Source organism: Schistocerca cancellata, chromosome 6 (genome assembly GCF_023864275.1).
Source record: "Schistocerca cancellata isolate TAMUIC-IGC-003103 chromosome 6, iqSchCanc2.1, whole genome shotgun sequence".
Taxonomy (NCBI): Eukaryota; Metazoa; Arthropoda; class Insecta; order Orthoptera; family Acrididae; genus Schistocerca; species Schistocerca cancellata.
The window spans coordinates 232,660,646-232,732,734 of record NC_064631.1 but is presented as its reverse complement, the minus strand read 5'-3'; positions in this window follow the sequence as shown (position 1 = coordinate 232,732,734).

Sequence of the window (72,089 nt, the reverse complement as noted above, 5' to 3'; positions counted from 1 at the left end):
CAAGTCTCACTGATTTTCACCTCGTGCTATGAAATGTTGTGTGGCACTTCCGCAGTGAAGTCGAACAACAGGATAATACCCCTTTTTCTGTCGTGGTATCTGAATTAACAGTGAGGAAAAGATTTACTTTATCATTGAGACAACGACATTCAGAATTAAACCGGAAGTCAGTAAAATTATCAACCACAGGGATAGTTGTTTATGGAAGAGAGCTTTGGGAATACAGGTACTGTGTGTGTAGGAACATTATGGATTATAATACAGGATGATGATACAGAATCTGTTGAGGGCACTAAGCATATAACTGCTTCAGCAGAAAACCGTATCCGAAGACGAAACATCTCCATGCTACAGAAAGAGACAAGAGAACACTCTGTTCCACCCTCCCCCCACCCCCACCCCGCACACCCAGCACCCCATCTAGTAGTTACTCCACTCGTAACCATCTGATCGATGTGGCAACAAGATTCAGTAACTTTTTTTAATACTGTAAATGTAAGTGAATAAGCACTAGAAGATTAAATATCGAGTGTATGCTGTGATATTTTAAGAATGTGCTATTCGAAGGTCCCTGATTACTGGTCATCGATAGAATCGTACTTGGTTTGGCAATCCCAAGGACTTCAGTTTCAAAAGTCATTAGATACTTCTTCTCCTTGATTGTAGGAATACATAAATGTATTACTTTACATTTTGTAGCGTTTTCGTTTTTTGAAGTACTGGTACAATACTTTCACATTCACGGTTAACATTATTTAGAACCACTGTGTCTGCTGTTTTCACTCTAGGAACATTTCGAAATAGAAAATTTCATTCTTACTGACTTTTGAAGAAAGATGTGGCTTTATAATTATAGGATACCTAAAGTTATCTTTTAACATATGCTAAGTACTAAATTTTCTACCAACAACCAAATGTCTAAACGTTGTCAATAAAAAATATTACACTACTGTGAACCGTGTACAAGAAAAAGTAATCGCTCTATAAACGTGTAATGGGAACCTTCAAAAGTGGTTTCCAGATTTTAGCGGTTTTTTATAGGATACTTAAGACTGTGATTCTAAAAGTATATGCACTCATTTTCAATGAGTTTTTGGATGTTATATAATTGAAATTAATTATTTTCGGTACCAAACAAATAGTGTGCTGATGAACAGTATTAGTTAAAAATATTCTGAATATTAGTTTATATGAATTTTTCCCCTGATTTATCGTGACGAAATAGTGGTGGGATATTTCCAGCTATTGAAACGTGGCCTTCTCATGTACTGAGATATTTCAAGAAACGTATCTCAATACGCGACATTAAAACATTGCGAAGAATGTATAACTTCGCATAATTCAATAGTCGTGACGAGAAAGCACGTCTCATTTCTGATGGCGTAATTTTCTCTTTTTACAGGCACCAAGATGTGGAAATCAATTGATCGATCTGAAGTTTAGATGTTTAGTTAGCTGAGATTGGCCATCATCAACATAATTTAATGTGAGGTTGTATCTAGCCAGTCACTGTGTTGAATGACGTAATTGTTCGATGATCATGGCCGATCTATCTAGAACAAATCATACGCAGGGAATCATGTAGGATCACGGAAATTATCGACAAATTAATCACAGGCAGTATCTCTTCGTTTAACGATGTAAAACGAGAAACACCAACAGAGTTTCATCATCGAACAATCCGCTACCAGCTACTCGAATTTGATCTCTGAAAATTATTAGTGCAAAATAAAAATCACTTCCTTGAGAAGGAAGAGGAAGGAAATTGATCTTTCAAATAATGACGTGATTGTTTGCCAGTAAATAGAGAGAAGAAAACTTATGCCCATCTATGAGAGCACACACAGGAGAAAGACACAAATGTGAATATGTGGTAACTGACGATCAGTCTCTTCGTTAGTTACCAGCGGTATAAAATAGGGTTTTAAGAGAGTTCCAGAAGGTTCATCGTGGGTAAAAAAACTTTCTCTGATTACAAGAAAAAGGTGATTATAAGAAGAAGGGTTTTCTGATTTTCTGTCAGTAGCACATGAAAGTAAATTACTTACAGAATTCACTTGTGCGTTCATTGTTCTTCATTCACTTCATTGTGTTTAATACAGTATTAATAAAATGCTATAGAACACACACATCCTGTAGATTTGAATGTGCCACTCCAGAACGGTTAAAAATAAATTACATACAAAGAAAACGAAGTTACTAGTTGCCTCAAGCAGTCTGTTTTAGTCCACGACGGCAATGTCAGATTTTTCATCCGTTCAGTTTCATAGAGAGCCTGAATAAAGCATTTGCATGTCCCGGATTCGAATCTGGACGGGGTCGTAATATGTTACCGTTCTCCTCCCTATTGAAATATAAATTCTGCATCCTGCCAACCTCCGCTGCACTATACCCACCCCAACCACCACCTCCCTATTAATAACGTACTTCAGGTACATACAATTTTAATAACAGCAATAGCAACAAAATTTATAAAATGGTGTAATATAATAGTAAAGTCTTTTGTTTAGATATGAGTGTAATTTGTCATCTTAACATAACTTCGAAGAAATTGCAGTTAGAAGTTTTTCATTTGAAAAGGGTTTCTTAAAAAGTGAAGCACAGGTGCCATTCATTTCACTTAAAATTACAGTAGCAACAAATTCTTGTAACTTAGAAGTTATCATGCATTACACGACATAAAATCGGAATGTCCACGCACCATTATCAGAATTTCACTTAACAAAGGCATAATTTAAAGTTTTAGAAAACCATGCCTGTCTCGATGTAAGGAATGAATCTTGGATTGGAAAAATAAAAACGCACAGCATACAATCGGCTGAAATGAGATTTTTAAGATCTGGCTACGGTTGCTCAAAAGCCAATCATATAAGATGTGACAACATACGAGATGAATTAAATATTTAACTTTAACAACAAACTAGGAGAAAATGAGGAGAATGGTGGCAACATTTGAAACATATGAAAAGAGACGTAATTCAAGTTATTATAAATAAGTAAAAGACTTCAGGAAAAGAGACGTTGGAAGTCCGAGAAAAAGATGGTGTTAAAAGCGTGAAGTTGGAACAAGAGCAGGGCCTAAAACTTGAACTGGAGAAGAAGAATAAGAAGGAAGCGAACATTAAAATTGTGAACACAATTCTGTTGACTACAGCTATGTGAGTGTATGACTAGGCCGGCCAGTGTGGCCGTGCAGTTCGAAGCGCTTCAGTTTGGAACCGCGTGACCGCTACGGTCGCAGGTTCGAATCCTGCCTCGGGCATGGATGTGTGTGATGTCCTTAGGTTAGTTAGGTTTAAGTAGTTCTAAGTTCTAGGGGACTGATGACGTCAGATGGTAAGTCCCATAGTGCTCAGAGCCATTTGAACCATTTTTTGTATGACTAGACGGACTGCTGTTACTGTCACTAGTTTTCAGTTATGTTCCGGAAAGTCAGCCTTCCTGTTACATTTGTATCAGTTATGTTCTTCCCCCTTATGTCTTCAACTCAATATGGTTTGCCGCATCTATTCTTGCACTAACGAATCGTGTCGTATATGTTGTTGGCAGGAACGGTCAGCCTGTGAATCGGTGTCTTTAGCTGCCAAAAATGTTTTATGCACCCAGTCGGGCTTCAAGCAAACTCACCTAGACAAACAAGTGAAAAGTATCGTTTTTTAAAGAACGCTTGAGATACTGTAGAATTCCTTGCTCTTATGGTGATTTTTCGGTCTACGTTATTAGTCAAAGCTGTCAAACCAGCTAATTCATATTTGTAAATTTAACTTGCTCAGAATATTTGTTGGGTGGAAACACGAAACCCTAAGACCTCTCCTCTCCCCTCCCCTCACCTCACCATCCCTCCCTTTCCACCCTCTCGGCTTAGTGTATCCATGCGTGGGACACAGTATCCACTCTGGATTCTTAGTTACACGAAACTAAACTGTGCAGTGAAGGAAAGACGGTCAGTAACACAAGGCACAGCTGCGAGCGAGCAGCGCCACAGTGCTACCCGTAGCGGGACGCCCAACGTTCGCCACAGAGACAGAGGGCCCGCCATAGAGCCCGTGTATCCCGCCTGTGGGGCTGCCAGCTGCCTCGAGCAGCAGACCCGCTAAACATCACTTCTCTGACTTACAACCGCCCCGACCGTTCCAGCCAAGCCGTGCGTTAAGATTAGGGCGATTTGCAAGGGCCGCACGTACTTGCTATAGCGGCGGTTCTTGAGTCAGGCGAGCACTGTACCTCAGTGTTAAACTCGAGCTCCTCTTTCGCCTCTCGCACGTAATCTTCCTCCCTTCAGCTACCACCACTCCCCCGTGTACAAGCACCAACTCCTCCTCCACATGAGACCCTGACTACAACGCTGAAACTTTGAAGAAGGAAATGGAGTACCGCTATGTTGATAGATGCTATGCTCCATCGTTGAACAGCTTACACTTCAGGCTGACATTAACACAAACTACTGTGTTGCCATTTGTATTTATTTTGTTATGCAGTGCTTTTCAGCTAATTAGACAACCATCAAGGCACAAATGACGTTAGAGTGCTACTGAGTCATGGAGAGCGAAAGTTATTATGAAATGCACTATGAATTTTACGATGATAGGCATAACTAGAGATCTTTTAAAATATTAACAAGTGTTACATACTATACTAGAAATAAATGTCACTAATCACTAGTTAATTAGTTAATTACTTAGTGTGATAAAAATGTGCTTGAAGTACAGAAACCGGTCGGAGTGGTCGTGAGGTTCTAGGCGTTACAGTCTGGAGCCGAGCGACCGCTACGGTCGCAGGTTCGAATCCTGCCACGGGCATGGATGTGTGTGATGTCCTAAGGTTAGTTACGTTTAATTAGTTCTAAGTTCTAGGCGACTGATGACCTCAGAAGTTAAGTCGCATAGTGCTCAGAGCCATTTGAACCATTTTTTTTGAAGTACAGAAGAATATCCATCAATGGAAGAAACATCAATTACCTGTTTGGTGTGGTTAAATTATGCATACGTTTAGTGCAGGTGTCCGGGATGGGATGGAAAAATGGAGAAGAATTCAGCAATCAAATGGTACATTATACAATGTTGCCTACAGATCTGGTCCTATAACTTAGCAAGGGGCAATGCAGCTTGAGCGGCACGGGTGTTAGTCAAAGCAGGGATAGAAATAGTGTGCCGAATAAACGACAGTTACTCTGTTGCATCAGCCAGCCAGAATGTATTTTTTGGCGATTTTCCTCATTCGTTTGAGCAAAAACTAAACTGATCCCTATCTTCACCTCAAGTCGTGCGATTTTAAAACGTTAAAATTCAATCACACACAGGATCAAGTTTTCACGATTCAAACACAGATACAGCAAACGACTTTCTTCTTTAGGTTAGGTGTGGCCGAGGGATTCTAGGCGCTTCAGTCTGGAACCGTGCGACCGCTACGGTCGCAGGTTCGAATCCTGCCTCGGGGATGGATGTGTGTGAAGTCCTTAGGTTAGGTAGGTTTAAATAGTTCCAAGTTCTAGGGGACTGATGACCTCAGATATTAAGTCCCATAGTGCTCAGCGCCATTTGAACCACTTTGAACCTTTAGGTTAACTGACGAGTAGAAGGACACCTATCGAGAAAATTTAATATAATTCAAACCTGTCACATCATAAAAACGTTACGCAAAGAAAGACAGAGGAGGGAGAGGGGGGGGGTAGAGAGTGTGGCGGAGGGAGAGAGATAGAGAAAGAGAGAGAGAGAGAGAGAGAGAGAGAGAGAGAGAGAGAGGGAGGGAGGGAGGGAGAGACAGATATAGGTAGCAAAACTCACATATGGATGAACAGCTGGAGCGCAGCATGTTACATAATTGTCAAAGGTCATATGTTGAAGAGGAAACATTTATAGCCGCGTCATGGACTGTGCGGCTGGTCCCGGCGGAGGTTCGAGTCCTCCCTCGGGCATGGGTGTGTGTGTTTGTCCTTAGGATAATTTAGGTTAAGTAGTGTGTAAGCTTAGGGACTGATGACCTTATCAGTTAAGTCCCATAGGATTTCACACACATTTGAACATTTTGAAAACATTTATATACTACGTTTTCGAAGGATAAATAAAGACATGAAACGATCGAACCGTTGTAAAGTCAGGCGTGATCCTTGCTCATTACTTTGACGAAGAGTTCAATTCCACATAAACTAAATGATCTTAGCAACAGTAATACTGTTAGCAGCTACAAGTGGTACACTCTCTGACGTACTTACGTGGTACTGTTTCCTGAATATTATGGTACTCCGAGGGGGCAGTTTGTGACTACATAAAATTGGCCGTCCGTTAGTATGTACCCATGTTGCTAGCGTCCCTCATTACTTGTGATGGAAGCTGTACTCGTTCATGTATCTCCAGTATCTCCGTAAGACCCAGAAAGATATACAAATGCACAAAAACTTTAACGGTCACTTAACTACAGCGCAAACTGGATTTATCATATAAGGAATGATTAACGCGTATTGAATCGGTAATTAATAGAATATATGAGAAGTATGATGTTTTATACAGCACATCTTGTCTGCCTCATTACTTTCCACTAATAATGGCAGAAAATCTCAGTACTGTGTAATGATGAACTATGGAAAGGTTTTCAGAAATTACTGCAACCAGTCGCCTTTTATGTAGATGTATTTTATTTAACCATGACCGGTTTCGAGCTGCCTAGCTAGGCAGCTCGAAACCGGTCATGGTTAAATAAAATACATCTACATAAAAGGCGACTGGTTGCAGTAATTTCTGAAAACCTTTTCACACCACAGTCGCAGTGTTCCACATCCACAATGGATAAAAGTCGAACTATGGAAAGTTTATTTAAAGCAAACAAGAGTGATACTCTAAATGTAAAGCTAGATCACGCATTTTAGTAATAGGGCCATTGGTAGATTTTGAGAGAAGAACCGCAGCGACCAAACGATGCTTCCGAAATTTATACAGAAATTATGAAGAAATTAGTGCAAATACGTATTTCTATTGTTTAAAGTTACGATTGTGAAAGGTGGAAGAAATAGAAGAAATAGGGCTTGGAAATGGATAAGCTACAAGACATTTTGGTGTAAAAGAAAATATGTAAAAGGAAATATATTGAGCGATTACCAAACCATAAACGAAACACTGATTAACGCTGTGCAAAGAAGAAAATTTTGAATTAGTTGGTTAGCTAATTTAGCAAAACGTATTTGAGGGAAAAAATCGTCGGAAAAAATAATCGAGAGGCAACCCTTGAACACCTGTAGTGCAAAGTAAGATCAGTGTAACGAGATCCCACAGTTGCAGTCAAATGGTGTCGAATACTGACGAACTGAATCAAAAAATCGTTGCCTTTATTCAGTATTGGTGAAGGATGTGTGTGGCAGAAGCTTACTAAATAAATAGTGTTTTCCCCTGTCAAGCAAAAATTTTAACAGCATGTTCGCTTGCATTCCCTTAAAGACTGAGGGGCAGTGAAATGAAGACGGGACGCTGGTCCTTTTTCCGCAAGGCTCGTCCTTCACATTGTTGTCTTCCTCTTCATTTTTTATTTACTTCTGCACCAGTGAGTACAAAAGACGTTATTGATGCTGCTGCTGTGTGAGAGATAGAGAGAGAGAAAGAGCGAGAGAAAGAGAGAGGGCGTTAGAGGTGCAGAGGGGAGGCGGGATAGTGAAACCAGAGAGAGCTGCGAAGTCAATTTCCTGATAAATTGTAACGCCGCGAAGGGTGTAAAATACATTGCTCAGCGCAGCAGTCTAGAAAGGAAGTGAGCGTAAGAGAGACAGGAATTACTGAAAGATATATTGTAAAATTTTGTCTTTGTCGCCTACTGCTTCATTCTTCCACCCCCTAGAACTTATTTCACTTAAGAGTGCAAAAGTTTGGAATCCTGTCGACCCTCCAGTTGAGCTCACAGTTCTCAAAGCGACCTTATGTAATTGTAATAGCTGAAACGGACAACCTACTCTGATATTATCAGAAATATTTAAAATGAAATTTAGCCAGTTTCGGACTGTTAAAAGTGATAGCACCAAAACTGACACTGTAATTCAGAGAACCAAAGGTTTTGGATGACCAATTGGTGTCTTGAAGAAAGATTATTAAGATGAACAGCAATGAAAGTAGGACAAGGGTAATGGAATATAGTGGAATTAAATCAGACGATGGTGAGGAAAATAGATTAGGAAATGAAGCATCAAAAGTAGTAGATGAGTTCTGCTTTCTTGGACAGCAAAGTAACTCATGATGACAGATCTGGAGAGTACATAAAGACAGACTGGCAGAAACAAGAAAATCATTGTTAAACAAGAGGAATTACTAGAATGTACTATAACATTAACAAATGCTGGGAAGTCTTTTTTGGAATCTGAAGTGTAACCATGTACAGAAGTGAAACGAGGATGTTAAGCAGCCCAGACAAGGAGAGTAGTAGCTTTCGAAATGTGGCGCTACAGAAGAAGAAGATCAGATGATTATACAGAATAACAGATGAGGAGGTACTGAATTGAACAGGGGAAAAAAGTAATTTATGGAAAAACTAAAAGAAGGATTCGGTTGAAAAGACACATCCTCACTCATCAAGAAATCGCCAGTTTGATAGTGGCGGGAAGTCTAGAGGGGATTGATGTAAAAATTATACAGGGAGATAACGGCTTCGATATAATTAGCAGCTTCAAATGGACGTAGCTTGCAGAAGTTATTCAGAGATACAGAGGACTGCACAGGACTGACTAACGTGGAGATTGCATCAAATCAGTCGTCCCGATTACCACAATAACAGTGCCAAAATAATTCTCGAACCTTTCCAAAATGGTCTGTCGGGCTATAAAACGCCGCAGTGTTATACTGGAATAGAAGCACTAGTAATGTAGGTGAGGAACAATATCTTTCCAAATTCTTTGCACCTCTTTTAAGAACTTTTGATACAAATTTACTGATTGCAATGTACGACGTAAGTGACGTGTGATAAGAACGGTTCAAGAGGTTCTTAGGCATCGGTAATTCGCAGAGTGGCACGTAATTTCGTTATATATTTAATCCTCAATATCTCGTTTACCAGCAAGATGTTGAGATGACCCTCGAGCGGGAGCGCCGATTTTCATAACACGAGCGGGCGCGCGGCGCACTTTGTACACATGAAAAGAATAGGTTTCCTTATGTTACCAAGGAAAGTCATGTATGATAAAAACTGTGGTGTCACCGCCAGACACCACACTTGCTAGGTGGTAGCCTTTAAATCGGCCGCGGTCCGGTAATATACGTCGGACCCTCGTGTCGCCACTGTCAGTGATTGCAGACCGAGCGCCGCCACACGGCAGGTCTAGAGAGACGTCCTAGCACTCGCCCCAGTTGTACAGCCGACTTTGCTAGAGATGGAACTGACAAATTACGCTCTCATTTGCCTAGATGATAGTTAGCATAGCCTTCAGCTACGTCATTTGCTACGACCTAGCTAGGCGCCATTACCAGTTTATATTGAGATTGTTATTAATGTATAAACAAGAGAGATGTTCACCAATTGTGGATTAAAGTTAAGTATTCTACCAGTTACCTCCTTTTTTTACTAGACTCAACTCCTATAACTGTTCCAGATCTCACGCCAGACTGCGTGAGCTTAAACGCGTGGCTTTCGGCTTCCTCCAAACCCCGTGAATTGCCTCCTGCCAATTCACAACAAAAACCACAGTTAAATCTTAGTTTATTTCAACAAGGAGAAAATGAACTTACGTAATATGAGCTTAGCTACTGTTTTATTAAACAATAATGAAATTTATTTATTTAATCGTATGGCTAGGCCCCTGTCGGGCAGGCCGTTCGCCGGGTGCCGGTCTTTCAATTTAACGCCACTCCGTCGACCTGCAGTCGGTGAGGATGATAGGATGATGATGAGGGCAGCACCAACACCCAGTCCCTGGGCGGAGAAAATTCCCCGACACAGCCGGCAATCGAACCTGGGCCAAGAGGATTGACAATCCGTCATGCTGACCATTCAGCTACCGGGAGCGGACAATAATGAAATAAATTTTCACTGTAACTCTCTTTTGCCAAGGACAGGTGTCAAAGAGACAGAAAAGACGCATACGAAGCTTTAAACATTGCAGTTACATCAGATCTCGATCAGCTGCTTATTCGATCAATAATTACCTCGTAGACAACTGCCTCAGTGTGGGATTATGTCCTTAGTTCGTAACTTCGGTCATTTTTTTGAATAGATCGTAAATTTTTTCTTGCCCAGCTCGCTTTGTAATGAATATTACTGCATCTCACTTGGACGTAGGACAATGTAGTTTATCGCTGTGTTACCTGAAGCACTACTGAAGGAATGGGTATAGGTATGCAGTTGTGAAACAAAATTGGAACCGCACAAAGTCATTTTATTTTTGGTTGGCGCACGTTATACACAGGTGCGCCCACTCGAGGGTTGCAAAGTACGACGTAAGTGACGTGTGATAAGAACGGTTCAAGAGGTTCTTAGGTATCGGTAATTCGTAGAGTGGCACATAATTTCGTTATATGTTGAATCCTCCATCTCTCGTTTACCGGCGAGAAACTTCTCGAAAACATATCCAGAATTTATGGTGAAGATGAAAGGACAAGGCAGTCGGGAAATCCAATTGCGGAATGGAGTGGGGCCCTACGTTGTATCTAACCTTTCGATTTTATTCGCGTTTACACCACAGCTGTTCACTTAAGCATTGCTATGTACACATACTTGAAATAATTCTCTTAGGCGCCTTTTGATACGCTGTGAGTTAGCATAGAAAGAGCCAGGACAAAATTAGGAAATACCAAAAACTCAACACATTACCATGGCTAATATGATGCTGGAAAACAGATGGCAGTCAAAACAACTTTGCAAAAACAGACATAATGTCTTATGGGACAACAGCAATCAGTGATTTTATAATGTTACTTAAAATCCGTCTTGATTGCAAAAAAATTTTTATTATTCATATGACCGGTTTCGGTTCATTCAGAACCATCTTCAGATCTGTAAAAATAATTATACTAATTTACTATTTCACGGAAACAAATGTTTTTCATCCTATCTACTGAACATCAAATGTACCAGAACGTACCTGATATTTCAGTTACAGGAGTAACCCGTCCAAATCCAGCACCTTTCACATGCTACGTCACATAAAATTGGTTGGCAGAGTGCACGTCATTTATATTAATTATAACACTATAACCGACAGGTGGCGTCTGGTACATTTGTTACATTCCATTTGTACATACTGTATTCAGTAGATCTTTTTATATTAAAAATATTTGGTTAACATATGTAGATGTCAAAGTTAAAATCTGTACTTGTCAGGATTAAAAAGCAGTAAAATTATCATTTTTATACGATCTAAAAGCATAGGGCGATTTATATATCTATGGTGCTGGTGTGAACTTGTTTTCCTCTACGGTCTGCTTCCGTGGTTCCCGCCATTTTGGTGTTGTGCGCTCAGTCGTCTGATGTCCATCGCCGCGGGCAAGAGGGCCGCACAGGAGGGCCCCGTCAACGACGCCAGGCGCTGCACGCGTCTTCCGGCTTCTCCACCGCGCACCATCTCTCATCTCTCGGGCTGGATCTCCACACGCAACAGTTGTCATCTTAGTAGGTCGTCATAAATGCTAAAATAGGCGTTATGATTGAATTCGTTTTGTTCGTTGAGGATTAAATCCGGATCTTTATTTTTGTGGGTGTATATTTCGATCTCTTCCAAAATGTTAAGAAAACGCCCCTTATGAGCTCTATGCAGGATTTCTAAATTGTTTTCAATATTCGTGACTGAGTGCTTTGTCGCACCCATATGCGCCCCAAAAGCTGTTTTGTTTTGAGAGTAGGTGTGCTCCCTGAATCTGGTTTCGAAGTTCCTACCAGTCTGTCCTATATATTGTTTACAGCAGTCATTACATTTGATCTCATATACACCTGAATCCTGAAATTTATTCCTACTATTACATATTCTATGCCGGAGCTTCAATTTTAACGTGTTATTTGTTCGGAACCCTATTTTAACGTCGGATTTACGAAAGCATCTTTCAATTTTGTCTGCAATTCTTCCATTGTAAGTAAGAGCTACATACTTTTTCTTGTTGTTCCTCTTAACTGCTACTTGACTTCCTTCTGTTTGTTCCATTTGCCTCTTCTTTATCTTCCTATAAATATTCATCACCTGTTTACACGTATATCCATTCGCTACGGCCACTTGTTTTAAAATACTTAACTCCTTTTCTACTTCCTGTTGGCTTAGTGGCAATCTTAGTAGCCTGTATACCATCGAAGTAAAATACGCTCATTTGTATCGCGGTGGGTGACAGGAGCGCTCATTGATAACTAGATCTGTACACGTAGGTTTTCTGAATATGCTAAATTCATGCTTCCCATCTTTCTTTATTAGTGTCAAATCTAAGTAATCTATACGGTTGTTCTCTTCAAATTCCATGGTGAATCTAATTTTCGGGTGTTGAGAGCTCATTTTTTGTGCTAAGTTTTCGATATCATTTTTATCTCCTTTGTATAATAAAATGGAGTCGTCAACATATCTCCTGTAATATACAATTTTCTCAGCGATATTAGGATTTTCATCAAAGAATTTGTTTTCTAAGTGATTTACAAAAATATCAGCCAGCGTCCCAGCTAAACTGTTTCCCATTGCCAGCCCGTCTTTCTGTTGATAAATTTTGCCATTGAAAGTAAAGTAATTGAACGACAAGACGTGTTCCAACATTTCCACTAGTTCAATCACTTCCCCCAGTGCCAATTTACCATGAGTGAGGAGATTGTTCTTAATGATCTCAATCGTTTCTTTTAGGGGAATGTTTGTGTACAGATTGGTGATATCTAATGAAGCTAGTGACGCATTCTGAGGTATAAGTACGTCTTTAATTTGCTCGGCAAAGTCGTAGCTGTTGCTAATGTTGCTAAGCCAACAGGAAGTAGAAAAGGAGTTAAGTATTTTAAAACAAGTGGCCGTAGCGAATGGATATACGTGTAAACAGGTGATGAATATTTATAGGAAGATAAAGAAGAGGCAAATGGAACAAACAGAAGGAAGTCAAGTAGCAGTTAAGAGGAACAACAAGAAAAAGTATGTAGCTCTTACTTACAATGGAAGAATTGCAGACAAAATTGAAAGATGCTTTCGTAAATCCGACGTTAAAATAGGGTTCCGAACAAATAACACGTTAAAATTGAAGCTCCGGCATAGAATATGTAATAGTAGGAATAAATTTCAGGATTCAGGTGTATATGAGATCAAATGTAATGACTGCTGTAAACAATATATAGGACAGACTGGTAGGAACTTCGAAACCAGATTCAGGGAGCACACCTACTCTCAAAACAAAACAGCTTTTGGGGCGCATATGGGTGCGACAAAGCACTCAGTCACGAATATTGAAAACAATTTAGAAATCCTGCATAGAGCTCATAAGGGGCGTTTTCTTAACATTTTGGAAGAGATCGAAATATACACCCACAAAAATAAAGATCCGGATTTAATCCTCAACGAACAAAACGAATTCAATCATAACGCCTATTTTAGCATTTATGACGACCTACTAAGATGACAACTGTTGCGTGTGGAGATCCAGCCCGAGAGATGAGAGATGGTGCGCAATGGAGAAGCCGGAAGACGCGTGCAGCGCCTGGCGTCGTTGACGGGGCCCTCCTGTGCGGCGCTCTTGCCCGCGGCGATGGACATCAGACGACTGAGCGCACAACACCAAAATGGCGGGAACCACGGAAGCAGACCGTAGAGAAAAACAAGTTCACACCAGCACCATAGATATATAAATCGCCCTATGCTTTTAGATCGTATAAAAATGATAATTTTACTGCTTTTTAATCCTGACAAGTACAGATTTTAACTTTGACATCTACATATGTTAACCAAATATTTTTAATATAAAAAGATCTACTGAATACAGTATGTACAAATGGAATGTAACAAATGTACCAGACGCCACCTGTCGGTTATAGTGTTATAATTAATATAAATGACGTGCACTCTGCCAACCAATTTTATGTGACGTAGCATGTGAAAGGTGCTGGATTTGGACGGGTTACTCCTGTAACTGAAATATCAGGTACGTTCTGGTACATTTGATGTTCAGTAGATAGGATGAAAAACATTTGTTTCCGTGAAATAGTAAATTAGTATAATTATTTTTACAGATCTGAAGATGGTTCTGAATGAACCGAAACCGGTCATATGAATAATAAAAATTTTTTTGCAATCAAGACGGATTTTAAGTAACAGTCAAAACAACTGCCTGTCGTCTCAGAGCGGATATATATAGGTCCTGTGTGGTTTTAAATAGAATTTTGTACCACTCTTCCTGCGAAATAGTGGTTAAAGTTGGTGAATAGTAATCACGCACCCTTCTCTCCATAGCGGACCACAAATGTTTACAAATGTTGAGAACTATTTCGTGACTGTGTTGGCCAGGGGAGATTCGATAGTTCATCATCATGCTCACAAAGCCAGCCCTGGAAAGTACGAGCTGTGTGAACAGGGATCCTGTCACCTTGGAAACAGGATCACCATTGGAGAAGAAACGTTGTACCATGTGAGAAACCAGAATGATCAAATAATCCTTGGCACGAATGCGGCCTTGCCGAATAACCATGAGCCCATGGAATATCATGATATGGCTGTCCAAATCATCAGAGAACCTACATCATGTTTCACATTATGAACGTAAACTCGGTCAGAATTTAGAAACAGTGTGAAACAAGACTCATTCGACCACATTACTTTCTTCATTGCTCCACTGTCCAGCTTTTATGACTTCGGCAACACATTTTCCTGTTATTGGCCTTCGCATCACGGATGAGTGGAGTTGTAATTCCAGCTCGCCATGCATTCACTACTCATGGAGCTCCCTTCGCGTCGTTTTGGTGCTGACAGGGTTCCTGAGTGAGGCATTAAGTTCTGAAATCACTTTTCCAGCTGTTTCCCTCTTATGTTTTGTCACAATCATCTTCAGTAACCGTTTTTCACGATTACTTAATAAACACTTACGTCCATGTTGTAGTTTAGTGGATGATGTTTTTCCGTTTTCCCTGCATGCAGTGTAAACACTCGATAAGGTGCCTCGAGAAATACCAAATCTTTAGGCTCCTTTGGTTACTGAAGCGCCCACCTTGTGAGCATCAACTTTTTTCCCACGTTCGAGTGCATTGTGCTCCGACATAATGCACTCACAAGTACACAATGCACTCTTCTGATCACGACTGACACCTTCAGCGTATTGTGGACATTGAATAAGTTCTGTTTGTGGTCAAATACAGCGGACCAAAATGTAGGCTTGCCTGTCATCTGTATTTATTAATTTGTTGTCCAGCATATGAAGCATCTTGGTGTATATTCTGCAAGTGTAGTAAGGAAAATTCCAGAACCGGTTGCACTTTTTAATTTAAACGATGACTTGGGTGCCGAACCCAAGGCCATTACTTAGCGGTATATGCTAGGTGTTCTAAGAGGTTCCGTACCGTTAAATATTTAATAGCAGGCCGGAAATTGTCGTCGTTTGAAATAAAAGGAAAAATGCAACTGATACTGGAATTTTCTTCGAAACTTGCATTTATGTCAAGCATACGTTTTCCGCTGTGTCTCCTTATTTTCTCCGACCCCTGTAAGTTTCATTTAGATAAAAATGTAGGTGCCGTTGTATATGTGTGCGTCGCATCAAGTAGCGTCGAATACGTATTGGCTTAGTAGAGTTAAGTCTGTCTTCTTGCTGCCTGAGCCTGGCGCCAGAGTGAGGCGTCGTTTACAGACCAGTAGCCGTTAGAGCACAGCTTGCTTTTCAATTGGAGATTTTTGCGAATTAGTTTCAACGTCAACCTTAACAAGCGTTATGTTACTGTACTCGTAATTTCTAGGGCTTTCGAATGCCGTTAAGAAAGTGCACCGTACCTTTTAAAAATCTCTACTTGCTTCGATATCACTGCTGATACAAGAGCTAACTGTATTAATCACACAACAAAATTACGTACCGGTGTGCATAACTTACTATTATTCGCCGTAAACCACGTTTTGAGACTTACGTACTGAGGTGTTATGCCTAATCAACTCACCTGTATGTATAGTTAAGTAACCACCTATACACATAAGAAAAAAAAAATAGCGACGCACCACGAAGGACTTATCCGAGTAGGATGGAAGTCTTATTCAGGCAATAAATAATTACTATTTCAGGATCATTGGATGATTTATTCAACTGGACGAACTTGTAACTAGTCACTAACGCTTTGGTCCACCTCTGGCCCTTAGCCTATGCAAGAAGTTATTCGGCCTGGCATGGACTGACAGAGTTCTTTAATGTCCTCCTCAGCATCATCGTGCCAAATTCCGTCCATACGGCGTTTTCACTGCTTGCCGGGACTCAGTTAGAAGCGAGACTTATCGCTGAAGTCATTTTCAATCCGGTCAATGAAATTTCAGGCCGTAAAAGTGGTACCTGTGGTATACAAACCTCACAATCGCCCACCCTACTGCCCCACAACCAGGAGTGATTGTCTGGGGGTGCCATTTCCTTCCATAGGAGGCCCCTTTAGTTGTAATCTGTTGCACTATTACAGCACAGCGATATGTCGACGATGTTCTTCACCTAGTTTTGTTGCCCTTCATGGCAAGTCACCTTGGTCATACATTTCTGCAAGTTAATGCCAGCCCTCTCACGTCGAGTGGTTGTACTGCTTGTCTTCGTGCTTCTCCAATAGTACCTTTCCCAACAAGATCACCTGATCTTCGTCCAATTGGGAACGTTTGGAGCAGCTCTGGATTTTGACGATCTAACATGCTAATTGGACAAAATTTGGCACAATATCCCTCAGGAGGAGACCCAACAATTCTATCAACCACTGACAATCTAAATAACTGCTTGCACCAGGGTTAGAGGTGGATGAAAACGTTATTGACTTGATCCGTTTCTGGAGCCCTTCTTCTTGAATACATCATTCGATTTTTCTGAAATCTTAACCATTCGTTTGCCCGATCTGATGGCGATGGAACTTTGGTAACTTGTGTGCACGTTCGCGAAGGCTTTCGTTGGTGTGAGAACCCCTTACCAGCCATATAGATGGGGGTGAAAAAGGAGTGTCATAGAAGCTTTACTCAGGTACGTCTAGATCAACTTCATCCAACATGCGCATATACATGACTCATTATTTCCATAGTTGTTCACAAAAATACAAAATTGAGTGGTTAGCCTCCCGCAACCACCCCTACGGGTCGGCGTGGGAGTGGGAAGACGTGGCATGTAAAAAAATTCCACAACGATGGATTTTATAATCAGATCCTTTGTTTTCAGAGATGCAAGATTTATTGGTGACAGTCACAATGTCGTTTCATCCCTAGAGTTGCGCCTATTGGGGACGTGCCTGAAGATCAAATACAGTGACATACACCGATAAGCCAGAACATTATGACCACCGCCCACTGCTATGTAGGATGCTGCCTGGTGGCGTTGCGGGCACGTGACGCGGTAACAAAAGTATGTAAGTGGAGCAGACACTGACGGCGAATCACTCCAACGAAGATATGGGGAAATCCACTCACATAATCTACTCTGACAAAGGGTTTATGATTATTACTGTGCAGAGCTTAGGAACGATTTTTTCTAAAACGGAGAAGTTGGGTAATGATACCTGCTACTATCATGAGCATCCACGGAACGCGCTAAATGGATACAGTCCCCGACCCCTGGCAAAACGTGGGGTTCGGAGGCTTGTCTGCTCTGTGAAGTACGATAAATGGTGATCTGTGACATCTCCGCCGCGAGAGCATTATGCTGGTGAAGGCGCAAGCGTTTCGAAGTGCACCGCTCCCAGTACATTATTGAACCTGGTGCTCCGCAGCAGATCATCCCTTCGTGTCCGCATATTCAACCAACGACATTGTCAGTTACGACTGAAATGTGATTGGGACCATCGGAATTCGACCGTCGATCAATGGGAACGTGTCGGCTCATTGGGTGAATCACATTTTTGCTACTGTAGATCGCTGGTCGTCTCCGCAAACGCCGTCATCGTGGTGAACGGTGACTAGAAACGTGCAGTGCGCCACGGAGGCAGGCTGCTAGGAGCAGTATTGTGCTCTGGAAAACATTCTTCTGCACTTGCTTGGGACCTGTGGTTGTAATCGAAGACACGCTGACGGCTGCAAACCACCTGCATCCATTCAAGCTTGATATCTTCCGCGTCGGCGATGTCATCTTTCAGAAATATAACTACCCGCGTCTCTGATCCAGAACCGTGTTACCGTAGTTTGAGGAGCATTATAGTGAACTTACGTTGATGTCCCGACGACCAAATTCACTTGATGTAGATCTTATGGAACCCACCTGTTTCGCTATCGGGCGCTGTCGTGGCATACGCACATCAGCGGCCCATTATTTATGCGAATTACGTAGCGTTTGTGAGGACATCAACGCTACATACCTCCAGAAACCTACCAGCAAACTGTCGGATCCCTGATATGCAGAATCAGGGATGTATTTCCTTCCAAAGACGGACAAAGAAGCTATTAAACATGTAGTGTTAATATTTTGGCTCATCAGTTTATCACAGTATCTCTGTAACGCCTGAAAGAATTTCCATCAAATCTGGCAAACATCACTTCCTAGCTGGAAAAGTTTACTGTATCAGCAGGACACCCGTAGCATTCCTTTGGATGATGGCTTGAGTTGAGAAGGGATGACATAAAATCACATGATAGGAAAGCCTGGAGTGATTCAACAAAATTTACTAAGTACATGACTGACTACTTGTATAAAAATACTATGGGTGTAAGGTACCCTTCTACAGCTAGCGTTGACACGTAGACACGTCCGACAACGACTTGTTGGTATTTATTGACTGCAATTAGCTGACTGGAATACTTTAAAATCAAGAGACATCTGTTCTCTATTTGCGTTGTTCATTGCATCAACCAGACCCCGAGAATGGGCTCTGCAGCCAGTCATTAATTTTCGCAGTGTTTTTCGAGGCCAAAGGTAACGCACGAGGGGTAATACCACAGGTACATTTAATTTCCTCTATGGAGTCGCATGGTGTAAGACAGCGGAGAATGAGACAACTAAAATCAGGAAAATCCAGGTTTTTCATATTGTCAGTTATATGTAGCATGCTTAGGTGTGGGGCACCTGAAAAATTTATCTGCTTCTGAAGAAGACGAAAGACTACACATATTGTGTATCTCAAAGCATTTGAATAAACTTTTTCATAATTTAATTTTATGCACAAAAAATCATCGTCTTTCATTTATCTTGTGCATGTAATTGTGCTTTTGCTGATACGCATTTTATGTGCTGTACTGTAGCCTACCTCTTTCCATTCCCTGAGATTCAGTGCAGCCATTTAATAAGATATGACGTAATTCTCAGTTTATGCTACTCCTGAACTAATTTTAATGTCTTAAATGATTAATTGTCTAACATTTTAGTATTAGTAAGTCATGCAGTACAATAGTAATTTTTCGATTTAGGAGTATCTGATCATGTGAACGTCCAGAGACAGCTGTAACAGAAATTAGTAAATAGTCCCTTGTAGTCCGCCACTGCTGATCAGCAAAAGAAGTCTCGTTTCACTGTGTTCGTTACATCAGTAGATGCCCCGTACGGTGAAATACACGCAGAATCGTGATCATCAATCGTCCGCGCATATCACCGTGTGCCTCAGCTATCGACAGCGCACGAGCCCTCACTCCCATGTATGAGTGATGTCTGCGTCATTTAACCACCTCTCAACGGCGACAATATGAATAACAGGCTAATTGATCGATTCGAAACAAGTCTGATGAGAGGTCGTATCAGTCACCTTTGCCACCTAATTAATACCTATTACAACGTAGCGACAATTCCCTCTCAGTTCCCAAAACGGCGAACGATTTTTAAAAACTCGTGTCACCTCAGTAAACATCACAAACACCTTCATTAAGTGAACATGTATGAATGCAGATGTAATGTACTTGTTTTAAACAAGATGCTACGTAATGAAAACTAACAACAAAGGGAGCAATTTCTTTTTATGGGTAACAAGTCGTGTGTCAAGGCAGCCTACTTTCTTTAATCTCTTTATCAAGAATATTCTTGGCTATAGTACGCCACCGTCGCATATTGTACCTCTGGAAATTATTAGACACAATTTCAGAATTGACATCAGTCATACAGTGCTCTGAAAATCTTAGAGCGGGATAGATAAACATGTGAACTCAACTTTGTGTTCTGCCTTATCACAGGTCTTGTCGTGGGGGAAGCCTCTTCTGAGAGGTCCACCGCATAAGCATCTAGGGAAGTGATTCCAGTGTTTGTTTTCCCGTTGCCTTTTACTGATGGTGATGAAATAATAATGACGACAACACAACACCCAGTGCCTGAGCGGAGAAAATCTCCGACCAAGCCGGGAATCAAACCCGGGTCCCTTGGCCCTGACCACTCAGCTTTCGGGGCGGACAATAAATATGTAGAATATAGATAAATATAAAAATGATATCAACTTGAAAGGAATGGAAAAACAGGAGCATGTTCCCGGAAGTCTCCCAGTCGTGCACAGAGAGTTGGATTTCACCTGGTTTAACGTCAGCATACCTATAGCGCTAAGTGGGGTCAGCCCTGCAACGAAAAGTCATTGAAGGAACGAGAACATATTGTTGTTGTCAGTCAGCGAGTAGTTACCGTCCACTATGGTGGTGTTCGTCATTGCAACATGGCCCTGAGACAACAACTGGATGACTGCACACAGCGAAGAATCATCGTAAAATTTGAAGGAGGACGAAGAGTAAAGAGCTTAGCCCAGGAGTTTCACGTACGTGGTGAGCATTTTGAACCACAGGCACTGCTGACCGGAGGAGAGGAGGTGATCGACCACGGTCAGCTACAACAGCAGATAGGCGCTACATTGTGTACTTAACGCTACAGTCATGAAGGGACCCACGGCAAACACCGGCCGCTGTTGCAACCACATTTACTAGGACTGCAAGTCACGAAACATCACGCTCCACGGTGGCACAAGAGCGGTCGCGTGATCTTCTCGGATCAAAGCAGATTCAGTCTTAGTTCTGCCCTTGGGTGTAGCCTTTAATGACGCGATGTGGGAATGTAATGCATCCTGTTAACATTCTCGATCTTGATCTGTTTGGTGATCCAGGGGTTATGGTGCGTTGACGCTTAACACTGTAAGGGTGTACTGAACTCCAACTCTTTGAAAACGGTACATTCACCGATTAACGTTTGTGTGGCACTGTGCTCCTGCCCCCCCCCCCCCCCCCCCCCATGCGTCTTTTCAGAGATACTTTCGGACCCGATTTAATTTTTGTGGCCGACCGGAGTGGCCGTGCGGTTCTAGGCGCTACAGTCTGGAGCCGAACGACCGCTACGGTCGCAAGTTCGAATCCTGCCTCGGTCATGGATGTGTGTGATGTCCTTAGTTAGGTTTAATTAGTTCTAAGTTCTGATGACCTCAGAAGTTAAGTCGCATAGTGCTCAGAGCCATTTGAACCATCTGCACCACTAATTTTTGTGGATGAAAACGCGCGGCCACATAGAACATCTGAGATGGACGGAATCATGGAACTAGAGGAAACTGGGCGAATACAGTGGCCATTCCCGCGGTTGACCCAAGTGGCATGCGTTGGGTAGACGTATTGAAAGTCCACGTGCGCCAGCGACCACCCTACAGTAGTCAACCGCCCTGGTGAGGGAAATGAACGTCGTACTATAAGAACTCCTACCCCAAAGTTGTGTTCAGCGTGGAAGCACGTCGTAGAACATGGGAGCACCTCGCAGAGCATGCACTACTGTCCGTGGTGATCAAACATCCTATTAAGGACGATGTCCCACAATTTATAATTTCCCGGGGACCATCATAAATCGCGGTGATTTCAGTGTAATTATTGTCTATGAATAAATCTGTTATCTTTGTTTGACTCGTTTCGTATTTCTTTCAGCTACATTCCATAGTGTAGCAGTTCTTTCTATGTAACCTCGAAGTTTCATCGATCTACAGTAACTGGTAGTGATGCATCACTCTGAAATCATCTTCATCCTTGAGTTTACACGCCAGTGTATTATCCGTTTGAAAAAGGCAACAATAAACAGAAAGATAAAGGTAACTTCGGGCAGAGGGCTTACAAAACAGAACTGAGAGTTGAAAGAAAATATACATTTTATAAATTATGTGGGACAAAATGCATCTTATCGCTAGAAGCGAGTTGTCGAAATAGAGACATCACGGAAAAAGTGCAGCACGACTTGCGTGATAAACTGTATCGAGTATGCTCTGAGTGGACCTTCCCGACAGCAAACGGTTCAGATTCAACAGCGAATGTGCACAGCTCGAGTTATAGGGTGGTAGGTGGGAGCTGACAAGTGCGAGAATTATCGCACAATCAGCTTAACAGCTCATGCATCGAAGCTGCTTACAAGAATAATATACAGAAGAATGGAAAAGAAAATTGAGAATGCGCTAGGTGACGATCAGTTTGGCGTTAGGAAACGGACGAGAGGGGCAAAGGGACGAGAGAGGCAAAAAATTGCTCTGAGCACTATGGGACTCAACTGCTGAGGTCATTAGTCTCTTAGAACTTAGAATTAGTTAAACCTAACTAACCTAAGGACATCACAAACATCCATGCCCGAGGCAGGATTCGAACCTGCGACCGTAGCGGTCTGGCGGTTCCAGACTGCAGCCGAGAGAGGCAATTCTGACGATACGGCTAATAATGGAAGCAAGGCTAAAGAAAAATCAAGACACTTTCATAGGATTTGTCGACCTGGAAAAAGCGTTCGACAATATAAAATGGTGCAAGCTGTTCGAGATTCTGAAAAAAGTTGGGGTAAGCTATAGGGAGAGACGGGTCATATACAATATGTACAACAACCAAGAGGGAATAATAAGAGTGGACGATGAAGAACGAAGTGCTCGTATTAAGAAGGATGTAAGACAAGGCTGTAGCCTTTCGCCCCTACTCTTCAATCTGTACGTCGAGGAAGCAATGATGGAAATAAAAGAAAGGTTCAGGAGTGGAATTAAAATACAAGGTGAAAGGATATCAATGATACGATTCGCTCATGACATTGCTATCCTGAGTGAAAGTGAAGAAGAATTAAATGATCTGCTGAACGGAATGGTCTAATGAGTACACAGTATGGTTTGAGAGTAAATCGGAGAAAGACGAAGGTAATGAGAAGTAGTAGAAATGAGAACAGCGAGAAACTTAACATCAGGATTGATGGTCACGAAGTCAATGAAGTTAAGGAATTCTGCTACCTAGGCAGTAAAATAACCAATGACGGACGGAGCAAGGGGGACATCAAAAGCAGACTCGCTATGGCAAAAAAGGCATTTCTGGCCAAGAGAAGTCTACTAATATCAAATACCGGCCTTAATTTGAGGAAGAAATTTCTAAGGATGTACTTCTGGAGTACAGCATTGTATGGTAGTGAAACATGGACTGTGGGAAAACCGGAACAGAAGAGAATCGAAGCATTTGAGATGTGGTGCTATAGACGAATGTTGAAAATTAGGTGGACTGATAAGGTAAGGAATGAGGAGGTTCTACGCAGAATCGGAGAGGTAAGGAATATGTGGAAAACACTGATAAGGAGAAGAGACAGGATGATAGGACATCTGCTAAGACATGAGGAAATGACTTCCATGGTACTAGAGGGAGCTGTAGAGGGCAAAAACTGTAGAGGAAGATAGAGATTGGATTACGTCAAGCAAATAATTGAGGACGTAGATTGCAAGTGCTACTCTGAGATGAAGAGGTTAGCACAGGAAAGGAATTCGTGGCGGGCCGCATCAAACCATTCAGTAGACTGATGAAAAAAAAAAGCAGGACTTTGAGGGTAAAGTTTTAATAAGGAGCCTATATCCGGAACTGTATAATCTGGATATAAAAGAAGTTTGAATGTTGGACCACTGCCATATCTCCCGCTTCACAGTAGGCACAAAAACTGAGAGGGGAGCGCCGACGACAGACCCTGTTGTAATTATTACGTCATACACCATTTTAGACCTATTACAATAAAACCTACGAGAAATTATTGGATTCGCAACTCGGAGGATTGACTGTGGTGTTCCACGGACGCATCGCACTCTCGAATTTAGGCGGCCTTCGTCGCGTAGAAAAGGACCCGACGACGAGCAGGCCTGCTCGAAAGATTTTCATTGCCATAGGCTGCAGCAGGGCGCACAGTTCAGAGCTATTGTCTCCGTTGTGTGCGTTCCGTGAAGCGGGAGGTTTGAATGTGATAATAGTTTCAAAGCCGTTTTAGGTCCAATCAAGGCACCCGAACACAGGTTCCTTATCAAAACTCCAAAAGAACTAGGAGCCTGTAATCATAATTATGAAATACCGCGTGCAACGCACAGCTCAGAACCTCTGATTTCCTAGTTTTACACTGAAGAGCCAAAGAAACTGGTACACGTGCCTTATATGGTGTAGGGCCCTCACGAGCGCGCAGAAGCGCCGCAATACGACGTGGCATGGACTCGATTAATGTCTGAAGTAGTGCTGAAGGAACTGACACCATGAATACCGCAGGGCTGTCCTTAAGACTACGAGGGGGTGGAGACCTCTTCTTAACAGCACGTTGCAAGGCATCAGAGATTTGCTCAATAATGTTCATGTCTGGGGAGCTTGATGGTCAGAGGAGTGTTCCTGGAGCCACCCTGTAACAATTCTGGATATGCACGGTGTCGCATTGTCCTGCTGGAATTGCCCAAGTCCATCGGAATGCACAAAGAACATGATTGGATGCAGGTGATCAGACAGGATGCTTACGTACGGGTCACCTGTCAGAGTCGATTTACACGTATCAGGGGTCCCATATCACTCCAACCGCACACGCCCCACCCCATTACAGAGCCTCCTCCAGCTTCAACAGTCTCTTGTTAACATGCAGAGCCGATGGATTCATGAGGTTGTCGCCACACCCGTACACGTCCACTTGCTCGATACAATTTGAACTGAGACTCGTACCAGCAGGCAACATTTTTCCTGTCATCAGCAGCCCAATGTAGGTGTTTTCGGGCCCAGGCGACGCTTAAAGCAGTCATCAAGGGTACAAGAGCGGTACTTCGGCTTCGAAAGCCCATATCGATGATGTTTCGTTGAATGGTTGTTGGTCCAGCATTTAAATCAGCAGCAATTTGCGAAAGGGTTGCACTTCTGTCATGTTGAACGTTTCTCCTCACTCGTAGTTGGCCCCGTTCCTGCACGATCTTTCAAACTTTTAATCATTCAAATAGAATCAACTCGCCACCATTTCCAGTGAAAACTTTCTGAAGCTGTAGCATCTGGATGTCGTTCGAAGGAAGACGTTTGCTTCGTTGCAATTATATCAAACAAGTGTATGTCCTGCGTAATTCTTGCCACGACTTATCTGGATAAAATGTCCAGCTTTTGACGAAATCCTCCAAAGTCTTTAACAGGACAGCTTTATTGTCGTGGCAGCTGTTAAAAACAGAGCAGAGACAGCTTGTGATGGGGCGGTACACGTGATCAGCACTTCGTGCAGCTGTGGAGTGCATACACGTCCGCAACTGTTGTATCAGCTCTCTCGTAGGAACATAGAGCGTCAGCAGCTCGCTCCCAAGAACACTAAAAAAATAAGCGCTGTCTCGATTGAAGTTGTTCTCGTATATTCCAATCCCTACCGCTTCTTTAAAAATAGGAACGCAGACTTTGGAAGCCTGGGACAAGATTTTACTTTCATGAGACCTAATTGTCTGTTTATTTGTGCTCAGCAACTGCTAATTTTTCATGTTCGCGATTTTTGATGAGCTTCTGATGTTCTCAACAGCGGTCGGTAATGGTGCAGAAAGACCGTACGAATAAACAATGACGCTGCATCTGCAATCACAAGGAATCTTATAAATTCTAGAGATCATTAACCGCATGGAACTTCACCTTTGTTATCTTGGGTGATCGGAAAATTATGGTCCTAGTTTCCTAGATGTAGCACAGCAAAAAGATAGCAGTACAATATGGAGATCTTAAATTAATTCATCATCTTCAATTTTTTTTTCTTATCGCGTTCAATGTGTATCTCTAAACCCATCGTCATTCTTGCGGATGTTGTCGCGGAAAACTTCGATATAAAGTGTACATCGCCTTCGGTATCATTGATTTGCTTAAGAACGTCCTACTACAGAATAGCGTGAACGTTTTGTAGTATCGCATCATACCTGATGTCCATAAGCTCTTGCATAGCTCTTTCATTACCCCGTACTTCAGGTGGAGAGAAAAATTCCGTGAACGGAAAGTTGGTTTTGCTGTTGGATCTCAGGTAGACATTCGGAGAGTCAGCGCTCTAGTCCGCCACGTTGGCACAAATGCTGGATTCAGTAGACAGATGACAGTTTTTTCATGTGGCCACGTGATGAGTATACACAACTTATGAATTAAGCAACAGCAAATTACAATCAAGTTCATGGAGGAAACTGAAAGGAACTGCATACTGTCATTCTCAGTGAATAGTTGTACAGAAAGACGGATGGAGTAGTTGACCACAGGGTAATAGGACTGACAACTGCGAGCCACCTGTTACCTTCAACGAGCACACGTTAACTAAAAGAGCACACTTGTGATGCTACACACAACATTGGAAGACGGAACTACAGACTAAGTTCTAATTTTGGACCCAACAGTTCGATGAGCAACAAAACATAACATAGTGGCAACACAAAGTAAAAGAAAGAAGAGGAGACGTAATAATTTCCCTCTTACAGTCGGTGAACAAGAACATTGGTCATCAAACCGGTCCACAGAAAAGGTAACAAAACCAGAGATGCTCTCAGCTCTTTGTAAATCTGCTTGCGCATACCTGCGACGCTCTTAGCCACCTGCACGTTCAGAACCTCGGAAGAGTATACTCTACGGGACGATCTTCTAGCACACATTTGTCCTCAGCAGACGCTTATAAGCACGTATAAGATGACTGCAGCAATACCGTACTGTTCCGGGAAGATTGTGTACCAGCTAGGAGAACATTCCTATTCAATTAGAAATTACCAGAGGCGATTAACAATGTGAGGCATCCTGCCAACATGAACCGTGGTACTGTGTACAAGCTAACATAATCATGGCTGCCAACAATACTCGGCCTATAGGCCAACAGCGCTTGCGTGGCTGTCTCATCAAGCACGGCAGTACACATAATGGCCGCAGGCGCATAACGCAATATATTGTCCTAGCCGCCGTTGCGCTTCGCTGAAGCGTAATATGACTGGCTTTACTTAAATTCGGGAATATTCAATATAAATTTAATTCGGAACATCTCCCTATAAGGGATGTCCGTCGTCCAATTGTAACAAATGTCTGTAACGCCGTGATAACTCGTACAGGGCAGCGTGAAATATCAGAATGCAAGACTTCATGCAGCGTTGGTCCAGTAGTAGATAACCTCACCGGACAAAACATTAGTCGCTCGCAGGAGAAGCCTCACTCACACTGCCACTAGTGTTGATAATGATATATGCTTGGCGACGAGGAGAGTCCACAAATTTCTTGACGATTGACAAATCCCGCTGAAACCACTTTCTGACATTTGGGTCCCGTAGATCTGTCAAATTGTTGGATGTTTAATCCGCTGTTCCTTATAGCCCCAGATATTTTCTACGAAATTAAATTCCACTGATTTAGTGAGTTTATTGAGGAGCGATTAAGTCTCTGGGCGTCTGTCAAACCAGAAATGTATGCCTGCAGGCTTGTGATAGCTGCCTTTGCCACCTATGCTCAGTGCCAATATCACAGCCGATGAGACCATCTGAGGGGCTGTTATTACCGGTAACTCGCAAAAATCCGTGTAGTAGCTACTTGGCTTATATATATATATATATATACTCCTGGAAATGGAAAAAAGAACACATTGACACCGGTGTGTCAGACCCACCATACTTGCTCCGGACACTGCGAGAGGGCTGTACAAGCAATGATCACACGCACGGCACAGCGGACACACCAGGAACCGCGGTGTTGGCCGTCGAATGGCGCTAGCTGCGCAGCATTTGTGCACCGCCGCCGTCAGTGTCAGCCAGTTTGCCGTGGCATACGGAGCTCCATCGCAGTCTTTAACACTGGTAGCATGCCGCGACAGCGTGGACGTGAACCGTATGTGCAGTTGACGGACTTTGAGCGAGGGCGTATAGTGGGCATGCGGGAGGCCGGGTGGACCGAGGCACACAGGGCCAACACCCGGCATCATGGTGTGGGGAGCGATCTCCTACACTGGCCGTACACCACTGGTGATCGTCGAGGGGACACTGAATAGTGCACGGTACATCCAAACCGTCATCGAACCCATCGTTCTACCATTCCTAGACCGGCAAGGGAACTTGCTGTTCCAACAGGACAATGCACGTCCGCATGTATCCCGTGCCACCCAACGTGCTCTAGAAGGTGTAAGTCAACTACCCTGGCCAGCAAGATCTCCGGATCGCCAGGTGGAAATGGCATGGCAAGCCGTTCCACAGGACTACATCCAGCATCTCTACGATCGTCTCCATGGGAGAATAGCAGCCTGCATTGCTGCGAAAGGTGGATATACACTGTACTAGTGCCGACATTGTGCATGCTCTGTTGCCTGTGTCTATGTGCCTGTGGTTCTGTCAGTGTGATCATGTGATGTATCTGACCCCAGGAATGTGTCAATAAAGTTTCCCCTTCCTGGGACAATGAATTCACGGTGTTCTTATTTAAATTTCCAGGAGTGTATATATATATATATTACTGGCCATTAAAATTGCTACACCAGGAAGATGACGTGCTACAGGCGCGAAATTTAACCGACAGGAAGAACATGTTGTGATATGCAAATGATTAGCTTTTCAGAGTATTCCCACAAGGTTGGCGCCGGTGGCGACACCTACAACGAGCTAACATGAGGAAAGTTTCCAGCCGATTTCTCATACACAAGCAGCAGTTGACCGGCGTTGCCTGGTCGAACGTTGTTGTGATGCCTCGTGTAAGGAAAAGAAATGCGTACCATCATGTTTCCGACTTCGATAAAGAACGGATTGTAGCCTATCGCGATTGCGGTTTATCATATCGCGACAGTGCTGCTCGCGTTGGTCGAGATACATTGACTGTTAGCAGAATATGGAATCGGTGGGTTCAGGAGGGTAAAACGGAACGCCTTGCTGGATCCCAATGGCCTCGTATCACTAGCAGTCGAGATGACAGGCATCTTATCCGCATTGCTGTAACGGATTGTGCAGCCACGTCACGGTCCCTGAGTCAACAGATGTGGACGTTTGCAAGACGACAACCATCTGCACGAACAGTTCGACGAAGTTTGCAGCAGCATGGACTATCAGCTCGGAGACCATGGCTGCGGTTACACTTGACGCTGCATCACAGACAGGAGCGCCTGCGATGGTGCACTTAACGACGAACCTGGGTGTACGAATGGAAAAACGTCACTTTTTCGGATAAATCTTGGTTCTGTTTACAGCATCATGAAGGTCGCATCCGTGTTTGGCTACATGGCGGTGAACGCATATTGGAAGCGTGTCTTCGTCATCGCCATACTGTTGTATCACCCGGCGTGATGGTATGGGGTGCCATTGGTTACCCGTCTCGGTCACCTCTTGTTCACATTGAACAGTGGACGTCACATTTCAGATGTGTTACGACCCGTGGCTCCACCCTTCATTCGATCCCCTGCCAAACCCTACATTTCAGCAGGATAATGCACGTCCGCATGTTGCAGGTCCTGTACGGGTTCTTTCTGGATACAGAAAATGGTCGACTGCTGCCCTGGCCAGCACATTCTCCAGATCAAGGCCGTTATTACGGCCAGAGGTGGTTGTTCTGGGTACTGATTTCTCAGGATCTATGCACCCAAATTGCGTGAAAATGTAATCACATGTCAGTTCTATTATAATATATTTGTCCAATGAATACCCGTTTATCATCTGCATTCCTTCTTGATGTTGCAATTTTAATGGCCAGTAGTGTTTGTATATGATCACCTACCTTCTCACTGGTTTGATGCGGCACGCCACGAATTCCTCTCCTGTTCCGCTTCAGCTCACTGTAGCATTTGCAATCTAATTCTTCAATTATTTGTTGTATGTACTCCAATTTCTGTCTTAATCGTTCTTGCAATTATTTTCTCATCTTTTGTTCCTCAAGGATATTTTTTTTATTTATTTGTGTGTGTGTGTGTGTGTGTGTGTGTGTGTGTGTGTGTGTGTGTGTGGTTTGCGGCCCGCGGTACTAGCTAGCCTTTACAGAGCTGCTCTACAGTTTACAACCTCTACATCTCCCTCTAGTAGCATGGAAATTATTGCCAGATGGCAATATCATCACGTCTCTTTTTCTTGTCATGTTTCCCATGCTAATTTTCAACAGTCGGCTGTGGCATCGTATTCCAAATGCATCGATTTTCTTCTGTTCTGATTTTCCACAGTCAATGATTTAATACCATATAACGCTGTGCTTCAAAATTAGATCTAGCTTTGATACTAGTACACTTCTCTCAACCAGGAATACCCTCTTTGCCTGCTCTAGTCTGCTTTTTAAGCCCTAGTTGCATTGTCTGTCGTACCTTATTTCGCTTCCAAGGTAGTTGTGGTAACCAATTTTGATGTTAAGTCTCTCGCTTTTCTCATTCCTGTTACTTGTCATTTCGGTTTGTTCTCGGTCAATATTTTCGTTAGATATTTATTCCATTCAACAGATCCTTTAATTATTCTTAAAATTCACCATAATAATGTTACCAGCGAATCTTTTCACAGTTGTCTTTTCACCCCGAATTTTAATCCCACTTGCTCGTGTACCTTTCTTTAATTTCCGTCACAGCTTCTTTGATGTATCGACCGAACAGTAGGGACGAAAGACTGCATCGCTATCTGACACCCTTTTTAGTCCGAGGGCTTCGATCTTGATCTTCCAATCGTTTTGTTCCCTCTAGGTTCTTGTACGTATTGTATATTACCTGTCTTTCCCTGTAGCTTATCCCTATTTTTCTCAGAATTTCTAACAGCTTGAACCTTTTTACACTGTCAAACGGTTTTTTTTTCTATCAACAGATCCCACGTAAGTCCCTTGATTTAGCTTTAGTCTTGCTTCCATTAACAAGCACAACGTCGGAACCCTCTCTCTGGTTAGGGGTGAAAAATTAAAAAAAAATTGGATAACAGCTTATTGGCGGTGTCTAGTGTATTGTGAAGGGTCCCTGTTTTCCTGTTTATCTCTTTTCAGACGATGTGAAGAGTGTATTGACTCCCAATAAGGCATTTCAATAGCTGTATATGGATAGTGTTGTTAAATGCAGAGGTGTTCTCTCTTATCAGCTCGTTGATCTTACTGTGAACATCAGCCAACGTTCCAGAACGAAATTTTCAATTTGCAGCGACGTGTGCGCTGATATGGAATTTCCTGGCAGATTAAAACTGTGTGTTTGACCAACTCTCGAACTCTGGTGTTTATCCTCTCATGAGCAAGTGCTCTATCGACTGATCTACTCCAGCACGAATCACGAACCCGTCCGCACAGCTGTGCTTCCGCCAGTATCTCATCCTCAGCTTCCATACTTCACAGAAACTCTCCTGTGAAACTTGGAGGAATGGCATTTTTCGAAGAAAGGATACTGCGGAGACATGGCTTAACTACAGCCTGGGGGATATTTCCACAGCAAAATTTTCTCATTTTCACAGAAAGGTAACACAGGAGGTACTGCCGCAACTAAAGCTGTGAGGGCGGGTCGTCAACCGTACTGGGGTAGCTCAGTCGGTGCCTGCACAATAGCTCAGCGTGTTTGGTCGGAGCACTGACTGCCCTCAGTAATTAAAAAAATAAATAAAATAGAACCTGAGTGACGAACTTAAAGGGATGTAGTGTGACGTCCACCCAGACCAAATGCCGAGAACAATGACGAACAAAATGAAGAAAACGTAAGTTGGAAGAGCATTTGCCCTTGAAAGGCAAAAGTTCCGAGTTCGAGTCTCGGTCCCTCACAAAATTTTGCTAGGAAGTTTCATCATCTGTGGTGTTCATTTGTTGTCGGTGATTTTCTTTACATCTTCATGATGCCTTCCCAATCGCCAACGAATGTAAATTCCTTTGCAATGTTCTCTCGGAAATGGTTGAGAGGGCCCTGACAGCGGCCATTCCTATCGGATTTGAAAATGATTGTAAGTGACTTGGCGTGATGTAAGTCTCCACTCCCAGTCTGTCAGGATATTTATATATTTTAAGCCGTGTTACAAGGCGTCGAGTTTACACTATTTCTTGTCGACACGATAGACAGTCCGCGTTGATATACCAAGAAATCGGGAAAATCCATTTACGATATGGTTATAGGAAAATCCATACACAATATCTCAGTTCCGCATTGTCTCCACTGCAGCGATTCGGTCCAATCGACTGCACATATATACTTCACTACCTGGTATCAGTTCTGCAGCATGAGCAGAGATTAAAAGTGACCAATGCTCTCTTTGAGGGGTGAGTACTATTTTCTCCGGTGTCTCTGTCTGGCTAGAATCCCAAAACAAGAGCGCAAAATTGAAGTTGACGCTAGTCTAACTTTCTTCAAAACACTGAACTAAGCCCATTCCGAAAATTCACATGAAACGTAAGAGAGTCACGTTTAGGCGTATTCACAGAGTTCATCAAGTGAAAAGTCAAGTACAGATACGAACAGAGATGCCGCACGAGGTTGCCGCGTGGTCTCAGGCGCCTTGTCACGGTTCGCGCTGCTCCCCCCGTCGGAGGTCCAAGCCCTCCCTCAGGCATGGATGTGTGTGTTGTCCTTAGCGTAAGTTACTTTAAGTTAGATTAAGTAGTGTGTAAGCCTAGGGACCGGTGACTTTAGCAGTTTCGTCCCAAAGGAACTTACCACCATCATCATGCAGAACGGGACTCATCAGCAGAAGCAGCATCCTCCTGAAGATGGCGACCCGTTGGGTCGCCGAAATAGCGAATCTAGTTGATTTTAGGATCCGGCAGTTAACCCGAAGAGACTTTCAAGACTTATTACGCCCTGAAAGCCTACGATGTCATATTGTTTCCCTCACTACCATTTTCATTGAAATCCAGAGACATTTTATTCAGAAATGGCCTCTGTTTGGGCCTACAAGTCTTTAGGAATAGATATGGACAGATACTGTACTGTTATCTGACACAGAGAGAACAGTTTTATCTCTGATCGTTTCCTGCAGCGGAATGTCTGGCGTCTGCCTTCAGTACAGTGGAACAAGCCAGGTATGAGCAACGGTCGTAAACATGGCTACAGTATCGATCATTCTCTAACAGCGATCTCCGTAATTAGCGGTTAGCTGTTGAAACATATCCATTTTCCTTCCTGTGCATACGTATATGCAAATTGACACGTAGCGCGAAAGAAATACTCCGCGAATTGATGCCGCCAATCAAATGTCGAATCCTTGTTAGAGAACTGTATCCTGTCATTAAGGTCTCATTCGTCCCGTGGTATATTCGAACATGACGGAAAATAAATGCGTGCAATAGAGAGAAACAGACGCACCTGACACGCCCCTCGCTGTGGAACTCCGTGTTTCGGTTTGGCGGTTTATCAGAATTTTCACCGCAAAATGCTCCGGCTCGCCGCTCGCGGCAATTCGTACCCACGTCTGGTGACAGCGCTTTCCGGACACGGCTTAACAACTGTTCGACGTGACCGAGCTAAAACGGCTCCAACAATTTATTGCACTCGTCCGCCGAGAGGTAATTTTATCTCCTATTCCACTCCCGATAAAAATAAATAACAAAAAAATAAAAGGGAGAAGAATAATGAACGATTTCATACCTCTACCGCAGCGCCGGATCGGAAATAAAATCGAAACACAGCGAGTCTTTCTCGTCGTGATAATTATCTTCCGTTAGCATTGATTTCTTCGCAGTAAAACCTGCTGTGTGGGAGAGTACAGCTGTAGCAGCCGGAAAAACGGGCCCTGCCACATTAGCGCCACGGCGCTGCATTCATTTGTTCCCGAAACGTTTTTGCACTCGTTCAAAATGCTTGCATGTGCAGTTGTCAGCAGGGACGGCCGTTGGCGGCGGATCAGACGTTTAGTTTCTACTGTTTCAAACTGAATCCCCATTGTTTTGGTCTGAATGGCTGGATAATTCAGAACAACCGATGGAACGCCAGAAGTAAAAACAAAAGGACAATGTGACACAGCCCATTCAGAAATTAAAGAAGGATACCGAGGCCGTAAGTAAATAAAACACAGAGAAGAAAGAAAAATTAAGAAGCAATTTTGAACTGTTAGTATTTAGAAATTAACGCAACAGAAATATCATGAATGATAAAGGTACTCTTACGGTACCTTTATATAGAAGGTATAGCAGTATGCAAATCAATCGATTTACGCAGTTCATGCAAAAGAAACATAGCTAGTTTGATCCTAGAAGTTAAAAGACTAGAATGAGACATTAACGACGCAGTAGAAAAAAATAATGTTTTCAGAAATAATGGTTCATGACAATATACCGTGATATACACTGATGAGCTCAAACATTCGAACACCTGCTTAATAACTTGTTTGTCCGTCTTTTGAATGAAACACGTCCGTGATTCTGCATATCAGAGATCCGACAGATTATTGCTAGGCTAGTGAAAGCTTGTGGCATTACATGTCTACGTACGCGTCTGGTAATTCGTGTAAATAACGGACCACTGATTTGCGAATGCCGTGATAGCACCCGATAGGAACCCAGATGGGTTCCAAAAAATTTACATCAGGAGAATTTGATGATTATGATGTTTAGGTTATGGAGCGCTCAACTATCAGCGTCAGGGAGAATTTGGTCGCCGAGACATCAACGTGTGTTCACTATACTGCTACTCAAACCACTGTAGCACGGTTCAGGCTCGAAGACATGAACAATGACATCGCCATTGGGGAAGACATGAAGTATGAAGGGACGCAGATCGTTCGCAACCGTCACTGTGGCTTCGATTACTACCACAGGTATGATTCGCCGAAAGAGCTGACACATTTCCATTGATCGACGGTCGAATCCCGAATGCCCGTTCCCACTGCAGTCGCAATTGACCAGGTCGTTGGGTCGTAACATGTGAACTCGTAGTGGTCGTCTGCTGCAGGGCTTCAGGTTCAATAATGTACGATGACCTATGTGCTCCGAAACACTTGTGCGTACACCAGCACTGTGCTCTTTCGACAGAGATGCCACAGATCGCCATCTATCCTACTTTATAGAACAGACAAGCCTCCGAACTGCAGGTTCTGTGAAGATTCGTGGAAGTCCAGCTATTTAGCGCCTAGAGGTTATTTCATTGTCCTTCTACATCTTTCCGTACATGCTCATGACAGCAGCACGTGAACCTTCGACCAGCTCCACTGTTTCTGAGATACTCTTTCACGGGCTCTGTGTAATAATAATCTGCCCTTTTTCAGAGTCACTTATGTCAATGGATTTCCCCATTTGCAGCCCATATCATCGCTAGGGTGATCCCTCGTTCGTGTCTGCTCCGCTTACATACTTGTGTTAGTGCCTCACGTGCCCCAACGCCACCAGGCTGCGTCCAACGTCATGGTGCGTAATGGTCGTAACGTTTTTGCTTATTAGTGTAGATAGTAAGACAACACAAGTGAAATAGCTTACAGAGACAAAGAAATACATGGTCAATTGGAGGGGGAATACTGAATGTAAAGAAATAACAGAAACAAAAAAAATGAAACGGCCAGAATATTTATATGTATGTATGTAAATGTACATACTGGAAACAGCGTGATATGAATAAGACATGTGAAAGTTACAAAACATTCCCATGTGGAAAAAAAACATAATACAAGTTCATACAGACTTATTCTAGGCAGCAAACTGTATGATCATGGCAGCATACCTCTGCACGGGGATTATGGGTTTACAGTTTCTTTTCTACAGCATTGACTGGCTGATTCAGCAACCGTTACAAGTTATTTCAAAAACAAAATAGTCTTGGCTACAAAATAACGTAACACCTTTCATCCTCTTGAGGCATCATCAGATTTTGCACAGTTCTGCAAAGATCCATTCGTCAAAAAAAAAAAAAGTGAGGTAAGGTTCAAATGGCTCTGAGCACTATGGGACTTAACATCTGAGGTCTTCAGTCCCCTAGAACTTAGAACTACTTAAACCTAACTAACCTAAGGACATGACACATATCCATGCCCGAGGCAGGATTCGAACCTGCGACCGTAGCGGTCACGCGGTTCAAGACTGAAGCGCCTAGAACGGCTCGGCCAAACTAATCGGCTGTGAGATAAGGCATGCACGTTAGACACACTAGCGTCTGCGGATGGTGACGTGTTTGTCACATGTTTCTGACGAATGCTTATTTGCAGAAAACTGCATAATCTGACGACACCATAAAAGGATGACACGCCGTATTAAATAATCATTATTTTGTAATGAATACTGTCTTCTTTTTTAAATGACTGTTACTATGAGGCATGGGGGACAGATTAAACTCATGGAAGGACTAATTACTAGCTATGGTAATCTTAACAAACACCTGCAGGCGTTGGGAATAGAGAAAGAAGACCCTAAGAGTAATCTCTGTGGTGAAGGGGTTTGAAACCATACCAGTTTCATTTTTCCAGTACGAATCGTCGGAGGTCAAAAGACACAAAATATTCGGATCATTAATTCCTGAACGGATCGTGTCTAATAAAGAGCTAGGAAATGATCTCCTGCTACTCTTTAAGCGTACCGTCGGGCCTTACGCTAGAATCACAGGAAGACAAACCGCAAAGTAAACTCTGTTTCGCCGGCCGGAGTGGCCGAGCGGTTCTAGGCGCGACAGTCTGAATCGTGCGACCGCTACGGTCGCAGGTTCGAATCCTGCCTCTAGCATGGATGTGTGTGATGTCCTTAGGTTAGTTAGGTTTAAGTAGTTCTAACTCCTAGGGGACTGATGACCTCAGAATTTAAGTCCCATTGTGCTCAGAACCACTTTTTGAAACTGTGTTTCGGACCTAGCAATATTGGGTTAAACTACTGTTGTTTTGTCTCCCTTCACAAATTAATCAGTTAGTCAGTTTGGTTGGATCTCGTTTTGGTTTTACACTGTTCATTGTGTAAGTGAAATGTAAGTGCAGTAGTACATAAAGTGCGCAGCTACCTAAACGGAACTACATTGCCAGTTACATTAATGTTACCACCTGTCAAACGGATGAACAACCACGTTCTGCAGCCTGAACCTTTGAGAGACCTGCAGTGAGGTTCTAAGAGGCACCGACAGGGATGGTGAAGCATAACAATTCCAGTGCTGAGGCCAGGTTTCGCTGTTGAGAATTCATGGCCCGTACTGCCCAATGCAGGCAGCTGTGTTTAAATCCCAGGGTTTGGTAGCCAAGGGAGTACTGACCCAGGTGTTCTTCCACCCACACACGTACACTGCTGAGCTGCGTGACACGTTGCATTGTCTTCCTGCTTGATGTCAACACGTCGACGAAAAACAAATTCCCTGTAGAGCTGGACATCGTCGTCAAGGATAGACGCATACTAGTGTTGATCCACTGTGCCTCCAGAATGACGAAATCACTCCTGGTTTCTCCTCCGGCTTGAACCCTACCGACGATTCTTGCAGGGTGTTTGCATTCAAACATTTCACACCCTACACGGCAATGGCCATCTCTCCGATCGAGCATAAAACTTGATTCATCTGGAAAGGCTACCTGTGGACACTAAGGGAATGTCCAGCTGTTGTTGTTGACGTACATACTCCAGTCTTCGCTTTCGGGAGGACGACGGTTCAATCCCGCGTACGGCCATCCTGATTTAGGTTTTCCGCTATTTCCCTAAATCGCTCCAGGCAAATGCCATGATGGTTGTTTTGCAAGGGCACGGCCGACCTCCCACGCCGTCCTTCATAATCCGATGAGACCGATGACCTCGCAGTTTGGTCACTTCCCCCAAAGACAACCCAACCCTACCCAGTCTTCGTCAATGACGAACAACAGCCAGCATGAACCAGGCGCTTGCTGCAGAGGCCCACACGCCGCAAAGTTCACTGAATGGTCTTTGAAGAAACCCTGTTGGTAGCCCTTCCGTTCATCTGGGCGGGCAGTTGTTCAACAGTTGCACCTATGTTCACCCGTGCACGTCTCTGCATCAGTTTCTAACTGCTGTCGTCTTAGATCCATGATCCAGCATAGCAACTGCTTCGGCTCTGGTTTTGAACAGCGCCATTTCGTGATCACATTAATATTGCTGAACCGTATATTAAGCTTGGATGCTAGGACCAACCGCCTCTCTAGCTGAAAAATATTTATCAGCAACGGTTGGCATCATGCTGTTAAGAATGGCCAAATTTTTTGTCAGGTTACAATTTGAACTGATCACGACAAAGGGAAATGATAGACAGACTTGTCGACGAAGTCGTAACAGCCACAACTCGATGTTTGTGCTGAATAAATACTGTGTAGTTATTCTTTCGTTGATGTCGTGTTCTTTACCGACTGAGTTAGTCAGGCATGTCTCACGATCAACCTTCACAGCTTCAGTTCTCTCCCTCCTTGCAAATCACGCTGCGCACAGGAAGATTCATTCGAGAAAGTCATTTCTGTGGCCAAGTCATTAATCTTGTAAGAATGCTAATCTACCAGTGTATGGAGGAAGACTTTCGTGAAAGCTGGATACTAGGAGAGAGGTATTGGACGACAAGGAGTTGAAAGGGCTAAAAATGAGTCCTGATTGGGTATATCTGCCAATAAGCGCACTAGTCACGATTGGGAAAGATCAAGATTCGAATCCCGGTCCGGCGAAGAGCGTCAGTCTGCCAGATAGTTCCAAAGCGGCGCGCACTACTCTTCAGAGCAAAATATTTACTCTGGAAAGTCAAGTCACATTGAGCCGTGGTAAAAGTTGCTGTTTTGAAGAGCGCGCCCCAGCGCGTAGTGTGAAGCAGTCGCGCTCCGTTTCTGGCGGTGACGCCGAAGTGGCAGTCGCAGCTTTGGTGTCTCCCTCTGGTGGGATAGGGGAAAGGTTGCCTGTTCACGTGCATTTAAGGGGCGCTATGAGCTCGCCAGTCGGTCAGTCTGGGTCAGTCTCTCGTCACCAGTTGCTGACCTGCCTCTCGTCCGCATTTGTTAGGCAGTTAGTGCCTGTCTGTCGTTCGGATTCCTAGTATGTCTGTCGTTCGGATCAGCCTCAAAAGGCGGCAAAATGAGAGTCTTTCCACTCCGTCAGTAAGAGAACTCAGCGAGTGGTCGCCCGGTCGGGGCTTAGTTCCTCCATCTGAGTCTGCTCGTTAGGGCGCCAGTCTGTTCGAGTTTGCTCAGGCAATGGTCATTGGCAGTTGATCGATCGGTTGGTCGGTCGCGCACTGAGACACAAAATGGCTTCCGGAATGAGATATCTCATTCTGGAAACATCCACCAGGCTGTGGCTAAGCCATGTCTCCGCAGTATCCTTTCTTACAGGAGTGCTAGTTCTGCAAGTTTCGCAGGAGAGCTTCTGTAAAGTTTGGAAGGTAGGAGACGAGATACTGGCAGAAGTAAAGCTGTGAGGACCGGGCGTGAGTCGTGCTTCGGTAGCTGAGATGGTAGAGCACTTGTCCGCGAAAGGCAAAGGTCCCGAGTTCGAGTCTCGGTCGGGCACACAGTTTTATTCTGCCAGGAAGTTTCACAAGATGACTTGTCCGTCTTGAGCGTCGGCGCATGTGAGGCTGCCACGTGAGTCCAGTGGGCCGCGGCGTATATAGGGGTGTAGTGATTTCGCAGTCGACACGACAGCAACAGGACTCAACCCACGACATCAGTCTGGCCGGTGCGAGCTGCGACGCCGTGAGACGGGAGATCGGCGCGCCTTCCTGCGTCCGTTGAAGCGGCTGGCAGCGGACGGTTCGGGAGACCGATTTGGGGGTGCTCCGCAAGTCTTCTCGAGAAATCGCAGTTTATTAGAAGTGATTGGTGATATCTTGTTTGATTTACTCTTGTGAAATTCTACTTGTTTTCTTGGTGAGGTCACCAGCCGTTTTGCTTTTGGGTCGTCCCACCATTCTTCTCCGTTTGCCCATCTGCGGGAAGGTGGTTGTTTATAAACTGGGTGGTCCATTAAATTGGGTTGGTTGTGGAGGAGGGGCGTGTTAGAGCAACCTGCGGTTCGGGTTGTTCGATAATCTCCCTATCAATCTACCGTACTTTAGTAGCTACCTCTGTCATGTTTGTCGGATTTGTTGTGTTAACGAATTTATTGCTTGGAGTGTAACGGCCTAATACCTGAAATAAGTTTTGATCTTTGGAAACTATGATACTATTGCCTATGATCTTGAGAGGCGGTATGTGTGTACTGTAGAGCATCTTAACTATTGTTTGGCCAACCTTATTGAATTTTATATAAGATTGCATTTCATTGGCTTCTATTTAAATGATCATTTTAGTATATAAAGTTGACACCCTTTCACCCTAAGACATTTCTTAGAAGTTAAAATCAAGTTGCACCTTCGGTGGCAAGGTTAATGTTTTAATTGTTATTGTTTTGTACCATTTCCATCCCTCCTACTGGGGGTTCATAGTTTGTGACATTGTATAAATTGTTAAAACTCTTAAAGTTATCTGGTGTGTTGCAGATTTGCACCAGTGTAGTCTTTCAGAAGCTGTTGTGAACGGTCTTAACTACGACCGTGTCAAATAGGAGTGGCAAGGTTCTCTGCCCGAAAGCTCATACAGTCAAAATTAGTTTCTTTCTGCCTCTGAATAAATTGTAACTTTGATATTTAGAGGGTACTTTCTGATTATAATTTTAAATCGGTTTCTTTTAAAAAATTCTTTTAGGCACTATTAAAGGGAATAAAATTCCCATTAGTTAAAAGGAATTTGGTTATGATTTCATCAGTTACTCTCTGGCAACTACTTCCATGCTTACATAGTGTGATTAAATGTGTTAATGTTCTTGATGAATCGCTAGAAATAAAATAAACTCTCAAGAATATTCTTTGAAAGTAAATCACGGTTCAGACATATCATACAAATATACCCTGGGAGACTAAAAGTGGACCTTACATCTGCGGCCAAAAACTGGCTAAATCTGAATGACAACAACGAAGTCGGTTGACACTCGTAGATCCACCTGCTACCGTCCTGACAGCATACCCCGTATTCGAGAAGCCTCTTTATTCAGAGTAACTTTTCCAGTTTTGCTTGTCGGAAATCATGATCGCAGCCTCACGTCAGGACGGCAGAGAGTATTTTTGCTCTCGGAAAGGCAGAGGGGTGGCAAGTGGCGACGCGCGCTCAGACCGCCAAATGCGCGGCTCAGACAGCAGCTTTCTGCGCGGACGCACGTCACTCAGTCCGGCCTGCCTCTGCTCAACTCTGCTCTGCTTTTCCCCGCTGCCTGCCGTATCCCGTATCGAACCCCAAATCTAATTTCCACGCATTTCGCCCGAGCTCCACCACGCCGGGTCTGTCTGTCTGTCTCCCTCCTCCTCCCCAAACCCGACAGTCAGTCGCCCCCGCCTCCTCGTAAACCGCACCGAATGGATTTATTCTGTTAGCGCAAACTTCCTGCGATGCTCTGCACGGACTCGCCGACACACGGGATCTCCGACACGTTTCGTCGTGTCGCTGCGGTCCGGTGGCTCCCGTGAGGCCTTATCTGCTTATACCAATTTCTACCCCAATTGGCACCACTTGCAACCTTAGACAAAACACATCTGACAGTTCCACACTGTCGTTTCATTAATTTCATTAATTAAATATGAGATTACCAAGTATCGGGTCATATTTGTGATCAGATACTGGTCCTCTTTCAGACAGAACTCAACACGTCGTTATTAAAGGGACAAAATATGAAGGTAATTTCAGCAATAATGAAAAAAAGTGTGATAGGACCACTACAGTTTAAAATATACAAGATGTTAAAAAAGTATTCCGTATTTTGAGAGATGGTAGTACATCCACTAAATATTAGCTCTAAAATGTATGTCTTACTAGCTATGAGCATTTCTAATTTTCGCTATGGTGAAACACGTCTCTTTTACTGCGAACTCTTTGATTTCCTTGTTTTGAGGTAGTGTGACACCAAAGTAAGACAAAAATATCCAGCAAACAAGGGGTGATAAGAGATATGACGGCTTGATCGCTACTATGACATACAACTCTTCTGCTGCAAGCTCTTTGCTATTACAAACGACCTACAGACTGCAGTAACAAATGTGAGTACAATTGTCCTTCCTACCATTCCAACAACGGCTGGAGATATGGTTCATGCATAACGCAGTATCAGGCCATCTTCTCCGATATGTCCGAGGACACCTCTCAGAGATATTTAGTGGGCAATGGATGGAACAGAGAGGTCCACTACGCTGGCTAAGTCGTTTCTCTGAACTTATTCCCTAGGATTTTTCGCTGGGCGACCCTTAAATTCTCTGGTGCACGCAAAATTCCTTAATGATGTACAGCCACTGCTGCAGCAAGACAGCAGGTTCTGTTCTGGTCCAAAAATCACTGATGTCAGCACTTTCCGGCGTCACCGTTCCAGGAATTGCACTGATGTCACTAGTTTTTGGTGCTAAGGTGCTAAGGTAAATATGCTTGTTTATTCAAGGTCGTTGGCAGCCCTCCACTTCCCTGTTTTGCTCTAGGGCAATGACGAAATTTCAACATCATCATGCTCCCAGCCAATCACCGGGATCCCCACTGCTTTTGGGCAATATGCTCTCCATTCCACAACTGTGGTCTGTAGCTAGAAGACCATAACTATCGTAGCTGCATGTGTGATGCCATATCTGGAAATTGGTGAAATTACAAAACTGATCATAAAAATTGGAAAGAAACTGCTAAATTGGTAAGATACTAAATCTGTATATTGGTTAGGAAATCAGCAAACTGGTACGACACCAAGTCCAGAAATTAGTAACATTTGCTGTAAAATTCTTAAATTGATAGGATGCCAAATCGGAAAGTGGAAAATGGCTGTAAAACTGATAAATTAGCAAGATGGGTCGTAAAATTTGCAAAATGACAGAACAGGTCGTGAAACTGGTGAAGTGGCAAAATTCAAATGTACCAGCCATAAAATAATCGAATTCTGTATGCGGATGTTTATCTGCCTACTGTGTGAATGGATCCATTTTTGTATAAAAAAAACATGCGATGCGATACGGATGTAACAACACATGGTGAATAATTAGTTACCTGATATTAAATGTAAGTTTCAGCCCCATCGCTCTCCAACAAGAGCCTGTCACAATGTAGCCTCTGCTCAAAAGTATGTGAACAATTTGAATTCTTTATCACTCATACACTGTTGCTCTCGATCAATAGTCGCGCGGCTCCATTCCTCTCAGGACATTTACTCTCCATTCTAGGCCTGCACTCTGCAGTGAGAAGAGCAGGGTGTTGGTTATAAGCAATTAATTTTATTTTTATGTCACTTACACATGTTTTATTATTCGTGGTCGGTATGCTATAGTGAGAAGAACGTTGGCATGAGAGTTGACAAATAACTGCAAATTTTATGAGCTAAGATACTTTCATGTAAGTATAAACTAATGACATCATAGTATATTCTGCAAAATTGAGGTAAATATTAAAGTAAAATGTTTTGACATTACAGTATGCATGCAATTTAATGATACCATGGTAAAGTCTGCAAAAATTGTAGTCCTGTAGGTGAACTGTGACTGGATCCACCTTACCAAAAAATGCTAGCTAACTTAACATAATTAATGGCAACATCTCTCTATTAACACAGTTACTACAAAGTATTGGCATTTGCTATAACTGTAGCTGATTTTTTTTACACATATACACACTCTACAAATGAACCACTGCTGCGAGGAACTGTGTCCTCTGAATTCTTGGGCTGCGTCCATTTACATTATTTTTTCGGGCGCTGTGAATAAGCGTTAGCGAACCGCTGGAATCTGTGTGCTACACTATTACTGAATTATGGAAGTCCTAAAGCAATGCCTTTTGTAAATTTTAAGAAAAAGAATGAATGTATCTAATGAAAATTATTATGTATCTGTCTACAGTTTCAATTATTTAAAGAGGAAATCGGGACACACCTTGCAGCATATGACTGACTTTATTATACTATTTTGTATGGGTATGTGCTTTAAACTTTGATTTATGCCGAGAGTGTTAGCCCTCTATGTACGAAGAAAACATAAATTTAATAGTGTTATCATTGTGGCCTTTTGTGATATTGTACAACTGCAGTGTGAGTACACCAAAAATAGCTTCAGCATATCCACATCTCGTCTTTGTCAAGTGTGGTCACATTGTTCCACTCCACTATGTTTTATAATCAGTTCATTGATACTCTGTCTTCGCACTTCGATGACGAATAAGAGAAGAACGTAGAAAAACACAACAACTCCTGCTTGCAAAACATGATGCTGTGAGTGCAAACATGTGTTAACATACTATACCTCTTTTAAAGAAATGTCTAGCATTAGTCAAATAGTACCTGCTGACATCAGTGCAATTCCTGGGACGCTTTCAGCAAAAAATGATGACATTAGTGACTTTTGGTCCAGAACTGGTCCTGCTGTCCTACTGCTGTGTCGATTTATTCCAAAGGAACTCTTCTATACATGTGTGAGTTGCATAAATGTGCTTTGTGTTTGGCCTTAACTACGCCCTTCCAGTGCACGAGTATATATGGCCACACCATTAGTTCGGTGTAAAAGCAACAAATTATGTACGCGAACATTCCTCGTGAATAAGTCCACTTATTAAGGAAAACCGTAGTTTCTGAGATTAAACTACAAATACTGGAAAAAAACCGGTGCTGGATTTTATTTATGTTGCATAAAGATAAACCTTTTTCCTGAATCAGTCTCTCTATTAGTGGAAACTGTATCAAAATCCCCACATGCGTCATGAGATTAGACTTCACATGCACACAGAAAAAAGTATCAGGGACTTTGATTTATAATATGAATAGCTATGTAGAGATAGTCAGGTATGTACAGTTTTTTTGGTTGGGGTAGAGGGAATACACAGCTATTTGACTCTATATTTCTGTATATTTCGTATGTGCAGTCAATATTTCCCATTTCACGCCATTATCGAGTACATTTATCTTAGATCATTAACGTATTTTACTGTTCATTGTGCAGGATGACATTATTTCACGCCATTATAGAGTAAAACGCTCTAACAACATTAACATCAGTTTGCTGCGCACTTTTTCGGGATGGCTGATTTCTCATCCTGCAAAATGCACAGCAAAATGATATTAATGGTCTAAGAACATTGCATTCGATAATGACGCGAAATAATGGCGTCCTGCACAGTACACAGCAAAATACAAATGGTTGAAATGGCTCTGAGTACAATGGGACTTAACTTCTGAGGTCATCAGTCCCTTAGAATTTAGAACTACTTAAACCTAACTAACCTAAGGACATCACAGACACCCATGCACGAGGCAGGATTCGAACCTGCGACCGTAGCGGTCGCGCGGTTCCCGACTGTAGCGCCTAGAACCACTCGGTCACACTAGTCGCCCGCATCTCGTGGTCGTGCGGTAGCGTTCTCGCTTCCCACGCCCGGGTTCCCGGGTTCGATTCCCGGCGGGGTCAGGGATTTTCTCTGCCTCGTGATAGCTGGGTGTTGTGTGCTGTCCTTAGGTTAGTTAGGTTCAAGTAGTTCTAAGTTCTAGGGGACTGATGACCATAGATGTTAAGTCCCATAGTGCTCAGAGCCATTTGAACCACACTAGTCGCTGTGAGATTACATTAGTGGCCTAAGACCAATGTTCTCAATAATGGTGTAAAAGTCGAAATCCAGATATTTCATAGGAAATACGCAGTTAAATAATGGCGCATTCTTAAAAAAATACTGTATGACCTTGGCTCATCATCATGGAGAAGAAAAGTATCGATTGAGGTCAAGCTTCGCAGCTCCCTGAAGTTGCGGTAGCTGTTTACTTCTTTTGCCGCCAGATATCGCCTCATCTCTAGCTGACCAGGTCATAGCTAATAGCTAACATTATGGCCACGAGGTCTCACTCCGCACGCCAGTTAAATATGGAACAGACCACAATACATCCATTACACACTCATCATTACTTAGCGGTAGTAAATTACATACAAAACACTTCCTTACGAATCACTGTAGCAGTGAAAATAGTATCAAAATTCTTGCAGTACTTCCTGAGCTTAGCCTCCACATACACACAAAAAAGATACTGTGTGAGACTTGAAAATATGTATAAACAGAATCTTTTGTGAGTGGCAAGCGAGTGACAGTGCAACCTAAATTTATAGAACATTGAATATAAAACAAACCGCCATCCTTAAGAGCAGCGTCCAACACCTATCAACACGAACGACCATTATGTGTGAGTGCAGGCGTTCTCGGCGAATTTCATACATGAAGTCCTCACGGACTGTCAGCCGAATAGCGTCGTCGTCTCGTCTCGTCTCGTCTACTCAGCTGACAACCCGTGAGGAATTCATATACGAACGACCATTGTTGGTAACTGGTGAGTTTCACTTACTTTCAGGGCAGTAAATGACCGAAAAAGAATGAAATCCTTTAAGTCCCTGAGAGTACTTCATTTGCCTTCGTATCCTTTCTGACCAAAGGGAAAGGAATGTAAGCATTGCAGCTGAAGCAGAAAACACATTATCCGAATTACCTATTAATTAATTTCATGTAAGTGGCCCGTCTCGCCTCTGCTTATTTCATTTTGTGAAGCGAAAATAGGAGAGAAACACACGAGCACCCATTAACAGTTCCTTACTACGGAACTAGAATCAGGTTAATTATGTGATTATCGAAATGACTGCACGATGAGCTCTATTGCTGAACATGTGGAACGGAACTGCTACTGCATATAACATTTCCTTTACCTATGTGGTTTACTAAGGAAACTGAAACGTTCGTAAGCTACCACCGACACCAGCAACAGTACTTCTGAAAGTTTTTCGTAACGGCTTGATATGTATTTAGAATATATCTATTTTTAATGTTACACATAATAAACGGCGATATGCAACATTCTGCGTGTTTCCAAACAAGACTGTTTTGTTCCAGCGTAGTACCAGTGTCAAATCTGTGAACTCAACAGCTTTCTTACCACATGTGAAATCTTTTGTTTGACACAGTTCCGAATTTCCATTTCCATTATGTTACTTCTCTGCATATGAGACGGGCGATATACCACCAGACTTTCGGAGAAACATCATCCACACAGTTCTGAAGATAGCAAGAGGCGACAAATGCGAGAATAAACGCATGATCAAGTTAGCAGCTCATAGCTCCAGGGTGCTGACAAGAATAATAAACAGAAGAATGGAAAAGAAAGTTGAGGATGTGTTAGATGATCAGTTTGGCTTGAGGAAAGGTAAAGGCTCCAGAGAGGCAGTTCTGACGTTGCGTTTGATAGTGGAAACAAAACTGAAGAAAAATCGAGACACGTTCATAGGATTTGTTGACCTGGAAAAAGCTTTTGACAAGTAAAATGATGCAAGATGTCCGAAATCCTGAGAAAAACATGAGTAAGATATAGTGCATGACGGGTAATATACAATATGTTCAAGAACCAAGAGGGGACAATAAGAGTGGAAGGCCAAGAACGAAGGGCTCCGATTACAAAGGATGTAAGACAGGGAAGCAGTCTTTCACAACTAATAATCAGTTTATACATCGAAGAAGCAATGAGGGAAATAAAAGAAAGATTCATGAGTGGGATTGAAATTTCAAGGGTATGATAACATTCCCTGATGACATGGCTGTCCTCAGTGAAAGTGAGGAAGACTGTTGAATGGAATGAAGAGATTAATTAGAACGTTATGTGGATTAAGAGTAAATCGAAGAAAGACGAAGGTAATGAGGGATAGCAGAAATGAGAACAGTGAGAAACGTAACATCAGAATTGAGGATCACGAAGTTGAGGAATTCTGCTATCTAGGCAGCAACATAACCCATAACAGACGAAGCATGGAGGACAATAAAACAGACTAACATTGGTAAAAACGGCATTCCTAGCCAAGAGAAGTCTGCTAGTATCAAACATGGGCATTAATTTGAGGAACAGGTTTCTGTCAATGTACGTTTGGAGAACACCATTGTATGTTAGTGTGATACTGACTGTGGGAAAACCAGGACAGAAGAGAATCGAAGGCTTTGGAATGTGGTGCTACAGAAGAATGTTGAAAATTAGATGGACTGATAAGGTAAGGAATGAGGATGTTCACCGGAGAATTGACAAAAAAAAAGAATATGTGGAAAACATTAACAAAAGGAAGGGACAGAAAGGTAGGACATCTGTTAAGACAACAGGGCATAACTTCCATGCTGCTAGAGGGAGCTGTAGGGGGAAAATTTGTAGAAGAAGGCAGAAAGTGGAATACATCCAGCAAATAATTGAGGACTTAGGTAGCTACTCTGACATGCAAAGATTGGAACAGGAGAGGAATAAAAAATGGCGTTTCTAAAGCCGTATATTTGCTTAATATACTTCTATACTTATAACTCCTTTTGCCTACTGCTATCTTCAGATCAAAGTTTAGAAGTTGTAAAACAACGTTCAGCGTCAGTATTAATGAAACTTATGCATAAACAGGGAGTCAGCACTGGAACAGCGGGAAGCACAGAGATGCAGTGTACGCAGTGGAAGATAAAGTTTCAAGAGGAAATTATTCGCTGGTGGGAGGAAGGCACTGTGCTCGGGTGAAAGCTGGAGGACAAGTAGTTACAATAACTAACTCGCAGCCGATATGGAGAATGTCTACACGGGTCATTGAGGCTAAGGTGTACCTTATGTTTCAAGTTGTGTGAGCGTGAAGACGTTGATTATGGGAAGCAAAGGAGCTCCACTTTCTAAATTGACGTGTCCTTCTCACAAGGGAACCTCCCCATCGTACCCCCCTCAGATTTAGTTATAAGTTGGCACAGTGGATAGGCCTTGAAAAACTGAACAGAGATCAATGGAGAAAACAGGAAGAAATTGTGTGGAACTAGGAAAAAAATAAGCACAATATACAAAGTGAGTAGTCCATGCGCAAGATAGGCAGCATCGAGGATAATGTGAGCTCAGGAGCGCCGTGGTCTCGTGGTTAGCGTGAGCACCTGCGGAACGAGAGGTCCTTGGTTAAAGTCTTCTCTAGAGTGAAAATTTTAATTTTTTATTTTCAGACAATTATCAAAGTTCAGGCACTCACTCAAAATCAACTTCGCTCTCCAAAATTCCAGGACATGTTCTGATTTGCTTAGACATAAGCAGGATTTGACGGTCTACATACGGAAAAATTTGAAAACGTTAAAAACATACGTTTTGACAGAGCACAGGGAAAACTGAGCGACTGTGAAACTGTTGCATTCATTTGTTGCAGTTTATGTGACAAACTCTTATGTTTTTATCAATTTTTTGGGAGTGATTATCACATCCACAAGAAAACCTAAATCGGGCAAGGTAGAAGAACCTTTTTACCCATTCGCCAAGTGTACAAGTTAGGTGGGTCAACAACATATTCCTGTCATGTGACGCACATGCCACCACCAGTGTCGTATAGAATATATCAGACGTGTTTTCCTGTGGAGGAATCGGTTGACCGATTACCTTGCGATCAAATGTTTTCGGTTCCCATTGGAGAGGCACGTCCTTTTGTCTACTGATCGCACGGTTTTGCTGTGCGGTCGCAAAACACAGACACTAAACTTATTATAGTGAACAGAGAAGTAAATGAACGAACGGACAGATCATAACTTTGCGAAAATAAAGAAAGTAAAATTTTCACACAAGGGAAGACTTGAACCAAAAACCTTCTGTTTCGCAGCTGCCCACGCTAACCACGGGACCACGACGATCCTGAGCTCACACTATCCTTCATGTTGCCTATCTTACGGATGAACTAGTCAGTTAGTATATTTTGCTTATTTTTGTCATAGTTCCATACAACTTCTTCCTGTTTTCTCGAGTGATCTGTGTTCAGTGTTTCAAGGCCTATCCACTGTGCCAACTTATAACTAAATCTGAGGGGGGTGCGATGGGGATGTTCCCTTGTTAGTAGCTACTTTTTTTCCTCTTCCTGACTGCACTGGTGATTTGTGTTGTTGCTGCAACTGCAGTGTACGCTGCAATCTTCGTATGTGGTAGGTACCGGGTTATTATAATTAAATTGCAGCTAATCGTGGAGGTTCAATGTCAGCTGTAATTACAATATGGTAAAAAAACTTGGCAAATATTCTAATGCGTTAATGCGGAACCGATTTACGCTGGAAGAGATTGTTTCCAATTTTGGGTACAGATGCTAATGCAGTGCTGTACAGCATATCGTTCAGGTCTCCAGTGCCCATAAAGAAAAAATTTTTCAAGCAGCGGTTTATAATAAAGTCAACATTATGCCTTTCTCACTTATCTGACCATTCCCGCCAGCGTCCCGCTCCTAATACGTTACGTATGGAAACATTTCAATATGTCTTTCTTGTATTCACAGTGCCAGATTTGTATCTGGTGGGAGAAACTGGAACTAATACTTTCCCAGCACAAACCGGTTCCGCATTAACGTCTTAGAAAACCAGCCAAGTTTCCCTGCCATACGATTATTACAGCCCACACTCGACCTCTGTCAGTACCCGGACTTTAATTGTAGCCACACGGTGTAAATGAACGGCAGGAGTGTTCGTCTGACTTTATTTATTTTTCACAATCTTCCGGCGTTGATATGTCTGCAGTTCTTCGATCCTACGAGCGGATGATGGGCCTTTGAGACAGACGAACCTAATGATTCGGATTTACAGAATGACCCTTGTCTTAAGGGGTAAATATTTAATAGTGAGGCTGGCGCCCAGTTTTAGTTACAGCTATTGGTTGCTAGTGTTAGAGGCAGCTGAATATGAATATCTGTATTTAGGTGTATAAATAAAGTATTGATACATCACAACGTGTGCTCCATCTTATTCACGGCAGGAGTGTCGCTGAACATTTCAGTAGCAGCGTACCGACATCCCAAACAGCCGCAGTGCGTTAAAGGAGCGATATGTTTCCCATTCTCCCCTTACCGGTGCCGGTCTAACTCCGGATATTAAATCCAAACAGGGGAACAGAGTGCCATGGCTTTCCGATAAGGTGGAACCTCTAACAACTTCAGTGATCTCCAATGCCGATAGCGTCTGCGGGGCTCAGCTCGAAAAAATACCCTCGAAGCGTGCAGAGGGTTGTACCGCGCGCGAGGCTCAAACAAGCCCCACAAAGAATACAACATATTGGCAATTTGGCGAGCAGCGGGGGAGAGGGCTCGGGCGCTCTTCCAGGGCGTGCCTTCAACCCTCTTTCCCGCTCTGCCGCTGCTGGATTTAATTACTGTATTGACACGCGCTGCCGGTTACGTCCTGACACCGAAGTTCGATAACGGCCGCTCAAGACTCAATAATTGCGTGTCCGTCATGGCAGGCTGCTGGCCGTGCTTCATCGGAAATGAGGCAAATTCTGAGCGCGTATTGTGTACCACTGAAGCCCAAATTCCACGCTACAGATTTCCGCTTATATAGCAAGACTTCATCAACATATATAATTGTGGAACATGAAAATAATTAACAGTCCAACAACACACTTAGCAGGAATTAATTACATTTCTATCCGCTATAAAGAACCATCACCTACTGTTGTAAATACTGGCCTATCAAAATCAGTGTGTGTGAAATCTGATGGGACTTAACTGCTAAGGTCATCAGTCACTAAGCTTACACAGTACTTAACCTAAATTATCCTAAGGACAAACACACACACCCATGCCCGAGGGAGGACTCGAACCTCCGCCGGGACCAGCTGCACAGTCCATGACTGCAGCGCCTTAGATTGCTCGGATAATCCCGCGCGGCTATAATCATCGCTATGCCTGATACATACTTCACCCTATCTCTCTTTAAATAATAATTATTAAGTAACGTCCCAGTCTTTCCAGGCCATTTCAGTTACATAATGATTAAAGTTCCTAAGTTACATCTGAATGAGAATAATGAAGAGACAAACAGCTGGTTATTTACAAAACAGCTGTCACATCAGCAACAAATCACGAGCACGAATTTACTCACACCTTCCGTCCTGCGAGCTATTGTCATATCGCTCTGCTAACTCAGCTGGTTATCAGTCAGCTGCGACGACAAGTGCGGTAACATTATTGCTGTGATTTGTGCTTACTCGTAGATGCTTAATTTCTTGGTGTGGTGTGATTGTTGTACGGGACGTAATTGCTTAGGAAAATGATCAGAAGATCTGGTTGGAGAACATTTTTCATAATCTTCTAAAGGTACTAGAAACTTGATACCACAAACAACTCAACAGTGCAGACAGTGTTTCCCTGCAGCGTTGAGTTTTTTTAGTGATATCGTTCTTTAGGTTACGTTTAGAAGTTTTTGAATGATAGCTAACAAATTCGAAATATCCGTAGAACCTGATGTACCTTGACACATTTTAGGGAGACAGCCACATCACAAGAACAAAATAAATGATAATTTTAAAAAAAGTAAGAGGTTGAAAAATCAGCCAACTAGTTGCAAATAAAGATTTACTAGCCCTTGACCATGGTTTTGATATTGGTAAAAATATCTTCTTCAGAAGTAGTGGTCTTCTGAAGAAGATATTCTTACAAATACCGAAACCATGGTCAAGGGCTAATAAACCTTCATTTGCAACTGGTTCTCTGATTTTTCATCATCTTCAGATTTACACAGATGCTGTTTTGCAGCTATGTTTAAGATATTTTTAAAAAGTACCTGTTTTGTCCGGCAGCTTTTTTTCCTTCAGTGTTGTCTGTGATATCGCGTTTCCGGTCACCTTAAATGTTTGTGAACAATGGCCCAAATTTCAAAAGACTCATTGAAATGGAGGCAGCTGAACACAACATAAGAAGAGAGTCACCTCACACGAACAAACTGAGTGATTATATATACATATATTTATAGACCAGTCTATAAAGAGATATCGCCTCTGCTTAGGTTATTCTTCTCTTCCTTCACAGGATGGCCTCTGCAGTAGAAAAAGTCTACACCAATACTTCAATATCTACGTGCACCCGTGTCATACGTTTTTCTACTGCCACAGCAGCCCGAAACATGTTACTCATTAAATAATGTAAGTAGTTCAGAAATATGAAAAACATTTTCATGTGAAATGAAAATCCGAAAGGGTCGGGACGCGACTAGGGCGGAGCGTTTGATTACCTGTCACACAATTGTGGGTCTACATTTTGGAATCTATCACTTTTTGGGAGGAGTACAGAGTTGTAAAAGAATTTTCTTCAGAAATAGTGGAACTTGTTACATCATATGATGGTACATTAGATTAGATGAATCCGAGTGGCTCCGGTCACACATAAAATTGACAAACCAATTCTGTCAATTTTATTTATGACAAGAGCAACTAGGCTTCATCTAATCTGATGTACCAACACGTAAAGTAGCAAGGCCCACTACTTCTAAAGAACATATTTTTACAAATATCTAAACCTGGGTCAAGGGCAAATAAACCTTTGATTGCAACTGGTTGGCTGATTTTTCAACCTCTTCAGCTTAATAATTCATGTTTAAAAAATGCTAACACATATTCTTTGCAGAAGAATGGAACAGCTGGAAGAAGCCGACCTCGGGGAAGGTCAGTTTGGATTCTAGGAAATGTAGCGGCGTGCGAGGTGGACCTAAGTTTATAGCATTTCTAGACTTAGCAAAAACTTTTGACAACGTTGACTATTACACTCTCTTTGAAATAAATAGGTAGCAGCGGTAAGGCATAGAGAGAAAGAGGCTATTTACGACATGCACAGAAGCCAGACGGCAGTTGTAATAGTCGAGGGGCATGAGAGGGAAGCAATGGTTGAGAAGGGAGAGAGACAGGGTGTTAGTCTTTTCGATGTTATTTAGTCTGTACACTCACAAAGCAGCAAAGAAAACCAAAAGAAAATTTGGAGTAGAAATTAAGACTCTGAGGCTTGCCGATGACATTATAATCCTGCCATAGAAAGCAAAGCACTTTGAAGAGCACTTGAACGGAATGGCCAGTGTCTTGAGAGAAGGATATAAGATGAATATCAATAAAGTAAAAACAGGGATAATGGAATATAGTCGAATTACATCAGATGACGTTGGGGGAATTCGATTAGGAAATGAGACACTAGAAGAAGTAGATGAGTTTTATTATTTGGGTAGTGAAATAACTGATGATGCCCGAAGTAGAGAGGATATGAAATATAAATTGTCAATGGCAAGGAAAGCGTTTCTGAAGAAGAGAAATTTGTTAACATAGATTATAATTTTAAGTACTAGGAAGACTTTTCTGAAGGTATTTTTCTGGAGTGTAGTCCCGTATGGTGCCGAAATATGGGTGATGAACAGTTCGGCCAGGAAGAGAACAGAAGCTTTAGAAACGTGTTGCTACAAACGAAATTGAAGATTGGATGGGTAGTTAATGTAAGTAATGAGGAGATACTGAATATAAGTTGGGAGACAAAAAATATTGTTACACGACATGATTACAAGCGATCGGTTGATAGGAACATTCTCAAACATCAAGGGCTCACCAATTTAGCAATGGGGAGAAGTGTGGGGGGTAAAAATAGTAGATACAGAACAAATGGTAAATAGAGTAAGCAGATTAAGGAGGATAGGACATCAAACGGGCCGACTTGGAGCAGGAGAGACATCACAGGACATTTTAATTTCCAGTGTCCATACTTTTACAAATAAATTCATAAAACTTTGTCAGCATCACCAGGAAGCATTCAGGACTCACACTCATAGCAGTGGAAGTGCAAAAACATAACAAAATAATTTTTTTTAGATATGAAATTTCACCATTTTTTTCACTTACTGTTGGCTGCATTTGTTGCTATAGGTACATTTTTCTTCACAAGTAAGAGAGATTCCTTGATGAATTTTGCACAGCATGCATACCATACTTACAGGTGTATGAAACTCTAGAACTTATTTAATTTATGAAAAAACGAATGATCCGTTGTATTTTAAACTTCATGTTTAGAAAAAACAAATTTTGTAGTTCATTACCCCAATTTTTACCACAGTTTTTAATAGATTAGGAAAATTCTAGAGTTTCATACACCTTTAAGTATGGCTTGTATGCTGTGCAAAAATCATCGAACCATCGCTCTGACTTATGAAGGAAAGTGTACCTATAGCAGCAAATGCTGCCATTAGTAAGTGAAAAAAATTATGAAATTTCACATGTAAAAAAAATTACTTCGTTATGTTTTCGAACTTCCACTGCTATGAGTGTGAATTCTGAATCCTTCCTGGTCGTGCTGACAAAGTTTTATGAATTTATTTGTAAAAGTATAGACGGAGGAAATTAAAATGTCCTGTGATGCCTCTCCTGCTCCAAGTCGGCCCGTTTGACGTCCTACCCACCTTAAGTAGGCTGTAGATTGCAGTATTTAGCTGGAGATGTAGAGGCTTGTGTAGGACATAACAGCATGGAGAGCAGCATCAAACCAGTCTTGGGACTGAAGACCACAACAACAACAATATGGACATAGCGTTCTGTAATACTACGGACGATATTTCAAACACATTTTCACATACGTAGAAGTATTTACAAAAATTTCTTACGCAAATTCATATTTACTCAAGAAATAAAGAGACACATTACGTTGAGGAAAAATTGGTCACATATTACGGAGAGTATACAGTTGTGATTATGATGATCAAGAAAATGGTTCAAATGGGTCTGAGCACTATGGGACTGAGGGCATCAGTCCCCTAGGACTTAGAACTACTTAAACCTAACTAACCTAAGGACATCACACACATCCATGCCCGAGGCAGGATTCGAACCTGTGACCGTAGCAGTCGCGCGGTTCCAGACTGTAGCGCCTAGAACCGCTCGGCCACTCCGGCCGGCGATGTTCAAGAAAATATGTGCTTTAGATGTTCAATAGCGCAGATTCCCTGAGTGTCCCAGCGTAAACGAGTTAGCAGGGTATTGGAGTCTAAGTTATGCTAGAACGTTACCTCTTGTCGTTTTCGTAACACGGACTCTGCATACTATAATTGCCCTTATTAGAAGGAATGTGAACCAACTGACCATGGAAGGAGACACTGACAAACAGAGAGAGTAGTAAAGGCAAGGCATTTAGTCCCTCTGCCGCTTATAAAATACGAAGCGTTAATTGTGAAATTTCGTACGTAAAATTAATAGCGCGAGGTTAACGGGCGGACGCGATGGAGGAGCGGAGTGCCACCTGCGAGGACAGACCTGCTTGTCGCCCCGCAGCCGATGGCGCGCTCCGTCCACAGAGCGGCTTTTTAATTAACAGAAAGTGTTGGTCATTAGCAAATTGAGGTTGCTCCATCTGTTTGCCACCGAGGCAGCAAGCGGCGGCTGAAGCTGCGTCTCCAATGACCGCCCACCAGCCCGCGACGGACTGGTCGGGCGAGCCAGAAAGAGGTGGACTTACTTTGCTTTAATTATCAAAATTGCCGCTCCCGTTTTATTTGCCCTAATTCGTTCATCTCTCCTTTCAGCGCCCGCTTTACCCGGCACTTCCCTGTCGCGGCGTTTCCGCTCGCGCGGCCCGCTGCGCCAGCCATTCTGTCCGTCCGGCTGTCTCGCCGCGTGTCTACCGGGGTCGTTCTGACACCGGCTGTCCGCGAGCTTGTCGACCTCAGTCGCAGCGCGCCTCTTCACGGCGAAAACCAAATTCAGCGCTGTGTCTTCGTTTCGCGCTGCTCTTGACCGAAAAAGCAGTATACTGCCACTTTAAGAGATCGCGAAACAAAATGATACTTAGCACTCACATATTTGTGCAACGCTACTTCATTTTTCATAGCGCACTGCGTCTCCTTTTTATAAAACTATCATTAGAGATACTTGACCGAAACCTAACACCCACCCCCTTTATCTTCCTGATTTAAAAATGCAAAAACTAGAAATAAATTATATTTTAAAAGCATGTTATGTTTAATTTGCGATGTTACAGGCAATTTACATTTTAGTCTTCGAACGTATAATTAAAAGTTAGGATAAAAAAATTACACTACTAGCCATTAAAATTGCTACACCACGAAGATTACGTGCTACAGACGCGAAATTTAACCGACAGGAAGAAGATACTGTGATATGCAAATGATTAGCTTTTCAGAGCATTCACACAAGGGTGGCGCCGGTGGCAACACCTACAACGTGCTGACATGAGGAAAGCTTCCAACCCATTTCTCACACACAAACAGCAGTTGACCGGCGTTGCCTGGTGAAACGTTGTTGTGATGCCTCGTGTGAGGAGGAGAAATGCGTACCATGACGTTTCCGACTTTGATAAAGGTCGGATTGTAGCCTATCGCGATTGCGGTTTATCGTATCGCGCCATTGCTGCCCGCGTTGGTCGAGATCCAATGACTGTTAGCAGAATATGGAATCGGTGGGTTCAGGAGGGTAATACGGAACGCCGTGCTGGATCCCAACGGCCTCGTATCACTAGCAGTCGAGATGACAGGCATCTTATCCGCATGGCTGTAACGGATCGTGCAGCCACGTACTGCCACAACATCAGTGACAAAGGACATACTTGCCCGAGTATGGGAGGAATTTGAGTATCGATGTGATATTGTTCGAGTCACTGATGCAGGACATATTGAACATCTGTAATCTGAACTGTAGAGGTTCGGAAATATATGTGTAAAGCTTCATATTCGTATGTCTTAAAGTTTAATAAATATATGCATTGGAAATACGTATATTCTTTTTGATACACCCTGTACTTTGACTCAAAAGGTTTTTGCTACCTCTGTACAAATTTAGTTGTTGCTGATCGTAAATCCGATATTGTCTAAATCCAAAAATAATTAGACAAATAATTTTCTTAAGATAAAAGTCAGTGGAAGTGTTTACGGCCGTGAGAAATGGGGCACACACACACACACACACGATCGCAGTTTCACCGCATGGAGGCTACTGGTGGCAGCCAAGACAATGGAATCCTGTATTGATCACCGTAGCTGATTTTGGAGGGCTGCTTATCTCAATTGCTTCCCCCGCATTCCTTCTGAAGGTAATTGGCTGCTTTGCTGGCACCGGTGCCTAAGTTTTGCAGCAAAGATCCCTTGTCGAGATCTCTAGAACGTATGCCCGGCACAATAGTAGTTAGGAACTGATTGTGTGTGTTCAGCTTCCCCTTCTTGGCCGATATGCCAGAGCGTGCCTGTCCTGAATCGTGAATGGATAATGTGGCTCAGCCGACGTCACTCCAGGCTGTCGGAGAAACTGGGTCGCTGTCTTTAATGCGTCGCGGTGAGTGGCATGAGCGGCCTCTGAGGTCGGCCAGCAGCCGTGCACAGCTAAATAAGGCTGCTCTCTGTTTCCCTCGAAGCGCGGAGCTGCGGTCGACAGCATACCAGCCGTTGCGAAAACTGTCATTTCGCTACGTCGTTTCAGCTACAAAGATGGGCGTGAGTCTGATTATTCTGCCAAGGTCCAGTCGTTCACCAAATGGAACGTCTTGTGTAGTCTTACGATTGCATCCCGGATCGCTGAGGCATAATAAGTGACTGAGAGAACATTGTAGTGACATTAGGGAGCTTCGTGCGTTGTTTCGGGTGTCGCAGGAAAAGAAATTAACATACAGTTGCAGTAGCAAAGGCGACGAAAAACAAATGGAGAACAACATGCAACAGTTTGCACAGGAGTGGATGCGACTGTGTCAGGAGGTGTGGCGGGGGGGGGGGGGGGGGGTGGCAGTCGAGGTTGGAAAGAATTATTACTGACGGCTTAATTGTGTCGACAAAGTAAATACAATGGATGGTGCAAACTGTATTGAGTAAACGTGAATATAATGCATGAAAGCAAAATGAGGTGTATCTGTAATAGTTGCACTTACATAATTTACAAGGGCACCGCGCCAACTCGTCATCACCGATTTCGTCGAAATTTATGGTACATGCAGTTCCTCACCAGAAGTAAATGTGACGGACGTGAGAGCTCTAGAGGACCTAGCATTTAGAAACGACAGCATTTTTTGCTATGGTCCGGCGAGGCATGAACCACTAATGTTAGCGCAGTTTCCAGGCAGCTGTTGGCTCAGCAGAAAGAGTACAGAATGGTAAACCAAGGGGCGTGGGGTCGAATCTCAATGTCTACTTCTTTTATTTCCAGTTTTTACGATACTTACACTGCAGTTAAACTGAAATAGAACATAAAAGGAAAGACAGAAAAAATTGGGGTTCTAAATAAATTTACACAAATGGTTCGTAAGGCGTACACAAGAACTTTGTCTCTAAAATTACGTACTTTTACTGTCATTTTATAGTTGAAGATTTAGACAAGATGGGGTAATTTTAATCGTAAAAAAGGGAGGGATCAGTAATTTTCTCGGCGTCTTGCACAGGTTGTAAACGCAACATTTACAGAGTTAAATCGTTGTATTAAAGTTTCTGTATAGAAACAAACTTTGTTTACATTCATAAAAAGTATCGTTTCGTAAAATATTAGCGAGGATGGCTGATGATACACAATGGAATCTACGTTGCCTGAATAACCACCTTTTGCAGCTTAGACCTTTGAAAGAGGTAGAGGAAGAGAGTCAGTGAGGTTCTGGAAGGTACCGATAGGGAAGTGGAGCCATGCCGACTCCCGCGCCGCGGCCATCTTCGCTAGGTTTCTCGATTGCGGATCCACGTCGCGAACAGCCCGATCGAGGTAGTCCAACAGATTCTCGACTGAGGCTATATCCGGGGAGTTTGGTTGTAAGGGGAATACCGTAAACCCACCCTGGTGCTCTTCGAACCACGCACGACACTGCGGGCCGTGACACGTTACATTGTCCAGCTGGTAGACGCCTTCATGCGAGGAAAAACAGTGTGTATGTAGGGGCCGACATAGTTCCCCTGGATAGGTTCATACAGGTGCTTATCCATTGTGACCTCCAGAATAACGACGTTACCCAGGAAATGCCACGAAAACATTCCCAAGACCGTAACATTCTCTCCTCTGCACTGGACCCTTCCAACGATTGTTACAAAAGAAATGGCTCTGAGCACTATGGGACTTAACATCTGAGGTCATCAGTCCCCTAGAACTTAGAACTACTTAAACCTAACCTAAGCACATCACACACATCCATGCCCGTGGCAGGATTCGAACCTGCGACCGTAGCGGTCGCGCGGTTCCAGACTGAAACGATTGTTACAGAGTGTTTGCTTTCTGACATTTCATGCCATAAACGCCAAGAGATATCCGTCCTGAAGAGGCCGCATATCGCCACTCAGTGGACATCCAGTTGCATTATTACCGTGCAAATTCCATACTTCGTAGTAACCGAGCGAGGTGGCGCAGTGGTTAGACACTGGACTCGCATTCGGGAGGACGACGGTTCCCTAAATCACTCCAGGCAAATGCCGGGATGGTTCCTCTGAAAGGGCACGGCCGACTTCCTTCCCCATCCTTCCCTAATTCGATGAGACCGATGACCACGCTGTCTGGTCTCCTTCCCCAAACAACCAACCAACCATACTTCGTAGCAGTTGTACAATAGTTAGTAGGTGTAGTGAAGCAAGCGCCTGCTGCTGAGGTACATACGCAGTAGCCTTCGCTGAACGCTCGTTGAGGAGACACTGTTGCTAGCCCCTCGGTTCATCTAGGCTGACAGTTACTCAACAGTTGCACGCTGATCCGCCGGTACACATCTCTGCAGCCTTCGTGAATACCTGTCCTCTTTGGGCCGTTGTGCATAACAGTTGCTTCGGCGCCATTTTACCAAGCACGGTATAGTTCAACTGCAGCAGAACGCGAACAGTTCACATAATTTGTCATTTCGGAAATGTTTACACCCTTGGCCCGAAATCGAATGACCATGCCATTTTGGACGGCAGATAAATCACTCCGTTTCCATATTAGGGAAACGACTGCAATTTTTCTGTCCCCACCCCGACAACGTATTTATACCCTCCAGTGCTAGTGCTGCCACCTGCCGTCTGTAACAGGTCATTGTATTTCGCTGTCGAATGTAGGCGATGGTCACATCAATGTCATAAAAAATTAATGGATTGTGACTAGGGCCTCCCGTCGGGTAGACCGTTCGCCGGGAGCAAGTCTTTCGATTTGACGCCACTTCGGCGACTTGCGCGTCAATGGGGATGAAATGATGATGATTAGGACAACACAACACCTAGTCCCTGACGGAGAAAGTCTCCGACCCAGGCGGGAATCGAACCCGGGCCCCTAGGACTGATATTCTGTCGCGCTGACCACTCAGCTACCGGGGGTGGACATTAATGTCATTAGACTCTGTATTCTGATGCACTCTTTTCGGCATGTGATTTATTTTTGTTCCTCTACGAGACAAGAGCAATTTTGACGGTTTTTGATCAAACTCTTTAGCTGGCTGTAAAATTGGACATCGCTAGGTGGCACTAGCGGAGTGCATTTGGAAGGGTGGGATAGCAATACTTCTTCATCCGGAAAAACACGTGTAACTGAGGATTTGTTTGTCCTTCCCACGTGTCAGTCAACAGAAGAAATTTGTTCTCCTTCACATACGGTTCAATCACAGCAAATAAAATAGGCCACTATTGAACATATCGATTAATTTGCAGTGTAAATATCGTAAAAATTGAAAATTAGTAAGGGAATCCACATGGGGACTCGATACCACGAGCCTCGGATTACCGTTCTGCCATCTTTCCGCTGTGCTTAGCGCTGCTTGGAATATACTCGTTGGCTAACATAAATGGGTCATGCTTCGCCCACCCGCGCCAAAAATGTTATATTTTCTAAATGCTTCACCGTTTTGAGCTCCCGCTTCTGTCTCTTTCATTTATGACCATGCCGTAAATTTGTACTAATCGGTGACGGCGAGTAAGGGTGGTCTTGTTAATTAAAAGTTTGTGTGGGTCACAAATATTTTATTAATTCCGTGATGATATAGTAAGTGGAGTATAGTATCTCGTCAGTGATGTTAGTGCAGATCATAAGCACAAACTACGTGTAAGAAGAATAAAACTAAGCCAGTGGTGGGACTTACATAGACTCTAGAGAAAATTGAATCTGCCAAAAATGGAAACGTAGGAAAATGATAATGCACTGGGCATATGTTGGGAAAAGCTATCTTGTAACTAGCAACAAACTAGTGTCCCAAACGCATCATATCAATGTAATAAAATGGAATTAGCGGTCTGCAGCTCCCTTGGGATGCAAAAAATAGCACATACACTGTATGGACGGACACCAATTGCTGCTCCATCCAGAGACGCCAGTCATATTAGATAGTACATATATGTATTAAACTGTTCTGTTTCCCTTGGTGAAAAAATTCTTCTCTGCCTCGTGATGACTGGGTCTTGTGTGATGTCCTTAGGTTAGTTAGGTTTAAGTGGTTCTAAGTTCTAGGGGACTGATGACCATAGATGTTAAATCCCATAGTGCTCAGAGCCATTTTTTTTGAGAAAATTCTGTTTTGGAAAGATTTGTGTTTATTCGTCAACATCAGTGTTATTTCCTTCAAAATAGTTTCCATTAGATATTATACACTTATGCCATCGAGTTTTCCAATCCTAGAAACCCTTCTGAATCTCGATCTTTAGGATAGTTTTTAGGTCTCTGACAATCTGTTTTTAATCTCATCTGTACTTCTAAAAGTGTCAATCCTTCAAGGATTTCTTTATTTTTGGGAACAGAAAAAATTCACACTTGGCCATTTATGGTGAGTATGGAGGCTGGGATACCATTTGAGTAATTTTTTTCTTTTTTTCCAAAAATTCACAAAGAAGCTGTGAAGTCTGAGTAGGTGCGTTATCGCGATGTCAAGGCCATGCATTGTTCTGTCACAAATCCGGGCATCTGTTTTCAAATTACTTCACAGAGACGACGTTGAATATGTAAGAAGGACACACTATGTATTGAACTTCTCACTGGAACTCATGCTGTCGTGAGGATAACATTCGTATTTGATTGCATTTGTATAGCTTTTTGGGACTTGGCGGTCCACAATCCTTCCAGTGAAACGATTGCCTCTTACTTTCGTCATACCCGAAGAACCCACTTTGCGTCACCTGTTATGACACGTTTCAGTTGTTCTGCATCGTTGTTGACTTCGTCTAACGACCACTAAACAATTCCCATTCACCACTCTCTTTATTCGAAACCGAACAATTTTGGAACAAATTTTGATGTCACTCGTTTCATATTCAAAGCAACGGAGACAGTTTCACAGTATGGGACAACCGATATGACAGCATCATCGGCGAGTCCGAAGGGAATGCGTTTTGGGCTCGTAAGGCAACAACAGACATTCATCATCATCACTTCTCTGATTGTGAAACGGCAACCGTTCGTCATAAGTTACTTCCCTTTTTCCATGATTTCGTCTTGTGCGGAGGTGTCCAGTACCCTCGTCATTGTCGTCATTGGCTTCACCTGCTTCGGAACGCTTATACCCGTCGATTCATGAAACGCAATATTTAACTTCTCGATGTTTTTGTGCACATTATTCTGTTCCTGTAACAAAATTTAATACAAATTTTCTGATATTTTTGTATAAAATGAATAATCGCTGATACTATCAGGACATGCAACCTTTTCGAAAGCTGATTATCCGATATCGGTAACATTGCAAAAATACTTTTCAGACGTGTTTACCAGCGTAACAACGATATAATAGAGCGAATCAAATTCAACAAGTGAAACCACTTTCCCGTTAATTTTTGACTGCACTCAGTACTCGTGGTAACTGAAGCAGTCGATGCCACCTGTACCAGCTACAGCGTAAAAATGTGAGACATAAATGACGCATTCAAATATTATGTGCCTAATATAAGTACCAACGGAATGGACAGTGTCTTGAAAGGAAGGTATAAGATGAACATCAACAGAAGCAAAACGAGGATAATGGAATGTAGTCGAATTAAGTCGGGTGACGCCGAGGGATTAGGAAATGAGACAATTAAAGTAGTAAAGGGGTTTTGCTATTTGGGGAGCAAAATAACTTATGATGGTCGAAGTAGAGAGGATATAAAATGTAGACTGGCAATGGCAAGGAAATCGTTTCTGAAGAGGAAAAATTTGTTAACATCCAGTATAGATTTAAATGTCAGGAAGTCGTTTATGAAAGTATTTGTATGGAGTGTAGCCATATATGAAAGTGAAACGTGGACGATAAATAGTTTAGACAAGAAGAGAATAGAAGCTTTCGAAATGTGGTGCTACAGAAGAATGCTGAAGATTAGATGGGTAGATCACATGATTAATGAGGAGATATTGAACTGAATTGGGGAGAATAATTGGTGGCTGAACTGGACTAGAAGAAGGGATCGGTTGGTAGGACATGTTCTGAGATATCGAGGGATCACCAATTTAGTATTGGAGGGCAGCGTGGAGGGTAAAAATCGTAGAGGGAGACCAAGAGATGAATACACTAAGCAGATTCAAAAGGATGTAGGCTGCAGTAGGTACTGGGAAAGTAGGTACTGGGAAATGAAGAAGCTTGCGCAGGATAGAGAAGCATGGAGAGCTGCATCAAACCAGGCTCAGGACTGGAGACCACAACAACAACAACAACAATATACGTACCATAGCAAGAATTTAAGTTATTCACATGGCATTGTATTAGTCAGCTTCGCTATCTCTGAACCGAATTTTCCTCTTTTAAACCTGATCTAGGCGACGGGTTACGCTCCAGATCCGTCGGTCACCACTCCCCACATTTCAAAAATACGACGTAAATCGTAGTTAGTATCCTGATTTTCTTCTGTTTGCTCAGGTATGACGTCACACGCCATATGGGTCAAAGGTGAAGTTCGGTATCGGTAGGTTCAATTGACCTGTTATGTTCCTTCGACCTGCGAAGAAAGAGCAAAGTGATCATCGTGGGGATGGATAGTACCTTTGCCTTCACGACTGAGACAGTGCATCAGTACTGAGGAGCAGCAGCGCTGTATTTCCCGTCCATCAGTCCTCTTTAACGTTCTTCGTGGTTTGCTTAGATTAATTTGCCCCAGCACTAGGTTGACAACTTTACCGAGGCCAGGGCTGAATTTCTGTGCGCCCTTGTCCAGCTAGAACTCCGTCCCAGCTGACCTAAAGTGGCCGCCCACTCGATCGCCGCAACACGGGCTGGCTGTGTAGCGAGGCGTTCAGTCTGGAGCGCCGGTGACGTAGCCGCCGCCCACGGCGCTGCCCCGCCGCCGCCGCCGCCGCTGCTACACCGCGCCGGTAATCAGATTCAGTTGACACGGAGGCAGCTAAGGCAGGCGGCTTGATTAACGGCTGGAGGCTGGGGGCTGCGCCACTGTGGTGGGCCGCCGAGTGCTGTCGCCTCAACGCTCTCCCGTGTGTCTGCCATTAAAGATCTGCGTTGGTTGCTCTTCTAGTTTGCTCAGCATCACTGTGGGGGACACTATTAAAAACACCACAAAAAAAAAATACACAAGCCACGTGGAATACCAGCGGCTGAATCGCAGAGGGTCTGGCGTCGAAGTTCTGGGTACCAGACTTAACTTCTGCTACATACTGAAAACTAGTTTCCGTTATACAGTCAGCAATAGCGTAGACTAGGTTGTCGATATTAATGCCCATATTTCCGACTAAATAAAATATTTAATGATTTCTATTTTTTGGTGATTGGCTGTGCTGTGGCCTAAGACATGCCCCGTCTACTAAAGTTGGAGACACCTTCAGATTCCATGAGGACGTAGTTAATTCACAAAAAATTATGCTTCGAAACAGGCCATACACTGTGGCCTAATGCCCATAAAACATAAATCAACGAAGGACGTAAATAACGCTTGTGAATGCCTACATTGCCTAAATAAAAGAATGATAAAAAGCTGTTTCGTCATCAGGACAAACCGATACGCAGTAATTAGATCAAGAGATGATGTATGGCAAGGCTGGAAGCTGGTAATACGAATAAACAAAAACAAAAAAGTGAGCCTGAATGTGTTTGTCCTTTTTTGCTTCAAATGGCTCTGAGAACTATGGGACTTAACATCTGAGGTCATCAGTCCTCTAGAACTTAGAACTACTTTAACCTAACTAACCTAAGGACATCACACACATCCATGCCCGAGGCAGGATTCAAACCTGCGACCGTAGCAGTCGCGCGGTTCCGGACTGAAGCGCCTAGAACAGTTCGGCCACAATAGCCGACTGTCCTTTTTTGTTACGTTAGTGGTAACGGTACCAATGGCGCTATGCCCCCACATTCTTCTTGTGGCCGAAGCTCATTCTTTGCACTTGTTTTCTTCCTAATGTGCCCCTGTAATTATGGAAAGTGCGGTTCTGTCTTGAGCAGACTCAAATTATTCCTCTTTAATATCCAAAAATGTTTCGGTAAAGTTACTCAGTAGTCAGTATGTTCATGTTTTCTGTCAAACTACAAATAAAAATATTTTGGACGATAATTTATTCAATTTAGAGATTAAGGCATTTTCATTTGTCTGTTAATAATGTCACAAGGTAAACACTATAAGCTCGTAGCTGCGAATAATTATCAGGCAAAATTTCTTTACATGTTCCTTGATAGGAAAGAAATGAACCTACTGGCAATGGTGAAACTTCACCGAAACAATTTTGAGTTTTAATCAAGTACAATTTGTTTTTATTTAATGCAGAGCGGCGTTTTCCGTAGTTATATGTTAAGTATCCAGTTGTGAAATGTTTCTTTCATTGCCAGATCCGTCTGAATTCATTCACCTTCGAAGCATGGTCAGTGACTGGTAATGCACAGTTTGCGTCTTACTACATGTATATAAAATGTACGTGATAAAATACTTCTGTATATGTTTATTTATCACACCTTTCGGATCGCCCTGCTAAACACTGTTGAAACGAAAAGTATATTGCATGAAAATGTTAATAATAGGAAAAACTGGATAGAAAAAATGCAGTTTCATCAAAGAATATATGAATGGGCGAAAACCGTAACGGTATAAGTGACTTTTTTTGCAAAACTGAGTTAAGTGCACCCTTTACCACGAAACACGGGATACTTGTCAGTGGCATAAAGATCCAGGTGCCTTCTGTTAACGTCTATCATCTCTCGGCATGTAGTATAACTACATTTATCGAATCAGAATGGATAGGCAGTGTCAGGACGGTACAAGCAACAACACGGCGGACTCTCCAAAGAATGGTGATTTAGGCTCTCAATTACTGAGGAAATCTCGATCAGAAATGAGTATTTCTACATTTCGAGATATTCAGTGTCGTTCAGGAACAACTGATGAAGATTTATCAGATGATGATTCAGTTGCAGACAAAGATTATGTTCCTGTTCAACGTGACTAAAGTCCAAGCATTTTGTATAACATTTTAGTGACTATGTAAGGTTTGTTTTGAAATTCTAAATGACTTTTGTGGCCGTTATAAATGTCTTAAACTATTTTTAGTATATAAGCACACATCAAACTATCTTAACAACTTTTGAGCCCAACTTTCCCCTGCGCTTGTTTTGTATTGCTCTTCTGAGGTTGTGCAGAGTTTGGCAATACCTTTGAGAGTTTATTGTAGTGCCTCTTTCCAGGAAATCCACAAAAATCACACCTTTTCTGTCCCAAAAGAAGAGATAACAACGTGGTTGAAGGCGCAGGCGGCCGAATTTTTCGACGAAGGAATTTCCAAGCTCGTCCATCGCTACGATAAGTGCCTTAATTTAAATGGCAACTATGTAGAAAAGTAGTATTTAAGTGTGGCTTTCATCTGTATATAATAAAAAAAATTTCCAATACTTTATTTATTTTTAATTCCAAAACGTAATGAGCTTTGTGGATAGTCCTCGTATGAAAGAACACGATTATATGCCAACAACTAAGAAAACATGGTGGGCCAAACAGCCAACAAATGAAATGTATATGACTCTATACCCATTCTTTCTGCACCCTGGACCGTACTAACAATACTTACAGTCTGTGCACCTATCTTGTGATAAGTGACATTTATGACAGTCTTCATAACGCAACGGCCGATGGTGATTCGTCTGATTTCGCCAATGTAGAATGATCTAAATTTCAAGTATTATTCACCTACAAACATTATCCACACTCCTGCAGAAGTCTTATAATATGACCTCTTGAAATACGTCCAGGAGCAGTTTGTTTTTCCCGGACGTGTCTTCCAGTCGGAGCTCTGCGCTGATAGAAAGCAAAAGTACTTTCATTTCCGGAATTGGTATTTCATTAACAATTTTGAAAGGCGAACTCCAGCGTACTTCCGTTCTATAGGCAAGTTGGAACAGCTTCCGGGCTTCAAAGAATTTCAGCTGTCTTACAAGGAAGAGGGGTTATAGAAATAAATTTATATGCAGGGACACTGAATGGAAAATCTGTATTAATTTTTGTGAAAGATAAGTAATTAAAATTTCCTTCATCGATTAAGATGCCAAGGGTATCTGATAATGAGATCACCAAGAATCAAATAATATAGCGGGAATAGAATACTTCGATGACAGATTGAATGTCTCTTTGGCCTACGGAGCATGAAAATAACTTTATTAATCACCATTCCTGCCAGCAGTTTTATTGCACAGTGTGTAGTATTGCTTACTGAGGCAGAGAGTATGAACTCATCTCCGCAGCACAACACGTCAGACAAAACTAATGTGAACAATTTATGCCTTCACCAATGGAGAAGGCTAGTAATGAAATCTGAATTTCTCAGCCATGTCACACATCTAATACTTCACAATCCGACCATAAGGTTAGTGATGGACATCGTCAGCACTTCACATCATATAGTTACAATAACTGAAAGCAAAATAAATTTTTAATGCAGCACATGTTTAAATTGGACTGAAACGAAAAAAATAATTTCCCCTAGCCCCACACAGATACCTGATCCCATAATGACAGTTCTGGAAATTAGTGCTTCTGAATTTTTAATAGCTGTGACAATACTTGTAAGATATATAACGAAAAAGATGGAGCGTCCACAACACATAGTAGTTAGGAGGGGAATTATTTACGCATAAATTATGAACTGGATGCATCCCATGTTTTTCGTTATAAATATTGCAACTATTGTATTAGGTATTAAAAATTCACAAGCATAAATTTTAAGGACTATGTGTACAGAATTAGGAATCTGTGTAGGGCTAGGAGACATTATTTTATACTTTTTAGTCGAATTTAAAAATGATTTATATTAAAAACTTATTTTTATTGAAATAATTATCTTATTTTCTGCTTTTTAGAGTTGGATGTGTGAAATTTCGTTTGGAACATGGCTTTGTTCCTGTATGTGTACATCACATATTATGTTGACAACATCTTCTCCTCCCCCTCTCACTTCGTACCTGTCTTCGCTCAGCTGTGCCCATCTGCTCGCGTACCACCTGGAACGCATTTTGATACTACCTGCAGCACATGCTCATCCTGCAGAACAGCAGAAATGTCAGGTGCTGCCGAATTTCCTCATTCCTACTGAACAGACCGACAAGAAAGTGACTTAATATTGCACTCTCCTTCTGAACTATGTTTAAAATTTCAATTCACTAGCTCATCAGGAAGTTAGTTTAAAAGTAAATGCAAAATATGTACCAAACAGATAGACAGGCAAGAAAGCGACCTATTAAAACAGGTCAACATTATGATAATTCCAGGAAGGGGTATGAAATGAGACAAATACGTAAATTCAGGATCAGGGAAGGCGAATAGAAGACATATTCGTTGGAAGAGTTCTGGTAAAGTGCAATGGTCTGCAACATATAAGACGCTAGTGCGTCCAAACCTGTTGTTGAGCCTTTGACAGCAGACTTCAAACTAAATCTGAGACGTGGTGTTAGGATGATAACTGTTCGGTGTAGCTCATACGAAATTCTAACACAAATACTAGGGGAATCCTTAGAAGGTAGGCGTAGTAATTCTCGTGAAACTTTGTTGGAAATATTACGAAAGTACTTGTTTCAAGAAAAGAGTAAGGGCACAAGAGACAAGGGCACTAACAAAGGCGTATAAGGTCTCATGTTTTCCTCAGTCAGTAAGCAAATAGAAAGAATGGAAATCCTCAGACGTCGGTAAGAGGTGTCCTCAACACGAGTTGTCCCTCGTCAGCAATGTCTTGGACTACCATTGATGGGAAGTATTTTCTTCATCGTACTCCAGCTAACACTGTTGTTGCCGGCCGCGGTGGTCTAGCGGTTCTGGCCCTGCAGTCCGGAACCGCGGGACTGCTACGGTCGCAGGTTCGAATCCTGCCTCTGACATGGATGTGTGTGATGTCCTTAGGTTAGTTAGGTTTAAGTCGATCTAAGTTCTAGGGGACTTATGACCTAAGATGTTGAGTCCCATAGTGCTCAGAGCCATTTGAACCATTTTTTTAACACTGTTGTTGCCTCACGGACTCTCTACTAAATCATGTAGAAGAGTTATCGCCAGAATTTTTAGGTGTTCACACAGATAGTAAACTGTCGTGGAAAGCCCATGTTCAGGTTCTTGTTCGAAGACTTAATGCTGCCAGTTTTAGTGTATAGAACAGTGTCTAAAGTAAGTGATACGTCGACAATAAAAGTGATTACTTGGCTTATTTTCATTCGCTTGTGACGTATGGAATTATATTTTGGGGTACTCCTCCCATTCTCAAAGGGTATTTTTGGCTCAGGAACAAGCGTTTCGGACTGTAAATCGTGCAAGTTCGCGACTGTCTTTCGACCCCTGTTCATTAGTCGAGGTATTCTGACATTCGCATGAAACATGTAGTTTATTCCTAACAATATCAGATTATAACCAAGCATTAGCACTCGGTTAATACTAGGCAGAAATCGAATCAGCATTTGGTACGCATGCCCTTGACTCTTTTACAGAAAGGCGTGCGGTATTCTCCTGCATCCATTTTCAATAAGCTACCACATGAATTGGAAAATCTTACCAATAATCCTCCCGCTGTGAAATCTAAGCTGTAGAGGTTCCTCATGGGTCACTTCTTCTGTCGAGGAGTTGCATGAAAAATTAAGCTGATTCCTACGTTACGGCTGCATTTATTTAAACTGATAGCTTGTCGTCCTTTTAGGATAGCTTTTTATTTTATCTATCATTAGTTTTCTGTTGTAATTTCATGTACTGACATGTACCTTGTCCATGGAGGTTTGCTTCTCAATTTGGTCCCAACGAACTAGATATGTAAAATGAAATGAAAAAAGAAAGAAAATATAGTGAGGTCTTGATTGCACCACGAGGTGCAGGACAATGCTTACAGATTGTATGACGTTCATACTACACTGTATTGTTAGGAGTAATGTACACTTTTGAAAGTCAAATTACACATGTGTCGTCATTAACCTATATGTGGAAGAACATTCATTCCAGTCTTTTGTGTCATTCTTGTAAGAATTTTGACAAACGTTGGTACAACTACACATTTATAAAATATTCAAATATCAAACTAGTCTATAAAATAATACATCAGTTTAATCAGATTACGTATCTCTTGTTGTTCCTTAGTAGGTAAACTGACTACTAGTAACTTTATAGTGCATAATGCATAGCCCTTCTTACTGTACATGTTTACCACGTTGATCAACCGGAGATAGGCCTTCCACTCTTGGTTTGTATAATGCAGCTGTGGTAAATCTGCGATTGCTCACAGTTAATGTCTTCAGGAAGAACTCCTTACACACTCGATTACCATCCAAGATAATGACAGTACTATGTGCTTTTGACTTCGTACAGTTTTTTTTAGGATTCTTGGTTTGGCGTTTTACTATGAAGGGCGTTTGTTGTTGTCAGGAACCAGTTTTCCTAAACTCTTCATGGATAGGTCTTCACTTTTCTTCTGTAAAAGTCCTGCATTCATATCAGCAGTTATGTTGAAATGGCTGGATGGCCCTTGCATGCTTAATTTTTCTTGTTGTAGATGTATATTCTTGCCCAAAATTACTCAGGCGATTTCTTTCCGTCACTTCTCCTGACTCCACGTTCCTTTTTCTATTTTTTGAAACAATGTTTTCTTGAATTTCTTCACGAGGAGCTTCTAAGCATGACTTTTCAACTGTGTTATGAATTTTTTTATTGTTAGGGTTTTTTCTGGCTTGCTATGATCTTCGTTTTCATCGGAAGATGATGCATCTGTATAGGAAAGACAATATACTATTCAAGCAGCGATATGAAGCAAATGTCTATAAAAAAATCAGTTTCATACATAAAATTCCCAGAATAATCTCGTCGTTTTGGTGAATGTAATTGTATCAGAAGAATGCTAACGTACCCCAAAGATGTTAAGCATTTCAGTAACATACTGGTAC